Source organism: Ascaphus truei, chromosome 4, assembly GCF_040206685.1.
Source record: "Ascaphus truei isolate aAscTru1 chromosome 4, aAscTru1.hap1, whole genome shotgun sequence".
NCBI lineage: Eukaryota > Metazoa > Chordata > Amphibia > Anura > Ascaphidae > Ascaphus > Ascaphus truei.
In genome coordinates this window covers 291905818-291977906 of record NC_134486.1, presented here as the reverse complement: position 1 = coordinate 291977906, position 72089 = coordinate 291905818, and the positions used below count along the sequence as shown (strand labels likewise).

Sequence of the window (72089 nt, the reverse complement as noted above, 5' to 3'; positions counted from 1 at the left end):
GGAGGAATGAATAATTTTTCCTTTTTGGGGATTGAATCAGTTATTTCTAAATCTAGAGGAGGTGATCATATCAACCTTCTGGACCGTAGGGAGGCGTATTGGATCTTCACTCTCCAAACGCGCTTCCCTATGGGCTTGAACATTGACTGGCAACTAACACATTTTTTGTAAACATTTTTGTGATAGACGTATTATGGTGTAATTAGTTGGTAATACAGATTAAATAAGACAATTGTCATTATATTGGACATTATATTCTTGTCATTATAACCTTTGAACCTATGCCTTATCATGCAAATATTATGCTAATATGTAAGCTTAAATTGTTCTTTGATGTATCTTGTGGATAATACTTCATATTTTATAATGGTTGTATTTCCCTGGTTCCTATGATTTAGGTACACAATCTGTGTTATGCAGTATGTATGTGTAATATGTCTTTAAATTTACTTTTCTTGCACATTTTTTTAATCATGTCTAGAGGTTTTTATTTTTAACTTTTTTTTTGTATATAACTTAGTTGCAACACAGCTAGTTTTTTAATCCACCTTGTTCATGTTTTTCCTTGATATAATAGTACCCTTTATTAAGCATTAGTTTAGTTTAATATAGCTTTATTTCGTTTAAATATGCTTGTCCAGTTAGCAGCAATGTATTTTGTTCTGCTGGAATGGTCAATAAAGCTTTGTTATTGTGTTCCTATGTTTGCCCACATCCAAAATGGCCACACTGCCTTTGGTACTTCCTTTTGCCCTTAGATCGGCACTGAGTCGCTCTGTTATGACGTCATCAGGTTCTGATTTTTGGCGCGAAATGGCCCACAGGTAAGAGGGTATATAATGGATGCTATCACATTGTGTTTTATCCTTGAAAAAGAACGCTGCGACGTTCGAAATGCATTGGATGGGTCTTTTGCCACATTAAAGTGCCCTTTTAATCATTTTTTTGTTCTGGTTTTTTCCTGCTCCGTTTGTGCTGGTGCGCTTTTTGGTCTCCCTTTTCCCTGTATTGCATTGAGTAGCTGCACAGCTTGCCTGCCTGCCCTACCAGGATGTGAGTATTTGCATATTTTTCAGGGGAACCTGCCAATGAGACATATGGTGAGTGGGTTGCACCACACACCACCTGTCTTCAGGAGGATAGTACCCATTATATGACACAATAGGTACTATATCAATTGTTAGTACCCTGGTACAGTGGTCTGGCTTATTATCATTTTGAGATATACCTGCATTTGAGCGCTTCAGCTATTTTCCACATTGCTACAACACTGCTGCTAACTATGGGCCCATCAAATGAAAGCTTCCCGCTGTTCTTGCCTTTGTTTGAACTTCTTTAAAACTTGGTTGTGTAACATCTTAAGTGTCATATATGAAGTGTTTGTGGAGTTAAAATTGGAAGTGAGTATTACAAGAAGAACTGGACTCTGCACGTTGTCAACTCTTCAACTGTGAGAACTTGGCTTTCTAAATTCTCTCACTGTGTTGCACATATCAAGACTAACTTTCTAAACTGCTGTTTAATCTTTACTGCTACACTGCCCTCCATCTCCTGATATGTACATAATCTTTCAACTACTCCTATCCTCATATCATAATGCTCTTCCTATTGCTCTTCCTGTTTGCTGTTCCTTCACTAGTTTGTAAACTTTTCTGTTCTCTCCAACTTCCCCACTCTCCGCCTTCTATCCACATTTCTTCATCTCTCCTTAACTTCACCTATACTTGTGCCCATACACAAGACCACTATTTACACACCTCTTTCTCAACAACTTATATACCCCTCAATAAAAAGCACCCCCACAAATCCTCTTTTCACCTGCTCTCTTTCTTTACTCTTCTTGCTCCTGAGGATATCTCTCCTAATCCTGGACCCAGCCATAAACACACCTGCCCTCACCCATGCCTGCCACCCCCTCCCTCACCTTCATGCTAATGGCGTTAAAACATCTAATTTAAAACCTACCAGCCTTAAAACTCACCTCTGAAAAGAAGCATCCCAAATAGTCTACATCATGGCTACTTTCCCACAGTCACTCCTACCAACCATTGTGGCCAAGCACTGACATATACTGAACTTAATTCCTCACCTGCTGTCTCTGTAAATCTCCCAACATACCACTTAGATTATAAACTCTCTGGACAGGGATTTCCTCTCCGATTGTCTGAATTTACTGTGCTTATTGTATTATTATAATTCTCTGTACTGTATTGTCTTTGTAAAAGGCTGAGTACACTGTCGGTGCTATATAAATAAAGATATACCTACATATAAATACAACAGTTCCTTAGTATCGTAACACTGAAGGCACTGACCCACAGTGTAAGGAATCCACACCTCAGTTTACTGTTTGCCTTGCCTTACAGACTTGTGCAGCCCTGGAACACTGCTCCTGATATTTACTGCAGCTCCACTCATTAAAGCAATGCTGTCATATGCCCCTTCTGCTATTGGTTCACTGACCTTTAAAGACAGCCTTCCCACAATGCTCCATGCCGAGCATAGTCCTTCCTGGATGTCACCAAGTGTTCTGCCACAAGCCCCTGGCTTGTTATCTCGTTACGAACTCTGTTTTGTCCTAGTTCTTGTTCCTGTGCTGAAGCATTGAATCCCCAGTGTAACTTCAGCTTCCTGTTTTCCTGAGGCCAGCTACTACTCTCTCGTAGAGGCCGTTTTCCTGAGGCCTGCTGCTAGTTTCACGCAGAGGCCTGTTCCTGTCTCCTGTGCTGAAGTGGAGGTCCCTCCAGTGTTGTCTTCAGCTCAACGGTTCCTGGGGCCTGCTGCTCATTCTCCATTGCAGAGGCCGTGTCCTGGTTCCTGTGCTGAAGCGGAGGATTCTCCAGCCCACTCAGGACTCTTGCGCTGAAGCACTGATTTACCAGTGCTGCCAGGCGGTGTGCCCACTCCGGCCTGCCTATCCTTTCCTGAGACCAGTACAATGGGCCATGGTCGTCGCACGTGCAGAGGCCACTCCCACGCTCACGCTCCTAAGCTGAAGCGGGGAACTCCTGACTACCTGTTGCCGAACTCCTGCTTGAACAATGTTTACCCTGATGTCTCCGATCCTGACACTGGCTTGTCCACTGATGATGCTGCCTTCTCCAGTCCCGACCCTGCTATGTACGACTACGAACTGCGCAATCCGGATCAGCCTGCGTGGTCTAAGGTCGGTGCTTTTACAACCCCACCTCAGCCACGCAGTCCGACCCAGGTTTGTGGCGAGCACAACCGTGACACACAGTAAGAGCACTATGCATGCTGTTGTATGAGCTGTTGAAAAGCCAGCAATTTGCTGCCTTTCATCCAGCTGACACCCCTTGACCAGAGGTGCCGGCCATGACTGGAAAGGGAAAAGGCTTTTGCGGCATAATCAACGAGCCTATATTCATCACATCCCAAATCATTCTTCCTGACCGCAATCTTTTGGCAAAACTGCTCATTATATTTCTACCATTTTAACCTCCCATATATCTTACATGCACCACATATCATACTGTATCAACATAGCAAAACAATACTGAACCCATGTGAAGTGTCTTGTCACCAATAACACTATTAATATAGCAAAGCTTTGCAATTTCCCGAAAGTTTTAGACAACTGCTTCTATTGTCCATACCTTCTGTTCTGAATTCCTTTTCCGGTGTGACCATTCCAACATCTCTCTATCTACGGTATAAACAATAATGTCAAAATATCAACAAACACCCCTTGTCAGATCTTCTCTTTCACGGCGACAGATAAGTGCATACTGTACCTAAAGGACTCACACTACATACATAAGCTTCCTTTTGCGCAGTTTCTGATATCAGAGTTGATACTCAATAAAACACCAGCTCCTTCCTCGCCCCCTTTCATCATCCATTTGCACATTCCCTATCTCCGCAGCAAGAATCCTTACTTCCGTTTCTAAACTTCCCAAAAATGCCTTTAGAACACCTACTGATTCCCATGTTCCCTCGGTCATCAATGTCCGGCTGCACTCCCTAAACTATTTCACTCACTAGACCATTCGAGAGGCTAGATACATTATACTCACAATTTAGGGCCTCAACTCTCTTTTCAGGCGTCATCTAATGTCTTCTGGCTGGTTCCTACAAAGCTTCTGATGTTCTTGGATAGCTCTGAAGCTTATTTCTGTCTGCGTTTCTCCTCAATGACAGTGGCTTCCCGCTTGTAATTCTTCTTACCTTCACTTATTGAGTGACAGCAATGAGCCACCATATGACTCCAGTACACTTAGCTTGTGTCCTCGTCCATTCTCCACTTATGTTACTCCATAGGCTGCACACAGTGGCTATGACCTACATCCTGCCAGAACCCTCGCTTCTCCTTCGTCCTCCACACCCTGCTATTGCTAGGGCCGGCATATTTCAGATCTACCACCCTACTGTAGTAAACTGGAGCTACTACTTCAGACTTGACCACCATTGTTCTTTTTTCATATTGCTCCTCTCTTCCTGCAGCCCGCTGCCTCTGACGCACAGGTACATGGTTGCTGCTCAATCTGACTGGCAGAATAGATATCTGAGGCCTTTTAGACCTTGAACTTGCGTCCTGCTCTACCTCAGCTCCTGCCTATTATAACTCCCCATCATGCCAGTTCTGCTTTCTTAATCCCTTAGTTTACCGCAGAGCCACCCAGGCTATCCTGCCCTACTGCCTCCCTGGGCATCACCCTATCTGCACTGGCCACTCATGGTGGAAAAAGCAATCAATATTAACTGCACCCCTTACAAATACCTACTTATTCCACAAGTGCTTACCTAAAATGGCTGACCCACTAACATCTGTTTCTTGCCTAACAGCTCCCCTAGGACCGGCCTTTAGCCCTATGTCTAATCCCCTCCAATACATCAAATCTAAACAACTCCTTTGCTACATTTAAACTCTACGCTGCTAGATTCCTCACTGCAGTCATGTGCCCCATTCCTTATTCATCCATGGCCCGATGCTATCAGGTATCTCAGAAAGGAAGGGCAATACCAACTGGCAAATAAAAAAAAGGTTTAATGCCTGGGTACAAATGAAAAAGTTCTCTAGGGAAAAACTAAATATGAAATGACAGTTAACACATACAATACTGCAATATATAGTATTGCAGAGTATGGATTACACATCATACATTCATTTACACTTTGTGTATATTACATTTGTCTATGACAGTGTGGACATTCAGACATGTAAGAATTGTTATTAGTGATTTCCTTGGGACAATTTTTACTATCAGGCTCCTACTTTTCTTTAGGAATAAAGCAACCATGAAAACAATCCTTCTTAATTCAAGTCACTTACCCGGCAAACCTAACTGATTACATTTGTCTGTACGGGACCTGATAGAGACCATTGTATGGTATTGAATTTTTCAAGGTATAGTGTTGATAGAATTGGCACATGGATTATCTGGCCCCAGCATCTGTGCTCACAGTGTGCAGTTCTCCAGTGTTCAGCCACTGCGTCTGCAATACTAATCACTCTCCCATTTCAGAGTGTTCACATTACCCCACTGTTCACAGTTCGTGACTAATAACAGGGGAGTATAGAAGGTTGAATGTAATTAACAGTAACATATGATAGAACCAGAATGGCTTAAGAATAATGAGTATATACATCTTTAAAATGTAAACCTTTCAACCAATATTTAATTAGATGTTATTTTTATACCGACAAAAGCTTTTAATTTCATGCTGACAACCCGTGGAACCACATTGTATGTACATATGGGTTATACACTTCGCATGTGTTCATCTTGTCTAGCTTGAATTCACGTGATAAATGCACTCTGCAAAATGTGATGAATGATTAGGGTAAAGAGAAGCCATATGCTAGCACAGTTTATATTCTACAAATTGAGATTCTACTGCTGTAAGTGAGCTGCCTCTTGTGGATCAGCATATGCTTCCTAACCTGAACCTATTGATTGGTAGAAGGCAATTGGATATTGCTGTTCTGAAAATGCAGTGCAATGGCGTAGGTAGCATTTGTCTGATCATCTGTGCCTGATTTCACCAAAATGGAATCAAAGTCTCAATTTACACCAATGCAACTAATTGCACTATTATTCTGAAAATAAATATATACAGTGTAGCATTTCACAAATGTGTACTAAAAACTGTATTTCCTGAAACCTGCAAAATAAAATTAAATGGAAAATAAATTCCATTTATAAACATTTTTATTGTATTTATTGTAAGGGTGTGTGTGGCCCCTGCACTAGGCCAGAGACACCCTGCTAGCCCCCAGCTAGGCCCCGACTCCCCTTTAAGTTTGTGGCAGCTACAGGGACAGGCAGGGATACTGCCCCATTAGCTGATCAGTGTCACGGACACAGCTGAAGACACTGCGCAGCATCAGCGGCCTGTGGTCTGGGACCAGACCACCACCGTATGTAGAGACTATCAAGGTGGGACCCTCCAGCTGGATACCACCCCACGTGGAGGCGGACCCCATCGCTAACGATGACGGCACTGGATTAGACGGTTCCATCATCAGCTGGTGGTACTGGGTGTTGGAGCATCCGGCTGGTATCACACCATCTACCCACACCAACTATAACACTTAGTGTGGGCAGCGCTGTGACACACATTGGGTGGGTTGGCTCCTGTTGATAGCGAGTTGTTAGGTGCCCAGGGCACCTCAGTACTTTAGGGTAGACCCCACCAGGGTATGGGCAAGGTGGTTGGGATCACTGTGGAGTTACGGCCGTGCAAGGCCTAAGTTATACATGTTGTGGTATAATCATATGTGTGGTCAGTAAAACCTGTTATCTATACAAGTGTGTGCATTTCTTGTATTTGATCCTGTGACGGGGTTATCCATCATTATTGGGATCCCTCATAGGTCACTGTCATCAAATGAACCAGGTACACCTCAGGCTCCCTACAGCGGAGGGTCAGGCCTCCTGTGAGCCTACAGGTAACAGCGCACCACACGTAGTCATCCTAGACATGGGGGAAAGGGGGCTACATATACATAAATATAGTATATCAAATAGGTAGTGGAAGGACAAATCAACAAAGAAAAACCAGTACAGTGAATGTCCAGTGGATGATTCTTGTGTGTACAAACGCTTCAGTTATGCCAGGGCTGCTTTCAGGAGGATGAACCACAATTTACTAAGAAAAAAGAAGAAAAGAAAGCGCGCACCCCATGGCATAAAATAGTATAACATTTCATGAAAGGGGGAAGGGAAACAAGTTCACTCACAAGGATAGATTTAAAAACAGTATATGTGAATATATATCATCGCCATTAGTGTTTCCGATCAGGAGTCCCAGTCCTGGTTGTTTTTCACAGCGTAAATTTTGACAATAAACAGCTGGGCACTCGAACCAAAAGAGTTCCAGGTTGAGGAGACTGAGAGTCCTGCGGCAAATAAGTTCCCCGATAGAGCAGCCTTCAAGATGCTCCAAGCAGGATTCGGCCTCGTTGATATCATGCGTGATGACGTAGTGCTGTCGTCCTTATGTGTTTCGCCACAAGATGGCAACTTATTCAGAGGATAATGGAAGGATCTACAAAACGGTGTTTAAATATCCAAATGTTTCCTGGCAACAAATTGCCAAACAAAAATGGCATACATTAACCCTTAATGTACCGGATCTCATAATAGATGGTGTTACATATATTCCAGTGTTAAAGAGATATAAAATTATTGCTAGGAATTAAAGTGGATATAATGAATGACAAAATCAAAATCCACATATATAAATATATCAAATATTTTAAAAAAACTTTTGAGAATACAAACGTGTATATATTGAAAGTTGTGTATATATTAAACATATAATCCAATATTATATATTAAATAAATGCACAGGATAGATGGATTGACCAAGAAGTGTTCTCTTGTCAATTTAACATTAATGCTTAAAGTTATTGGGATTCTGTGTCTAAACCGGACACAAGGAGGGGGGGGGAGGGGGCAAGGCGGGCTAGCTTGTTTTTGTGCACTTTTGGCAGACTATAGAACGTAGCTATTTGAGGTGTGAACCCCTGAATGAATTGTTATTATTTTTGTGATCGGACATTATAACTCAGACCTTCTTTGAGAATGATGAGGTGATACAGTATTTCCTAAACTCTACAATGGGGTCGGTGTCTAATACTCTATAACAGGTATTGTCTGAAAGTAACCTTTGATTTTCCTTTACATAGACATCACAGGTCAGAATGGTGACATTGTCCCCTTTGTTGGAGGGTTTGATTACGATAGAAGCTCTTTCAGATCTTGGAGTTCACTCCTGTTAAGATTATTAGTGCCCTGTAACTGTGGGATGCATTCTAGATCTTTTTGGTAACCATTTTAACAATACCTCCACATTATCACAAACGTCAAAAGATGGTGTAAATTACGATTAAGACCCAAGGTCAGTGAATGGTGCTTCCCCTGGGTTTTTCTTATTTTCAGTTTACTGAAATGAATTCCTCCAAAAACAGGAGATCTTGTTGACCCACATTATTAAAGGGTGTGTAGCCCTGCTTCTTATGAATACAGTGCGCTACCAATGCTGTTTGACCTGTTGGCTCGCAGGGCCTAAGCCTCCGCCACGGAGAGCCTGGGGCAACACATGTGAATACAGATAACCTCTTACCAAGTGCAGCGCCTCCACCTCCGATGGCTCCCAGCAAAGCGGGAGTAGTTCCTCGCAGGACAATAATGTATTACCACGCACACAGCATATAAAAGAAACAGTGACTTTACTACAGGTAACCATAACCTTGCATGTCATACAACAAGTGTCCCTCTGTATAGGAGACACAATAATAACTAACGCATCTCACAGGACGCTACCCCTCACCGTGTACCCCCACACCGTGTCCAATTCCCCACTCCACAACCCCACCCCCAAAGTAAGGTATGTGTGTGTGACTGCGCAGCCACTATGTTCTGGTTTTATAGTTGGTGCACTTAAGGATGTTACCTACCGAGTGCTCCAGCACTCGGGCCTGCAAATGGACTTCGCAAAGGATCCGACAATGAAGACACTCCAGGGATACCTTCCGGGGCGATCCCACCCGGTCGGCTGCTGCTGTGCTTGCGGAGGTCTGAGCCCAGACCTCTGTATGGTACCGCGGCAGTCTCTGAGTATAATACCTCTGGGCTGACACTAAAGGGGCTGGTTCCTATCCTAGGGCCCTGCATCAGATTCACTCACTGTGACTCAGGGCCTAACTGGGCCGTGGATATGAGGCGTAGTGTAGGGGCTACTTGCCTCTCTACATGCACAGGTCCTTCTCCTTCCTCCTCCCGATCGGCTCTCACCGGCGTGCTCCCCTGCGCAACCTCCTAACATTTCCTCTCGTGAATCCGCCCACCCTATAGGCTCCCTGGCGTCACCTGGTCTCGCAAAGGCTCCTGGGACTCGTAGTCCCATCCGCTACATCCTATAGGATTGGCTCCTGTTTCGCGGGCTCCTGCAACCCCCTACCGCACATGCGCGACCTCTCCTCCATTACCACCTCCACGGGCCCACCACGCATGTGCGAACATCCAACATGGCGGCGCCCTGGTCGCTCGGGTCACTGCGGAGCCTCCGGTGCACCGGAGAGCTCCCTGCACTGCTGCAACCTTCCCTACTCTCCCAGCATACAGAGATATGGATGAATCTGGGGAACCTGGCTACAGGTGTATAGCTCAATTCTAGTCTCTGTTTAAAAAAAAAAATATATGTAGGAGTAGCTTTCATGCGAATAGGTGCATATCTTTTATTAATTTGAAACAATCAAATCGTGCATTGGGGGAGATTGAGAGACTTTTTTCAAGAGCACTCTTATGTGAGGGGTTTAGTACGAAACCTGAGAAATTGATAACTTGAGAGTTGGTAAAATTGGGGTTAGGGGTATCACTACTGTATTTAGTGTCTCCTGTATGCTCTTCTCCCCTGGGGCTGTAAGCCCTTATATCCCTGTCCCTCTTTGTTTTCCTTTTTTCCCCTTTTCTTTTGAAGACTTCCTGGGTTTGTATCCAGGGGGGTCTAAAAAAAAAGGGGGAGGGGGGAGAGTTGAGGTGTTTCGGGGGATACATATTTTTGGAAGTTTTTAATCTACATATTTTTCCTTTGCTGAAGTCTCTGGAATCATGAAATCATTTCTTTTGTTTACGTGTCTTGATATCAGAAATGAACCGATCAATATTAGTTTCTAGTTTTCTTTAGAAGGAATGGAATTCATCATAAGAACTCAATTTAGGTACCTTATTCAATTGCCTGTCTAACTCCAGGATAATGCTGGTCAGTTTTTTACTCTCATGATCAATGAATAATTTCATTAAACTACTTGAGCATGTGAGTAACATAGTTTCCCATGCTTTTATGACTTCTTAGTCATTGATCTGATGGGAAGGGGACTCGTAAACTTCTAGGTACCAGATTGAGTCTGAGATAATTATCCAGGCAGCTGATCTCCCACCAGGGGTTTGAGTGCTCTCTGTAAAGTTGATCTAGGTTTAGAAAAAAATCCCTGATATCTATTGTAGACAGCTTCCTCTGGATTCTGGTTCAAAGAGAATACAGAATGTTGTAAGCTTGAAATACCTTGGTCAAAGCATTAAACTAAATAACCCGGGCTTATAAACAGATAAGTATTTAACTATTTGTAGCACCTTTTCCCCCACCCTAACTGAGATCATGTTGCTACCACTGTACTCTGATGCTGGTGCATACCTGTGAGGTAAAACAGAAGGCCTGAGATCTCTGCGGTGGTATAGGGAGGCATCAGGACAGGCTATTAGGGATGACACAAAAAGTATATGTATTAGGTAGCACTCCACCAAAACAAATATGTTGGTAAATAGCAATTCATAGAAAAAGGAGTGGTGCACAGGAGCAAGGAGGCACCTCACATCCCCCAAAAAGGAAGCAACAATATATACAAAAGGTCCCCAGCACACAAATGAGGAAAAGCAGACACATTTGTCAAAAATAGAATCTAATGATATATTTGTGAATAAAGCAGCTACAATGTCAATCCCAGCACAGGCAAGGAGGTACATCTCATGGAACACTGCAGACAGCCTTAAGAGAGCCACGGACATTCACTGCAGAGCTAAGGATTCATATTCCTTAGTGCTTTATTTACCTTATGTGTTTCTCATGCCTGTTGATACACAGTGAGCTTACTGCACCGACACACTTTATTCGAGCAAATACCCAGTATGTACCTGGCAGATACCTGGAATGCGCCGCTCCACACCTCTGACAAGCCCCGTTGCGTTTGCCTTCCCAGCCTGGGTTCATGCCTGGCTGACGGGCGGCTGATCTGTTAAATGATAATGATTAGGATTTAATAGGCTGCAATGCTTCGCGTGTCTACCAGATGGCATAAATTCATGAATTGTAATGCAGTATATATATATATACTGTGCAGTATTGCAGCCAGCGGGAATAAAATGCTTCAATCCCTGCCTGGAAAATACCTCAATGCACTCGGGCAGAAAACAGTCACAAACCTCAATACACCCGGGTATACCCGAATTCGTGGGACTAGCCGAGCTCGAATAAAGTGTGTCGCCAGTGTAGGTGCTACTGCATAGTGATTTTCAATTTGGCCCAGTATCTGAAGAGGAGATTATACAAGCGCTCCTCAAACTAAAACTAAGCAGCCAATGTGGACCCGACTTACTACAATCTAGGTTCCTACGACTTGGTGCCCCAGCCATTGCCAAACCAATTGCGTCCCTAGTCAACTCTATCCTGTCTGCAGGCCATATCCCTAAGACCTGGAAAACTGCCAGAGTTGTCCCAATCTTCAAAAGTGGGGACAAAAACACTGTCTCAAACTACAGGCCAATCTCACTTCTCCCAATTCTATCCAAAGTCATGGAAAAATGTGTCCACTCCCAATTAAGCGATTTCTATACCAAGACAAATTTCCCTAGCCAATTCCAATCTGGCTTTCGTCCCAAACACTCCACCGTAACTACCCTGCTAAAAGTTTGCAATGCAATCCAGTGTGGAATGGAACGGGGACAACTCACTGGTGCAGTATTCCTAGATTTTGCAAAGGCTTTTGACACAGTTGATCATGCTATCCTGCTAAACAAACTCCAGAGCTCTGGAATAGGGAAGCATGCTTTAAACTGGTTTCAGTCCTACCTATCAGGAAGATCCCAACATGTGTCCATCTCAGGCTCTAACTCTAACCCCCTGGATATCACTTGTGGTGTCCCGCAAGGCTCTGTTCTGGGGCCCATACTCTTCTCAGTGTTCATTAATGATCTTCCCACAGCTTGTAAGGAAGCCTCAATACACATGTATGCAGATGACACAATCCTATATGCACACAGCCATAGCCTCTCTGACCTTCAACACATACTTCAGTCTGACTTTTTGATACTCGAAAACTGGATTTCCCAAAATAAACTGTTTTTAAACACTGACAAGACTGTAACAATGGTATTTGGGACCAAGACTAAATTTGTAAAGCTTCCAGTGACTGAGCTCCTGATTAGAACCAACGCTAACACCACCCTAACACCTGTCATTAGTTTTAAATACCTGGGCTTATGGTTCGACTCCCACTTAACATTCGGGATGCACATTGATACCCTAACAACCAAGACCTATGCCAAACTAGGGGTACTTTACAGAACAAATCCTCCCTAAGTCTCCTGGTCAGAAAGTGTATCGCACAGCAGATGCTAATGCCAATTATTGACTATGGAGACATAGTATATGGCTCGGCACCTCAAACCCACCTTAGCAAACTTGACACCCTCTACAATTCAATTTGTCGTTTTATTCTCCAATGCAACTACAACACACATCATTGCGAAATGCTCAAAGAACTAGATTGGTCAACACTAGAGTCTAGGCGCAAAGTTCACCTTTCCTGTCTTGCCTTTAAATTTTTCATGGGCCAGCTACCTGAACAAGCTCCTCACCCCTACCACTTGCAGCACTTATCACCTGAGATCAGACTCCAAAAGACTGTTCATGGTCCCAAGGCTCAACAAAGTATCCGGACGTTCCTCCTTCTCCTACCGTGCACCCCAAAACTGGAACAACCTTCCAGAGACTCTCACATCCACCACCAGTTTAAGTTCTTTCAAATCTAAGGCTGTCTCACATTTTAACCTGGTCTGTAACTGTTTCATACGCTCATAATATATATTTCCTTTAACTGTGCATGCAATGTCTTGTAGATAATGTATACCCTGTTCATTTATGTAACTGTACTTGTAGCCATGTATTATTTGTTTTACTCTGTGCCCAGGACATACTTGAAAACGAGAGGTAACTCTCAATGTATTACTTCCTGGTAAAATATTTTATAAATAAATAAATAAATAATTCATCATTAATTGCTGTTGTCTCCTGTCAGATTATCCATACTATCTGCATTTTGGATACAGTTTAGTCAGTGTTTTAGGTTATCACCCATAGGTGATAGGGTGACTATACAGACCAGGTTTAGTCAGGTTCACTCACCTTTACTTCAGAGGAGAGCTATATAGGTAGGAGGTGTATTCATTAGGGAAGTACCATAGACTGTTATAGTCTATGGGAACGGGCTTGAGAAAGAGGCTCTGTAGGCTCCGAAACGTTGCCCCCCTATATCACCTCAATTTATTCTTGTGTACAGTACTGTGCTTTTTTGTTTTTTTTTGTTACGTTTCCTTTTGTTTTCCCTCCTTCCCTCCTTCTCCCTTCATTGTTGCTAGCTTGTTCCATGAGATGTACTGTCTTTGCCTGTGCTGGGATTGACTTTGTAGCTGCTTTATTATATATCATTAGATTCTATTTTTGACAAATTTGTCTGCTTTTCCTCATTTGTGTGCTGTAGGCTATTAGGAATGGTTCGTCGGTCAGCGCAGTGCAGGAGGATCCTGGATCAGCCAGGATGTACCTCAGGGGCAACTCTTCTTAAGTTGTTCACACAGCAGACATCATAAAGAGATGATTTAACTGGTTTTATTGGTTCAGTACAGTCATCACAGGCTTCATACCCCAGGCTTGAGGCCTTGAGCACTCCTCCTCCGCACACCTTACTCCCTAATAGATCAAGGCCTCAGCCCACTCCTGTCCATGAGAGACTTACTGCTGTGTCCTCATAGCAGTCAGGGCAGCACAGAATCAACTCCCAGAACCCTTGCTCTAACCTCTAGAGGGAAACCCCCTCCTTCCCAGGGGAGTGGCTTGTAAGCCGGCCTCCTATCAGTCATAAGCCCCCCTTGTAATACCAGGCTACTCCTGAACTTTATTAGGTAACACACATATAACAATACAACCAGGCCCTGCAGGATTTGTTCCCAACACTGCCCACTCTTTACTGGGACTCACAGTGCTAGAGGGGCCAGGGAATTAGTAGCCCAAGGGGACTTGGCTACATATATAATATTCCAAGTTATATGTAGCACTAGGACTTTGTACCTTTTGTTCTATACAGGAGGTCACAATCCTAGTAGCACTCTTTTTAACACAATATATATGATTAGGTGGATTTGTGTTCTGAGCATACAAGGGTTGTGTGTGATTATATATACACTTTATTAAAAACACTATAATATTCTATAAAAACTTAATATATAAACATTCTAATATATCTAAAATCGACAATAAAGATACATACAGTAATGATGGGAACAAATAAAAAATTAGAATAATTACAGGAAGCCAGAATTTTATGGAAATACTAACCTAGATCTAGACCCATATTACTTTTAGGGGTATTATGCATATTAATACATCTGTGGGTATTGTTAACCCCTATAATTATAATTGCCTAATAGCATCTGGTAACTCAGCTTTGTCCTTGAGCTTCTGTTCTTCTAATTCTATACCTCTTCTCTCTGTGAACTATTACAATATTTAGGCTTTCAGTATCCTCCATCACACAAACGTACCTCTCCTCCCCTGACCTTTCTCCCTCTCTTTTTTTCCCATTTCAAAAACTATATCTCCAAATCTTCTTCGGGATATCCAACCATTACCTGAAGCTTAACCTGTCCAAAACAGAAATACTAATATTTCCCTCTTCCACTGTCACCAGAACGCCCAAACTCTCCCACTGGCAATAACACCACAATCTCATCAACACACCAAGACAGCTGCCTAGGAGTCATCTTTTACTCTGCACTCTCCTTCATTCCTCACATTAAATTCCTCACTAAGTCCTATGGTCTCCACCTCTGAAATATCACTAGAATCTGTCCTTTTCTCCTTCATGAGTTCATGACACAAATAAAATCCTAATCCACTCACTCATCGTGTCTCATCTTGACTACTGAAACCTTGTTAACATTCCTCTTGACTGCTTGTTCCAACTCCAATCCATTAAAAATGCTGCTGCCAAGCTCATCGACCTCCTTCACCGCTCCAATTCTGCTACTCCACTATGCTAATCCATACCCTGTCTTCCCATATCTTCTAGAATAAAATGTAAAACCCTAGGTCTGATTTACAAACCTCTCAATGATTACAAACCTGCTCTTCAGTCGTCATGTTATTTGCCCTGATGTAACTGAGCTCTGTGGATTTGCCCTTTAGTTTCCGTCACCAGACCATTCTGCTGTGGTAGTAGTCACACACAATATTTTCTTACTTGAGATTGGTGAATTGTTTTGGCGGATTTGGATTCGCAGTAGACTGGCCGGTTCCTTTGGTCCGTTGGTCCGTTCCTTTGGTTGCGAATTTCAGTGGATCAATCTAAAAAAGGGCGATTTGCATTTTGCAGATTTTTTATTATTATTATTTTTCCCTTATGAGACAGCATTGGATAATGTTTCACTGGTTTTTTTTTGTTTGCCTTCCTCATCTACTAGGTAACTATGTAAGAACTAGAGATGGACAAATCCGCCCAAATCTGTTTCCCGGATTTTTCGCTGATGTAACCACCAAAATACGTTTTGCGGAGTGAAAGAAAATATAGAACCCTTTCATTGTGTGATTGGCTGGCAAATTATTGGAAATAAGGACGAAGCAGAGGCATTGAACAAATTATTTGCCTCTGTTTTTACCAGGGATGAATCAATTTTAAAAATAGTGCCACAGAAGACAGCCGCAACCTCTATATTAAAGATAAATTGGTTAACTGAGGAAGAAGTTCCTAGGCAGCATGATAAAATTAAAGTAAATAAGGCACCCGGCCCCAATGGCACACACCCAAGAGTTTAACAAGAGGTTTTTTTTTTCATTTTTTTAATGGTTTCTCTGTGTATAATATGAGTGGTATTAGCCACTACCTGCTTCACATTACAAAGCCATTAAGCCATCCTCACACTGTGAGACCCAAAAGCTTGCTGGGAGTAAGTTTACTGGCAATGCACATCTATAAGTCTAGCTGTGCTGAAACAAAATATGTAATGTGTTAGGCACAAGCTTATAGGGATCCATGTTAAAATGGATATGAATCAAAAAGTGACCCAGTGTGAGTGTTTATTTGCATGTCATTACCCATTACCCTGGCTGCAGTGGAAGCATTGTATAGTATGCTAAGAGCTAATGAGAATGTGATAGAACATGAGGTAAGATTTCGCTGGATCATGCAACTGTAATACAGTTAATTTTTAAGTAGTCAGGAAGTGTACATGATAACATACGATACACCAGTATACAGTGTAATAGAACATTCAGTACATGTATATTTTCCATACTTCTTGTATAGTTAGTACTGTAACACAGTTATTTTCTCCTTTCCAGATTTTTGGTTAAAGGAGGTAGGCAGGGAATTCTTTCTTGGGGAGGAGGGGTTGTTAGTTGTTGAGAGTGTTGTTGGGAGAGTACTGTTAGGGAAAGGGAGCTGGAGGAGGGGCTTGGTGACTGTTGGGTGGCAGTGGGGGTGGAGAAGTGGCCCACCTTCCCCCAAACAAGCAAAATAAGCATGATGGAGGATGAGGGGTTTACTTGGAGGGGGTTTTGTTGTGTACTGATAGAAAAGGGAGTAAAAATAAAACGTTAAAATGTATGGTGATAGACATGCACAGACAACCAGCCATGACACACATACACAAGTCCCGTGCAGTCCTTGCGGGTGTGTCCAAATACTGAAATGCAGATTGGGACAGTTTAAGTAACAGAAGTGCAGATATGACAGAGGCAACATCAGTGGCATCAGAGGTATCACTGGCAGCATCACCATCACGGCATCTCACTGGCAGCTCCAGCATCAGCACCAATGACGATCCCAGAGATGCTGTTGGTGCACCACCCCCACCCCTTCTCCAGACACATCTACCAGGAGTTGTGGTTTTATATGACGCACCTCTTGCTGGTAACTGTCTTTTGCTAGTTATTTTCTATCCCTTGACCCATACCATAATTGTGCTTGCATGTGCACCGCTAATTTAATATCTACATGAAACAATGTTTATTTATTGAGAAAATGTGTAGTATAGGCAGAACTTCCTAGCGGAGATTTAGGCTGTATGTAGATGTGGGTGCACGGAAACAATGGAGAGACCGCTAATCCCTCTTAGACAAAATATGAAACACAACAAGTTTTCCCAGAGTTCCAAATAAAGACTATGAAACATGGTATATGTGCAAAAATAGAGTAATGCGTATTATCAAAACAAAAATGCTACAACGCAACCTGCTGCGATAAACAGACCAGTTTTTATACCTGAACACAGGCACAGCCTGAGGGTTAGAGGGAGGAGGAAAGGGAATGGGGAGGGGAAATGTGAAATCACTGACAAGGTGAGGAGGCAAAAAAACCCAGAAGGGAAAGAACATTGGAAGGAGGATGAGGGGGGCAACGTTTCGGGGTAAGCAACCATTTCTACTGGCCCTTTCCCATAGCCCCCCAAAAAGGACAATGGTACTTCCCTGCACCCTCATGTCAAAATCCCCCCTCTAAGGAAATAAAAACAGTAGCGACACACAACAAATTTTTAAGGTTTGTGCAAATAATCTCGCATAGAATTTGGTGGATCAGCAGGGTATAAAACATTTTTGAAGTGAACAACTGCCAGGTAGTGTTCACTAAATACAATACTCCAGTATACAGTACAAGAATACATTCAGCCCATGTAGAGTTCCATACACATTGTAGTGTAAGTAACACACTGATTTGTTCCTTTACCCTATAAGTTAATTGTACATGAAGAAGGGGAGACACACAGCATAGGGCCAGGAATCACCTGCAGGAAGGGCCAGACGGTTACAGTCTTCCTGTTTTTCTTTGATTTTAGAGTGACAGTGTGGGTGGGGTTATTGGGGGTAATATTGGGTAATATTGAGGGGTTGTTGAAGGTTGTTTGGTGGGGTGCTGTGAGTGAAAGGAGGATGTTGGTGGATTAGTGAGGGTTGTTGGGGGGTAGTGTGGGGGTTGGTGAGTGAGTGTGTTGGCTATATTAAAAAGGGCAGGGAGGTGGTGGGTGCACATGTGTCTGGTGTTTTTATATATTTTATCAATACAACTAAAAACTTTATTTTTTAAACACTTGCTGTGTGTTTAATACCATGTAAGGTAGGGGGGGTGGGGTGATGTTCTGTAGCTAGGGAGAGATTCAAATAAACCATTTCGGGAATGTTACATTACAAGTTAATAAACGAACTAAAATTTAGTTCAAGTTAATTAATTAACTAGTGGGAACTGGCCAAAGGCCCCCAGACACCTGTGGGACCACCTGAGGACTCCCGGACACCCACTGGGGGACACCTGAGGACCCCTGGACACCCACAGGGACTACCCGAAGGCCCCCAAACACCCATGATGACTACCCGAGTGCCCCCAGACACCCATTGGGGACCACCTGAGGGCACCCAGAAACCCATTGGGGACAACCTGAACACCCCTAGACACCCCTGGGGACCTGAGGACCCCTGGACACCCGTGGCCTCTGGTAACAATCATGTGGGGATAGAGGAGATGGGTATTAGTGTTGTTTGTTTTAAATGTTTATTGTGGGTAGCAGCTGTTTTAATATAAAATGTAATACTAGTGTAGACTAGCAGGTGGTTTCCGGGGTAGAACCTCATTGATTTAAGGTCCGGGGACCCTGCTTCCCGAGATACAGGCCCCGTTATGGGGTGCCTGTATTTTCTATGCATTTAAATGTCCCACGTCACGTGACCGTGGGAATAAAATACATAGGAGATACCGGCACTCCATAACAGGGCCTGTATCTCGGGAGCAGGGGGTCCCCGGACCTGAAGTCAATGCGGTTCTGCTCCGGAGACCCCCTGCTCATCTACACTAGTATTATATTTTATATTAAAAAAAATTGATCGCTGGCGAGATATGCACAGAGAGAGGCGGCTCTCTCTGTGCAACTGATCGCTGGATTTGGCCTTTTAGAGAAGCGATCATCAAGTAGCTGACTACTAGCCGTTTTGGGAATTTTGCTATCAAAGATAATCGATGCTTTCTGAATACCACGATAGCAAAGCTCAAAAAACAAGCAAATTAAATGGCCCAGCGATTTTTTTTATGAAAGCTTATAGCATAGGCCCCATAATGTTTGCATGGTAAAAAGGTCTTGCTTACTAAACTGATTCTGACAAAAATATAGAAATCTTCTATTAAATCTGACTTCTCGGGAAGGAATAAATTCAATACCTATTGAAACTATTTACAAGTGTAACTCTTCTATTTTACCTTAGACTGATCCCCCAACTAAAGTAGGGGCCTGAGTCCTCCTCCCTTACTTCTTACCCAACACACTAAGGTAAATAACGCAAGGATATTTATAATGTAATTATCTCTAGGCACCAAGATAACAATATAATCCTCAAACATGGGGATAATTCACCAAGTATACAATGCAATTAGATATAAACACTTCCCATACATACTGTGTAGGTATGTACCCGTGTCTCTCCTCATGACCACTCCACCCTGCATATAAGGGCCTGTGTACAGGTGCCAGCACATTGTTGGAGCTCTTAGTTAGTGGTTAGTGTTTGAATGTAGCAGGCCTGTGCTTCACAAAGGCTTTGGTACCTCTTTACTTGTCTTGTGATGAGGATTCCCTCATTGGATATTCACGCCTCCCGATATTAGGTAGATGGTTGCTCAGCTTTGACTTCGCTCCTGAAGTCGATCTGCGATGTCACCTACTGTCCGATGAGTTGTACTCCTCACAAACTTACTCCCGACCACTCCTAATTGCCCCAAGGTCGCTCAGGGTCGCACAGCTTTGCCCTGTGCTCTGTCAGAGACTCTTAAAGACTCCTATCCTTAGTACTTTCTCTCCCAAGTCCAATCTCATTGGCTGAGGCCATGTCCATCACAAGTCACATTCTGGGCAGGCCTTGCAGAGGAGTCAGGCAGAGGGCAGTGTGTGTTTCAGCTGCATGCACTTCCAAAGGGGGTTACACAAGCATATGGGAAGTTGAAATCAGTGTCTATAACAATGAGTTTTTAACAATCTAAAACCACCTGGATAAACAGCCCGGAGATTGCAAACAAATTACATTCTAAATATGTGATATTTTCATAGCATGCTCTTTTATAAAGCCTGCTGCTTTTAGCAATATTGGTTTATATAAATGATATTTAATATGAAGCCAGTTAATCTTAAAAAAAACTATTCGTACGTACTTACATAAATAGTATATGCATTATTAGTAACTATTCTGTATATGCTGAATAAATACAACAACAATTTAGTGTTTTATTAACAGAGCACACATTACACAACATTGCACCAAGCTACAGTCACGTATTACATTTTTTAGGCTTTTGAATTAGTGTTAGTTATTGTTTTACTTAACTAAAGAATTTCATGTTTTAAGGGACATAGAGACTATGGGGCCTATTCCCAAAGCAATGATAAAATCAGTGCATTTGTGCCCGATTTTGGGGCCTATGCAGAAAGATCTGGGGGAAAAAATTGCTGCATGTTTTTATTCGCCATTTTTGGCAGTGTTGCTATCATGGTATGCAGAAAGGCCCGAATACCAGTGATAGCAAAATTTGCACAAATGGTGAGTAGCCAGCAGCGATAGGATCGGCCCTCCGAAAAGGCCTTACCCGGTATTAACCGCTAAGGTAATGAAGGGGTTAAGTCCACATGCAACCTCCCCGCAAGGCCTAAACTCCCATAAAGGGCCAATTTTTGAGCTTATCGCCAGCTTCTTGCTGCTTAGTGAATCGCTATAGGCTTTTTTGGCGAGAAGCTGGTGGAAAGTGACTTTTCTGAGCTTTCTGCATAAGCCCCTTGGCATTTATTTGTCACGCTGTAAGACATGAAGCCAAAAATGGGATTCACTAAGAAGTGAAGACCATTTTTTTAAGGCCGATCAAAAAAATGCACCATCATCAGAGCTGTTTTTTGTATCAGTGCTATCGCGCTATAAATCCTATAGTGCGATAACTGATAGAAAAAATTGCATCCTGGAAGAGCTGCATGGAGACGCTGCGTTATGTTATGCCTGTATCCCCTTTGCTTTTAAATCTCCTACATCAACAGGGGATATAAATCATGCACAGAGGATACCCCAAGATACAAGCCCCCTTATGGGGTGCCGGTATCCCATGTGCTTTTAAATCTCCCGCGTCACGTGATCGAAGGATTTAAATCCTGCAGGGAGATACCGGCACCCCATAACAGGGCCTGTATCTTGAGAAGTATGGGGTCCCTGAGCCTGAAATCAATGTGGTTCAGCTCAGGAGACCCCCTGCTCATGTACAATATTATCAAAATCCCAATAACAATCATTTTTTTTTTTTTCAACTTAAAAATTTTTTATTTTTGAATTGTGTGAGTACATACATGTCATGCATTCATGATAAACATTGGAGGGAAACGTGCCTCCTGCAAGTGGAAAACATGCAGCATGTGTAGTATCTGTATACTTTGGACAGACGGGGAGACAAACAGACTAACCGACAAACTACATTTAGCTCCCAGCCGGGAGGGGGAGATGGAGGGGGGGAGGGGGGGGTGGGAGGGGACCTCCGACCGAGGTTCCGCTTCTAAACGTGTGACCGCTGGCTCTCTGCATCTGAGAAAACCGAGAGTCCGGTGGGCAACCGTTGTACCTCACACTCTCTGTCCACCTATGAACTGCGTGTGCTCGTGGACCGTCGAGGTGTCTCAGGGCCTCTTTAAGGGAGAATGCATTTTACGTCTATCAATGCCAAATCGTGGCCCTATCTACCCCCTGTATGTCTGTCTGTGCCAACCATGGTGACCAGACTTTTAAGAAATTTGTGCCAGTGTCATTGACCAGACTCGTCAATTTCTCCATCTGGCAAACTGACCAAATTCGATTCCTGATCTTTGCGATTATTGGGATTTCATTTTGTTTCCAACGTGCTGCGATCTCCCCCCTCACCGCCGTTGCGAAATGTACCGCCAGTTTATTTGCTCCCCTGGAGAGACCTTTTTGCGGCCTGTTCAAAAGGAACCGCCATGGGTCTACGGGGGTGGATGTGCCGAGGATCCTATTCAGCCAATCATTAACTGAATCCCAGACCGGCGTAAGTTTGGGGCAAGACCACAGCATGTGCAGCAAGTCTGCTTGTTGTCCACATTGTCTTGGGCACAATGGGGAGTAGCTGGGCAGAAATTTAGCTAATTTAGTGGGGGTGTGGTACCATCTCATCATAACTTTATATGCATTCTCCCTCAAAGTCGTGCACATTGAGCTTTTTGAAGTCGCCGTCACAATTTTTGTCCACTCCTCTACATCAATTTCCTCCCCTAAGTCCTTTTCCCACTTAATCATGTATCCTGTTTTGTCCGTCACTGTCTTACTAGAACCGATTACTTCCCTGTACATCTGCGATGTGAGTCCCTTGGTGGATGTCCCCAAACGACAGAGCTTTTCAAAATTCGTCATTGGAATGTGGGGCTGCACTGATTGATAAAACGCTCTGAGCTGGAGGTATCTAAAGAACTCGGCGTTGGGAATGTTTTGGTATTCTTTAAGTAGATCGAATGTCTGAACGCCTCGTAATCCCCCCAGATCTATTAGCCTGTTTATTTTGCCTTTTTTCCAGATAGTAAAGTCTGCGCTGGTCCGGCCCGGAGCAAAAAGTGGGTTATCCCAAAGTGGGGTCATACCTGACGCTTTATGGGTCAGACTACATCTCATACGTGTGGCCTCCCAAACCGAGAGTGAGTTGGTCATGGAGGATAGCGGCATTTTGGCACTAATCCGTGCCTTTTTGGGAAGCCAGATTAAATGTTCCAGAGCCACAGGGGAGCAAAGCTCCTTTTCTAGGGCGACCCATCTCTTTGAGTCTGGATTCGTGTGCCATTGCACGATTTGGCATAATTGCGCCGCTTTGTAGTAGGACAACAAACAAGGTACCGCCAGCCCTCCTGCTTCCGTGCGTTTACGCATAATTTGTTTTCCCACCCTCGCTTTCTTGCCTCCCCAGATAAATTTATCTATAGCTGATTGAAGTGAGAGGAAATCCTTCAATCCTATCGGCACTGGGAGGGTTTGGAAGAGGTATAGGATGCGTGGAAGCAGGTTCATCTTAACGCAGTGGATCTTTCCGATCCACGAAATATTGTGGGTGGACCATCTTTTGAGGTCCCCTCTCAAAGTCTGTGCCAATTTGGGATAGTTTGTCTGATATAGCGAATTATAAGACTTGGTGACGTTGATCCCCAGGTATCTAATGTTTTTCGGTTGCCAATTAAAATTGAAATTTATGGCGATCAGCTTCTCCATGTGCGTGGGGAGATTAATATTCATAGCATCAGATTTGGACTGGTTTATTTTGAATCCGGAGATCATGTTGAATCTCCCCAACAGGTCAAAAAGGTTTGGCAGAGAGGTAAGGGGTCTAGATATAGTCAGGAACACGTCATCCGCATAGAGTGCCACCTTATGCGACTGGTTTCCAATGTCTATACCCGTGATGTCTTTGCTGTCGCGTATGTGGGCGGCCAGTGGCTCCATACACAAAGCAAAGAGGAGAGGGGAGAGCGGGCAGCCCTGTCTTGTTCCGCTCTTAATTTGGAAGGGGTCCGAGACGAACCACTGGTGGGTAACCCTTGCCAACGGATTCTCGTAGAGGGCGAAAATTGCCTTTGTTAATTTCTTTCCCATCCCAAACGCTCCAAGCGTGGCCTCAAGGTATGGCCAGTCTATCCTATCAAACGCTTTTTCTGCATCCAGACTGAGCGCCATAACTGGTATTGATCTGGCATTGGCTATTTCTAACAGATCAATGATTCGTCGAGTATTGTCTGAAGACTGTCGACCCGGGACAAACCCGACTTGATCTGGGTGCACCAGTCTGGGTAGGATGAGACCCAATCTATTGGCCAGGAGTTTGGCGTAAATTTTAATGTCCGAATTAATCAGGGATATTGGTCTGTAGCTTTTGCAGTCCAATGGGTCTTTTCCCTGTTTGTGTATTACCGAGATGGACGCTTGGAGCATATGTTGGGGGAAAGGGGTGCCTCCCAGTACTTGATTAAACATGTTGCGAAGGAACGGGGTTAAGAATTTTCCGAATTTCTTATAATAAAGATTCGAGAAACCGTCGGGACCCGGGGCTTTAGAGGGTTTTAGGTGTTTGATAACCTCCAATATTTCCTCCGTTGTAAAGTCACTACCCATTGCCTCTCTGTCCAACCTACTCAGGCCCGGTAGATTCGAGCCCTTCAAGAAATCTTTCAGAGCTTTGTCCGTGCCAGCCGAATGGGCTACTTTGTCCCTGTCATATAGTTTCGCGTAGTATGTTTTGAACTCCGCTACAATTTTTTTGGGGTTGGCCGTGGTGTCGCCTGACTCCAGCCGTAGGGCCTGGATATTATAATTACTGGTTTTAGCGCTAATCATGTTAGCCAGCAGGGTATCTGGTTTGTTTGCTTTTTCAAAGAATCTTCTCTTAGACCAACTTAACGACTTCTCCGCCTGAGAGGCCAGGAGTAGATTTAGTTTAGTCTGAGCGTCGCCAATCAGTTGGCGGGTGGCAGGGTCTGGGGTGATTTTATATTTATCCCACAGTGTCTTTAGCTCCGAGTGTTCTTTCCTGATTTTAGCGTTGCTCTCTTTTTTCTTGCGGGCCGCAATACTAATCAGATTCCCCCTTATTGTTGCTTTGTGTGCCTCCCAGAGGGTTATGTGGGAGCTAACGCTTCCTTTGTTTTCTCTAAAGAATGTTTGGATTTCGTCCCCAATCCTGATCTGTAGATCCGGGATTTTTAAAAGGGATTCATTTAATTTCCAGTTTGCTCCTGGCCTGTCCAGTCCTATCTGTGTGCACCGTAGCTCTATTGTTGCGTGATCAGACCACGAAATATCGTGGATTCCCGCATGGGCGATCTTTGGGACCAGTCTACTAGAGACAAAGAAGTAATCGATTCTACTGAATGAGTCGTGTGGGTGTGAGTAGAAAGTATAGTTTCTAGTGAGGGGATGGAGTTCCCTCCAAATGTCGACCAGCTGAAGATCCCGCAGTCCCTGTTCGAGGGCCCTGGATCCAGGATCCGTCCGGCATCTGTAGGGACCTGAGCGATCTACGGCTGCGTTTGATACTGTGTTGAAGTCTCCCCCTATGATTAATGCACCTTTAGCGTGTTTGCGGATAGTTTCAAAGGATGAAGCGAAGAAGGCCGGGTCTTGTCCATTAGGGGCATATATTACGGCGATCGTGATCGGTTGCTGGTTAATGGACCCTGTGAGTAACAGGAACCTACCCTCCTTGTCCTTCTTCACCTCATCCACCACCAGTCCCACCCTATTATGTACCAGTATTGCTACTCCGCGTTTTTTCACCCTTGCGGACGCTAGGTAAACTTGTCTGTATTGCTTATCAAAGTATTTGGGGAAACTGGTGGTGCTGAAGTGTGTTTCCTGTAATAAACAATGTCCGCACCCTTACGTTTATAGTCAGTGAGCGCTATTTTCCGCTTACGCGGGCAGTTCAGCCCCTTGGCGTTGTGTGAGATAAATGTTAATGACATGATGTGCGTGTGTTCTCACCTCTTGTCCTGTGTGTCTTAGGTTGGGGTGTCCGGTGCTCTCCGGGAGTACTCAGCCTCTCTGCAGTGTACAGCGGTGCGCTCAATGTCAGCGGGTTGCCTCCTTGGCCAGAGGGGGGGAAGGGCAGGGAGAACACATATGGGACACAGGACACATAAAGGGAAAAAAACAACATTGATATGAACAACAATGTGGGTGAGGCAATAATGGTCCCAGACCACCGCCCCCACCTTGCCTTCGGGAAGGTGGAACTCCTCCAGCGCCCCTGGCTCCCTCCTCCCCTCCACAGGGCTCCTCCGCTCCATCCTCTCCCAAGGACTTTCTCGGCTACCTGGGCATCCGCCCCGGCCCGAGTCTGTAGACGCACAGTGACGGCCAGACTTAAGCCCCCGCCGGCAGACAAATTGTACCATTATGTGCGTGGTATCTCTTGCCATGAGCTATCCTCTAGCACTTCTAAAGAACTGACTCTACCGTCAAACCCCCCCCCCCAACTTATTTGCGTTCCTAACTAAATAACCGAGCTTACCTCCAGCTCCCCTCCCACCCTATAACTAACTCGAAACCCCCCCCCATAGTTTTTATTCGGTCCCCCTTGACCTCTTATTCTGCCTCCCGTTGTCCCCTTCTGGGGCCTTGCAATTGTTTTCATCATGCAATCAACATGCAATCTTTCTGTGCCTAACTCCCAGTCTACTCCCCTCCATGCCCCTTCCCCTTCCCCTCTGCGTCTCCTCATCACATCTCATCGCCTCCCAGCTCTCTTTTGTGGCAGTGTCCACATCTCCCGGTGGTGCTCCTCTCCACTATCTGCTTCGGACCTGTATTTCCCCCCTCTCATTCCCCCTCCTTCCTCCCCTTCTGCCCCTCCATCTTCCCCCTCTTGCCCTCCTTCCCCCCCCTCTTCTCCTCCTTTCCCCCCCTCTTCTCCTCCTTTCCCCCCCTCTTCTCCTCCTTTCCCCCCCCCCCATCTTCTCCTCCTTTCCCCCCCCTCTTCTCTTCCTTTCCCCCCACCTCTTCTCCTCCTTTCCCCCCCCTCTTCTCCTCCTTTCCCCCCCCTCTTCTCCTCCTTTCCCCCCCTCTTCTCCTCCTTTCCCCCCCCCCATCTTCTCCTCCTTTCCCCCCCTCTTCTCCTCCTTCCCCCCCCCTCTTCTCCTCCTTTCCCCCCCCTCTTCTCCTCCTTTCCCCCCCCCCTCTTCTCCTCCTTCCACCCCTCTTCTCCTCCTTTCCCCCCCCTCTTCTCCTCCTTTCCCCCCCCTCTTCTCCTCCTTTCCCCCCCTCTTCTCCTCCTTTCCCCCCCCTCTTCTCCTCCTTCTCCCCCCTCAGCACCTCCTTCCCCCCCCTCTCCCCCTCCTTCCCCCCCCTTTCCCCCTTCTTCCCTCCCCTCTCCCCCTTCTTCCCTCCCTTCTCCCAGTCTGGTGTGTCCCCGTGTCACTCTTCGTCTCGGGCATCCTCCTCCTTGGGCCTCTCCAGCGCTCCTCTCGGCCTCCGTATGCTTACGCTGCGGCTCCTCCCCCTTTGGTCAGTGTCGCCGCCATCTTGGAGGGTCCCGTTTGTCTCCCTGCAGGTCTTCTCGCGGGATTTTTCAGCTCCTTCCCTGTGACGTCACCAGGTACCGCCCTCAGCCAAATGATCAGTCGGAGAGGAACCAAGATGGCCGCCAGACGTGGAACACTGCTGCTGGGCTGCGTAGGCGGCTTGGAGGTAAATGTAACTTGGAACAACCGGTTCCCCAGACGGCTCTCAACATTAGAGCCTTAACGCTGTAAACTGTGATAATGTCAGGTGAGCCGGTTTACCCTTTTGTCGTGGGTATATTTTCTTTTAACGATTTAATTTTATTTTTGTTGTATGTTTTCTCCTTTGCCTCCAGCCCTTCTCACTTAGGACTCCGAAGCTGTCGGTTCTTGTTAGATTTCCCAGCTTCCCTCCATGTTGGGTCTGGGGTTGCACACTCAGTAGCTGCCGCTGCAGGGGCCTTATCCTGCAGCCCGAGTTTGGCCAGGAAACTCCCCCCTTCCTCCAGCCGCCGCAGGGTGTGTGGGACGCCATTGCGGATCACCATCAGGCCAAACGGGTATAACCAGCGATAGCGAACCCCCTCATCGCGTAGTACCTTCGTAATGGGTGTAATTTTTTTCCGTTTGAGGAGGGTAGCGGGGGAGATGTCCTGAAAGACTTGCATCTTATGGCCTTCAAATAGTGCCTCGTTCCGGGTCAGTTGACAGAAGGACTCTTTGGTCCTGAAGAAATGAAAGCGTACTATGATGTCGCGGGGGGGGGGGGTCTCCTGGTTGTGGCCTCGAGCGTAGGGCTCTGTAGCACCTGTCTAAATGGGTGTCTCGCTCCGACTTCTCTGGCATGAGCTGCTGGAGCCATCTGGCCACAAAATCCTCCGGATCCGTCCCTTCCTCCCTGACCCCCCGGATCCGCACATTGTTTCGGCGGTCCCGATTATCTGAGTCCTCCTGTCTGTCGGCGAGGTCCCGCACCTCCTCTTTCAGTTGGGCAAGTTTTTTTTCAGCTTTCTGCTGGGCCTTAATGGAGGAGTCAAGTTTCCTTTCAAGGGAGTCTGTTCTGATCCCTATGCTGCCTAAATCCGCCCTCAGAGCGGTCAGTTCAGACTGAAAGCAGCGTTTTATGTCCATACAGAACTCCCGCATGTCCTGTCGTCGCATTATCTGGTCGTCCCTTTCATGATCAGCCCCGTCTTCCCCTTCAGACTCGGAGCCGCTATGTATAGGCCCCTCGTGATTTTTGGCGCGGCCCGCTTCTCCCTTGGCAAAATAGTCGGTTAAGACCGACGAGGTCCGCTTCGATCTCGTTGCCCTTGACATCCCTGCAGCTTCGGCGGGCTATGGGGGTTTTCCGGTGAGTGTCGGCGTAGTTTTTGTGCTTTATTTTCGTGCCGGCTGTGAACGGAGCTTATAACTCACCCGTCCATGCAGCCAGCCGTCGCGCATGCGCCTCAATAACAATCATTTTTTAAAAAAATTACCGTTGCGGCTACGGTAATAAAGCAGCTTTAATTACATTTTTATTATTAGTGTGCAGGAGCAGGAGGTCTCCTGAGATGAACCGCATTGATTTCAGCCTCGGGGACCACCTTCTTCCGGAGTTACAGGCCCTGGTATGGGGTGCCGGTATCTCCTCCAGTATTTAAATCCCACGGTCACGTGACATGGACGATTTAAAAATGGCAGCGATGCTGGCACCCGATGCCCCATACCAGGGCCTGTAACCCGGGAAGCAGGGGGTCCCTGAGGCAGAAATCAAAGCGGTTCAGCTCAGGAGACCCCCTGCTCCCAAACACTATTATTAAAAATTACATTAAAGCATCTTTATTACCTTAGTGGCTAGCTGCTAAGGCAATGAAGGGGTTAGGGCACAATAGCAGGTTTATTGGGGGCATATGGGGAGTGGAGGGGGAACTTGGCCCTTCACTCACACCCTCTGCCATCAATAAACATTACAATATATACGCAATATGAAAATATGTACTACCCACCAATACACAAATCACCCACCCCCTGTGCCACCACACAACCACTATACCCCCCTAACACACAAAAGCATTTACATTTTTTTCTGCACATGATTGTGTGAGGTTCAGGGAGCCATGCCGCCATCTGCGTGCTCCCCACTCACCTTCACGCTGCTATCTCCCACCTCCTACCACGCCGGGCAACCACCGCTGCACTAGCACACACTCCTGCTCCAATCTTAAATAGCGCCGGTCATGGGCGCACGTGACGCACATACGAAGGCGCACACGGACGTGCGCTCTGCATGAACAGAATGCTACTCTACACTCAGAGGCACTCTCTGCACCTGTACTCTCTCCTACCACAGCCGTCACTTTGTAGGAGGTTCATTGGACGCTCTCCCCTACATATGCTCAGTTGCCTACTGGCAAATTGGCTGAGCATAGAGCCCGTTGCTTTGCACTTACCTCTTCTTTGCCTCCACAGTCTTGCCTTGTCTTGCTGTTCCCCATTCTGTTTACCGACCCAGCTTTCCACGATGATCCGCACCTCTCCAGACCTGACCTCGGCATTTGGACAAACGACTGTCCTACTCTCTCCAAACCTGACCTGGGCTACCGTACAACGACAACTCTACCCTCTCCAAACCCGGCTAATAGTACCTGCAAGATTCCACACCACTCCAACACTAACCCCGGCAACTACATCGACCATCCGTATCTCTCCAACCCCGACCCGGCTACCCCGACCAAATCTACAATCCAGACACGCCCTCGTGGTTGTGGGTGGCGTTATATCCTTTCCCACCTCAGCACCATGGTCCCGCCTTGTTTGTGGTGAGCACAGCATGACAGATTGATACCAGAGGCCAGCGGAGGTCTTCGTGTGGTCCCTGCAGGTGACTGGGGTCCCTCGGGTGGTCCCCGTGGGTGTCCGGGGGTCCTCGGGTGGTCCCCGAGGGTCTCCATGTGGTCCCCACGGGTGTCCTGTGGCCCTCGGGTGGTCCTGCGGGTGGTCCCCGTGGGTATCCAGGTGTCCTCGGGTGGTTGCCCGGGGTCCTCGGGTGGTTTCAGTGGGTGTCCAGGGGCCTCCAGGTGGGCCCCATGGGTGTCCGGGGGTCCCCACTGGCCTGCGGTACCAATCCTGTGCTAAAAAAACAAATATGCAATGTGATTGGTTGTAGTAAGCCATGTGACACAATCAAGTTTTGGAAAGGATGTGACATCATCCAAAGGGAGTAACATCACATCCTTTCCAAAACTTGACTCTGTACATGGTTTACTACAACCAATCCGATTGGGGATATACTGTACATCTCACAATCTGATTGGCTTAATTAACATGTGACGGTAGCCATCTTGGTTTTTGTGACGTCATCTTAAAGGGAAAGGAAGCACAGCCAATCTGATTGGCTGGCTTCACTCCCTTTACATGATGTCACTACCAAAAAAAAAAGTCACATAGTTATACCAGCCAATCAGGTGGCGTGGGAACAATTTCTCACTCAAATGTGACGTCACAGGCCATATAAACGCCTGTGCAGTCTCATTTGGCAGCAAGAAGCTGAAGAGTGAACATCTTCTCCCCTTTTCGATTACAATGGGCGTTACAGATGAAGATGGATAAAGATAGAGATGAAGATAGAGATAAAGAAGAAGAAGACCCCCAATTGGATTACAATTAACAGATGAAGATAAAAAAAAGAAGAAAATAAAAAAGAAAAGGACTTTGAATTTTACCTGAGGGCTGTGGCTGTTGTTGATCCTGGATTTGTTCGAGAGCTTCCTGGGACTCCTGGAGTCGGAGGGTGAAGATATCTAAAAGGTAAGAAAAAACATTGAATGAATGTTATTTTTATTTTGCAGGTTTTTTCATTGTATTTTTTTATTTTTTTATTTCCCATTGATTGTCAATGTATTTATGTATGCCCCATAGGGCTACACATACAGTGACAAGCAATGCTTTTTTTGGCAAATGCTTGCTTTTATTTTTTTTAAATGTATTTTGGTTTTTTGCTTTTAATAATTTCGGCTATTTATTTTGTGTTTTGATTTTTAATGATGGTGTTTATTTGGAGTTCTCTTTTATTTATTGATTTTTTTAGTGTTGTAATTTGTAATTCTGGTGTTTATTTGGTATTTCCTTTTTGATTACTGGTAATTTTGTTGTGTTTACTAGTTAATTGTTGTTTATTTTATGATTGTTTTGATTCAATTGGATATTGTTGGTGGTTTTTTTTTTTGTAGATTTACCATTGACTGTGATAGTGGTAAATCATGTCCATATTATATGGCCATGATGTACCACTGTGCCAATTAATTGGTTTGTCATTTGTAATGTATTTATTTTTCTATGTAATGTGTTTTTTTATTTTCTTCCCCATTTATTGCTATAGTGTTAAAGCATGCCCATATTATATGGGCATTCTTTATCACTATGCCAATCAACGGGTAGTGGGGGTAGTGTTCTCGGGGTGGATGATGAGGCCTTGTGGAGGGTGTGTTAACCCCTTAATTACTATAGCGGTTACTAACTGCTAAGGTGATTAAGGGGTTAGGGGCCATTCATTTGTATTTTTTTATTGTATTTTTGCCACCACAAAGGACAAGGATGGTGATGAGGATGATGACAGTCTTCATCATTGCAGGGGAAGTACTGTACAAGCTTTAATTACTTTACGCTGCTGGTTAATGTTTGATTTTTTAATAGGCAATTGAGCTATTATCCATATCTGGATAATAGTAATTTTGCCCATTACTGTACTGTTCGTAATGGGGGGGGGGGTTTATTTATTAGAATGTATTGCACAATTTTTTTTGCGGCACAGATTTGGTACTGCAGGCCAGCGGGGATGCCCGAACCCCACGGGGATCACCTGGAGGCCCCCAGACATCCGCAGGGACCACCCGAGGACCCCCAGGCAACTGTTTGGCCCCAGAGACCCCTGCCGGCCTCTGGTATCAATGCTGTGCTAAAAAACATAAAAACAATGCTTTTAGGCATGTATCAATCTCTTTAGCGCCAGCCTTTAGCTGGTGAAAAAAGATGGCAAGCTTTTACAGTACGATAAAGTTATCACTGCTTTGTGAATAGCATTTACTGGCAAAAAAACGGAGGATTTGCAATTTTTTGGCCTATTGTACGAGTTTTTTTTCCCTGACAGTTTATGGGAATAAAAAGCCATTATAGCTCGATACTGCACTGTTATCATTGCTTTGTGAATAGCAGAGTAGTCAGAATCATGTTATAAAGCCATGTATCACCCTTTAAACCACTTATCACTGCTTTGTGAATAGGCCCCTATAGTTCTTTGATGTAATGTTGCACAGTAAATTTCTATCCTATTTTCTTTGAAAAGTATCTGAACAATTCTCTTTTTGTTTCCCTCACAATGTACTTCTGTAGCTATTGGACAAGGCTTTCACATGAAAGAAAAATGTCCTTATATGTACTCCTATTGGAATTCAGATATTATCATGAGACTGTATTTAAAACAATTTGCATTGTCTTTTATTTACTGTACTGTGGGAAGGCAAAAAAACTGAGGGAGATCACGCCAGTTAAATATGTCAACAACAACATCCTGGGAACAGGGCCTAATAGATTTTCAATAAAAAAAAAAAAAAAAGCTATTGAGAGATACTGTATGGTATATGGATTAAAAAATAGCGTTTTTGGCCACCACATGCACATCGTGAATCCCATCTCGCCTCCCTTCAGGTGGGCATCCGTGATGTGAATCTCGGAGCTACATTAATAGCTCGATTTGTTAAAAAAATGCGAGTTTGAGCATTTTTTTAGCTACTGCTTGATTTGACATTGCGAGCGTGCTACAATCGGAAGAAGCAGTTTTGAGCGAGTTTGGCATGTTATCAGAGCTCTCTAATAGCTAAACATGCAATCTCACTCGAAAAATGCGCACAACTGTCTAAATCACTTATCAAACTTTCCTGTATAGGTCCCTTAATATGAGTAAGAGTTGGATTCCTAAATTTAAATTGACTTAGAATTATTAGATTTAGAAATATTTATATGATTACAACATGTATTACTATTGTGAAGCGCTATGTATATTTATGGCGCTATATAAAGACATACAATACAATACAATTATTCTAAAGAAAGTGTATAAATGGATTAATTGATCTTAAGATGCAATGAAGACAAAGGTTTTTTTTCGGTATGGACCACAAACGATGCCCCAAAGAGGAAATCATGCAGCGTATCAACTTTTACCCATTTTAACACCAGGAATTCAAGTTTGTGAACCGGGTAATTATTTTTTGACTGCCAAAGATCCCAACTTACAAATACAACAGGCGTCAATCCATCAGTGTCCTTGGTACAGCATCGCTCCCAGTCCCGAACAGCTAGTGTCTACATACAGTATATAGGGCTTCTGTGAGTCAGCAAAGGCCAGCACTGGGGGGCATTGGTGAGGCGGGTTTTGATTTCTTGTAACAATTACTCGCATTTTAAAGTCCACCTTGTTTCTGAATGGTTCTGTAGCTTTGAAATAGTCCTGGTCAATGGTACCATTAACAACACCCACAGGATGGAGGTAAGCCTTTCGTCAATTGTGACAAGGGCTGTACTATGGCTGTAAAGTAATTCACAAACCTCCGATAGTACCCCGCAACTCCTTAGGGCATACGTTCGATTTGATAGAACACCCCAGGGGGGCAAATGAAGGATTTCTTCTCCTTGTCTTTTTCATGCATGGGGCTCTAGTAGTAACCACTATGAAGTTCAAGGACTGAAAATCACCTGCTCTCTGTGAGTCAATCAAATGCATCTTCTATGCTGGGCATACTGTACTATAGTGTACTGGTCCGGGCGGTTCATTTATTCAATATATGGTACTCTATTCACAATCGCACTGCTCCACTTTTCTTTCAGGCCAGCACTATTGGAGAAGCATAAGGGTTCTTTGACACCAATATTATACCAGTAATTCCAGCAAGTGACGTCTCACATTTTTAACATCATGTGGAGCCAGCCTCCTAGATCCTTCTCTAAATGAATCGTTATCATGTGGCGTATTTTGATGATCCCTTCCCTTGGCACATCCTACGTCCTTCAGTATTTGTGAGTGGAGAACACTTCAGGCCTTCTGACCATCTTTCCCTTAGATGTTGCTACCATTCCTCAGGGCCAGTGCTGTCCACAAATCCAAACATATCCGGGATCAATCTCCCTCAGGCTAGTCTTCATCTCCTGGGCTTGACCTATTACTTGACCTATTACTCTTGTATTGTACAGGTTAGCATTCACCGTCCTTTTTCTCACAAGTATGTCATGGGTAGTTTGTTTACTTACTTAAACTGTTACCTGCTCTAGCTCCTTAGTGGTTACTGAACCCCCCACCCTCCACTCTAACAGCCCACCTGGGAATCCACATGGGGAGGGCATCTATCATCATAATGGGTCCTTTTAATGCTCAACAGTTACTGTTGGGAGAGACTCTCACAGAATGGGGTCCAGTCCATCTGATCTTTCCTATTGGATTGCCTCACAGGTTACATGTTCACTTCTCAACTCACCGGTATGCCTTTAAGGGGTCAGCATCCTACTATAGTCATCTTCCCCAACTGTCTAACACCATTTACCTAGGCATCAGAAAATATTTGCATTTGTTGCAATTATAGCAACTGTTTCATCCTTACTGCAGACATCTGGCTACAACAATTCAATCAAAGTGAATGCCCCGATACTCCCATGACATTGTGGAGGAACTCCACTAGTACATACCTTAGGTAAGGGCAGATGGCATCACTGAGGTCCGTCATGATAATCTCATGAGATATTATGAATTTTAATCCATCTGGTGCTTCAGGGGTTAATAAAAGGTACAATTTGGGTTTAAAAATACAATATATTGGATTTATGAAAGGTTCAAACTTGTCATGGGTCTGTGCTGTTCTTCAAGCAGACCTGAATTTGGGGTGGGGGCTATCCTGGATAGCCCACTAAAAGTGACATCTGCTGTTTAGAAGGCCGTAAAGGCTAAGCAGAGCTGACTATCAGCCCCAAAGCAAACGCACAGTTCATGAATAACTACTGGTACATTCCATAGAGAGGTGACACACAGGCTATGCTCTCATTGAAGGACTTTATTAAAAAATAGAATATCAAGTGACGTCAACTACTGTACATACGAAGAGTTACACATCTTTAATTGTGTCACAGAGTGGCATGTAGCAAGACCACACACTGCATTGGTAAGATGTAACAAGGGGCAGATATCCATTTGTCCCATAAATTTAGGATTATGACAGTCATACTTAATCTCCTTGCATCCGTAATGACCACCAGAATCTATTGATGTGACTCACATGTGTCTCAGTATTAGAGGTCTAAAGTTATGAGTGTGGTTAAATACTGAGGCACAGTGTAAACATCTCAACAGTTTAACTAACTAACGTTTTTAGTAGTTTTTTTTTTACTGTGTCATAAAACTGTCAATCTCGCAGCTGATTTATGACAGAGGTAGTCTTATGTTGATATTTTGTTTCAATGGGGGAAAAAATCATACTTAAATCTTAGCCAAGATTATGAAAATCAGATTTCAACAGAGGTGTGTTTGGACCAAACACGTGAAGTCCCATTTTTTGCGCCAGTGACCTCTCTGTGGGAAAACCGATGACAATGTAGTGTCTAGGGATTTCTGTCTTTGATTTATCCTTTTATTTTAACAAACTGTCCTGCATTTGCTGTAATTGTAAGTTCAAGTAATCATTTTCCTGTAATCTAAGCACTGTATTTTTATATATATTAAAATATTTAATAAGTGATGTTTTAAGCTCTGAATGAACTAATTGCACACTCTGGAGAGAGTATTTATGTATGTTTTCAGACACATTTTGCTACAACAAATTTTTGTGTATTAAGTGCACAGTTTTCTATCATAAACAGGGACCTGAGACCCTGGCAGATTTATTAATTTAACATTTTTTATTTGCAGAATTTCTCAGGTGGTGGAAGTGGCTAGATATGATTGCAGTTGTATAAGGGGTTAATATTAACTAATTGAACATACCTTGCAAGGTAGAAAGGTGAGTTGGCTAGAGTAGTCATGTATATTGCATATCTAAGTCACGGTGAGGATTGGAACTCGGCCCCGCCTCCATGACAGTGACACTGAGGATTGGACCTCGGTCCTGCCCCCCGTGACGCGTCCCGTGATGCCTCGCGCACGTGCACGAGTGCCACAGTATTCCTGCTGGGACCGGACCTAGGCTCCGCCCCGTGCCACGAACCATAACGCAATGGTGGACGCGCCTGTCTCCGTTACACGATCAAACACTCGAGGGGTTAATCCTAACAACATTAATTCCCTTCATTACTCTAGAGCTGAGATACACTCCGCCCCTGCCCATCAGTACACAGTCTATGTGTGATGGTTCTTTGCCTGCAGCCTTCCCATTGGCTCTCTGTGCTTAATATGCTCAGCCAGCCCTTAGGCAAATGGACTTAGCATAAACTTGTTTTTATGTACGAAGTGCTTGCCTCAAGCATCCTGCTGCCCTGTTTCCTCTGTGCATTCTGCCTTGATCTCTTGTACCTTTTGACCTCAGCTTGTACCCGGACCTCTATCTTCTCTGACCCCTGGACCTCGGCTACGCACTACGACTATTTTGACCTCTCTACTCCTGGACCCCGGCAATGCACAATGACCATCCGACTTCTCCAATCCTAGACCATGGCGAGTATCACGACTATTCTGACCTCTCCTACCCTGACCCAGCTACACGACTATGGGCCTCATGCAGTAAGCGTCGATTATGTGAAATCGGCAATCTTACCGATTAGTCATGTTATTGGCGTTTTTTCCTCTCCGTATGCAGTAAGTGCCGAATACATTCAAAATCAACCCGAAAACAAATCCGCCCACTCTCACGATGATTAGCCGATCACACACAGGTGTATCGGCGTGCGTGGCGGGGTGCTGTTAGGTTGCCCAATCACAAATCTTGCTGAATCAGGCGAAACAAGCATGTTTTGGATTGCGCGCGATATTTAAAGGCAACGTGTACTGCTATTCATTCTCTGTGTTGTTGGGAGTGAGAGAGAGAGAGACGCACAGAGCTGGCTGTTTGAACATTTGCATATTGACTGAGAGACTTGTTGTGTATTGGGTGAGCTTTGTCCATTGTTGTTTTGTTTACATCTTTGTCTTGTTTTATATGTGGAAGTGTTTCGTGTGATTGCCTGTACATTTCTTGTCTGTTTTTTGTGAGTGCTGGAAGTATGCCCGCAAAGCGTGGGAAGAGTGATGCTGGTGGGAGTGGGAGTGCTACTCGTGCGAGTACGCATCGGAGTGAACGTACTGTTCAGGGGAGTGATGTTGCTGAGAGTGAGAGTGGTGTTGCTGGGAGTGGGAGTGCTGTTGCTGGGAGTGCTGGTGCTGGGAGTGGGAGTGCTGTTGCTGGGAGTGGGAGTGCTGGTGCTGGGAGTGCTGGTGCTAGGAGTGTGAGTGCTGGTGCTAGGAGTGTGAGTGCTGGTGCTAGGAGTGTGAGTGCTGGTGCTAGGAGTGGGAGTGCTGGTGCTGGGAGTGCTGCTGGTGGCGCAGTTGCTGATGGGGTGGATGGTGGTGGCGTGCTTGCTGGTGGGCAGCTTTTGGAGGCTCTTCCATTGGAAGAAGGAGAGTCCAGTCAGCACCAGCCAAGCTCTGACCCTAAACCTGCTCGGAAGAAACGTGTGGAGAAGCCACGTAATCCTCGCTTCAATGACCAGGAAAATACAGCTCTTGTCACTGGCATTCTGGAGCACTATGACAGTATATATGGACATTTACTAGGTAAGTGTACATTTACATTTATTATTCAAATACATGTGATCCTAGGTCATCAGAGTTTTGTTCATATGCAAATATGGCTTCACAATATCTTTCTATGTTAATTAGTCTGGAAACACAGCTTTTTAGCATGCCTTACAAGGACAACTAAACACAGGCGGTCAATTTGCCATAACTGCATACAATATGAATGCAACCTTGCTTACATGTATAGGTTTAGTAGTGAATGCTCATGTGCTTCACATATTACACATAAAACAGCATGTTTGCTATCTCTTGGAACAGCTAGCAGTGTAGGAAACTGGTGCTTATATTATTATTCATTTACCTCATATATTTGATATGTTTTTCAAGGGCGGACAAGTTCAGCAAGCAGAAAAGAAATGTGGGACACAATAGTCATTGGTGTCAATGCGTGTGGGAATCATGTGAGGGACAAGCGGAATTGTCACAAGAGATTTGATGATATTAGGTCCAAATTGAAAAAGAAAATACAACACCAACGCGTGCATGCTACTGGCACTGGAGGTGGGCCCACACCACAACGTCTCATATTAAGTCCATTGGAGGAGCTGCTTCGGGCAAAATTACTTCCCGTCGTCGTGGAAGGCTTACTTGGTGACCGTGATATAGGAATTTACCCCTCACAATTTCCACCAGGTGAGAAATATTACTGTACTAGGCGTGTCGTTGCTTACAGTTATTTTGCATAGTTACACTGCTTTTTATACTGTCTTCACAATATAAGCATACCTGCATCTATATATGTATATGTCTGATTCTGTATACATATATATCTCAAAATAGACATATATGTTGTAGTCCTACTAAAAGCAGTAACTAATATAGCACGTGCCATTGCGTGCTCATTTACATGTGAATTCCCAAAATGCATTGCTGCAGTGGAAGCAATTGATGGTGGGCGAAGATGGGGAACAACAGGGTAGTACACATGTGTAACACATGTTAATCAGAAATTATTACTAGCTACAGGTACAGAACAGAAATATGTAGAATATTATTGTGTATTTTATTTATTTTACTCCGACAAACATGACATTACTGCCTATTTTAAGCATTCATCAAATATATTGCATGCAACGGCCTACAAACATCACTTGCACTAACACATCTATAGTTGTTAATGAAAAGGTCCATTTTTGATTTAAGTCATATACAGACAGCATAATGAGGCACACGTATCATATTTTATGTCATTGTTTTCATAACTTAAAAACTGCACACGACTATTTAGCTCATCTACCATTGTGTTAAAGCAGCTGCAATTAATATCTCATCACAGCATACACTTCAACAGAGGGGGTGGGGTTCAGCACACACACTAATTACAGCCTCATTTTAGGGGCAACTTAGTTCACACCATTTTCACCTGTTTCAGGTAATTTAAAGGTGTGGCTGATTAGGCTTTTTGGGGAAGGGAAAACCGTTCTTACAACCTCACTAGCACAACTGAAGTTAATCACACTCATTTGAAAGCTTCACTTTAGCTACTAAATGCCCCAACAACTCATTACTTATCAAACCGTACGTCACACATTAGTTCACTCATATCTATAGTTGAACTACTATCAACGACACATTATCACACACTGCATGTGTTGTCTTGTTTAGTCACAGCCACATTCAGGTGTGCCACATCTTATATTAATGTACCACACATATCCTCTACCAAAAACAACACTTTTTGCAATATGACCACCTTCATGATAACCATTGTGAATGGTCATCTCATGATAGTTATGTACATTATGATACTGATATCACTACACAACATATGATTTTTATGTAAAAATTTAATGTATTTTTCCTCACGCATTACTGCAGAACCATAGTATGTTGTATGTTAGGGAACTCAAAACTTCTAAGTACACAGGCATGTACATTGTTATTACAACTATTTATGTTCACTTTCACACACACATTTTGGGTTAAGGAAATGATGCTGTTAGATACTCATAAATACAGAACATACAATAACTGTTTGTTCAATATTTACACATGTAAATGTAAAACTTATGTTATTGTTATATATAGTTGCCCCTGAAGGACATGTGTCACCTGAGACTGAACAAGTGTCTTCACCTGGGTCAGCCAGCTCAACACACCTAGAAGGTGAGTGTATCAGTTGGTGGCCATATAATATGTGCTCTTCTATATGTTATGTTGTCATGTTCATTATTTGTTTTGCACATCTTCTTTAAATAGGATTACTTAGTGTCAGTGAAAATGAAGTGTAAGGCAACTTGTATTGTGTTAGTGATGTTAACTATCATGTAGGAGTTGTGAGTTTACAGCAAGTTTTCATTCACTCATATTTCATACTGAGTCCAAACATTATTCTTAAGTCAAGGTAGTTTTTAATGTGAGGTTATAAAACGTATGGAAACATGTTAGTTGTTACTTATGACACAGTACAATTACATAGTAACACAGCAGAGATTAACATGACATTTAATAATTTGTACATTTATTTGTAGAACATGATGAAGAGGATTTTGATGATGATGATGATGATGATGATGATGATGATGCCGCCGCCGCCGCCGCCATAGACACACAAATACAAGCAAGTGACCATGAAGAGGTTCCAATTGAAACTGTTTTACCGCCAAAACGTCCAGCAAATACCACATATGATGCAATTGTAGCTTCTGAGGGAAAAATTGTGGAAGCAGAAAATCGTCGCCATTCTGACCTGATGACAGTGCTGGAAAGGATGATTGCACTGCAGGAAGAAACAGTTTCACAATTGGCACATCTCCACAGAGTCTTCATTGAAGTGCCTAAACAGTTGCAAAAAATCAACACCTCATTCGAAGCATTAGTTGTTCAGCAAACACAAGCTAATTACTGGAGAATGACTAATGTACCACGATTCAACACCTCACAGGCAGGATCTGTTCATGCAGGTCAGTTTTCACCACATTCATCTGATATTCATTCACCAGGCCCAAATGTTACCGGTCAAGTAGCAGACATTGCTGTGCAGTTTCCTGATGACATCCTACCGCTGCCATCTGTACAAATTCAGCAGCAGACACCTACAAAGGAGGCGACAAAAACAAAACAAGACACACATGAAACAGACCAACCATCACTTGTGCAGTGTCTACCAACTTGCTCACATGTGTCAGTGGGCACAAGCCCTGTCCGTGAACAGTCACTACCCAAAAGCCCTGTAGGTGAATCACTGCCCAAAAGCCCTGTAGGTGAATCACTGCCCAAAAGCCCTGTAGGTGAATCACTGCCCAAAAGCCCTGTAGGTGAATCACTGGCCAAAAGCCCTGTAGGTGAATCACTGGCCACAAGCCCCGTAGGTGAACAGTAACTGCCCAAAAGCCCTGTAGGTGAGTCACTGCCCACAAGCCCTGCCTGTGAAGTGCCAGAGGCCACTCAAAGTGGCTCTGCTGTGCCTAAAGTTGGTGGCAAAAGAAAAAGGAAAATTCAAGAGACAACAAGCAGGCCTGTTACTCGCTCGCAAAAGGAACAAAAAAAATAAATGTTATAATTCAGAAAATATGTCTTTGGCCTTGTTTTGTTGACTTCACATTATCTAATTACTATTGTATGTATGCTGAAGACTGTGTTGTTTCCAAACTTTCAAGTATGTTCTTGTACACGTGAAGTTTTGGAAATGTTAACACTCAATTAATGAATAGTGTTATAAATATTTATGTATTAATCGTCTGTTCAGTAATGGTCCACCTGGAACCAGTTGCAAAGTTTAGAGAAGCTGCCATTGACTTTGCAGCAAAACATTGCATTTGGGTGTGTTAATTGATGTAAGAATTGCATATGCATATTAGTCACATGCATTTATAAAAACACCTAAGTAACTGCAAACATCTTTCTTGTACGTGTACAGCAGGATTATGTGTAAATTATTACTTACCTTTGCCTTGCTTGGGCATTCTAATTTTGTCCTTTAATCATTTGTGTGTTCTTGTTTCAATAACATCTCAGAATGTATAAAAATATATATACACACACACATACACACTGAGTGTGTGTGTGTGTGTGTGTGTGTGTGTGTGTGTGTGTGTGTGTGTGTGTGTGTGTGTGTGTGTGTGTGTGTGTGTGTGTGTGTATATATATATATATATATATATATATATATATATATATATATATATAGTACTATATAAACTGGTATACATGTATTTTACAAACTAATACACTTCATGCTTCCTTGTGAAAGCACACTATTTTAATAATACAGGCATAATGTTTGAGAAATATCCTAAGTATGAGACTCTAACAGTATTGTGCTTAAACAAATGTTTATTACTTCATTCAATCATGTTTCTCACCATTTAAATAGGTTTCATACAAGGTATACTTACTGCCATCAATGTTGTGTGTACTCCTGCAATATTAAAAAAAATAAAATATAATATATAAATATATATATATTTTTATAAGAGAGATATATTTAGATATATATATATACACACGTATTTAAACTCATGCAGACAGGGAGTTAACCAGACTTTCACATACACACAGAAATGTAAGCGGGGAAAAAACATTTCTTTTTGCAGGTGTGTGTTTGTACTGATATGCCTGGCTAAGAACTATTTTCACACAGTGGTCTTTGTTAGTTTTCAAAAAAACACTATGTGAACGAATTCAAAGTCTAGGGATGTTTTTCAGAAACGAGATAAAAGAAGGAGAAATGTTTCTCCCACAGTCCCATATCACTAACCACAACTGTTAACCCAATTAGATTTACAAAGCCAATTGGCGTTTGAAATAAGGAGTCAAAGTAGTTAGTTTTGATGACCTTGACAAGGAAAAACAGGAGTTTGTTAGCCATTCAGCACATTCATTTTGATGAGCAAATAACACAGACCTGCACACAGCTTTTGTGCTACTCAGACATGGCTGATGAATTCGTTACCAATATTAATCCCCTTTTAGGGTATAAGTACATGATCTGTGAAGCCATCTTGAACAGTCGCGGACAGAAAGCAAGCACACGCCAAATCGATGATTTCATTCGAGCAAAATATCCTTATTACCAAGACCGTAAGCATGCACGGAATTTTAATTCCTCAATAAGATTCACTTTATCAAGTAATGACTTTTTTGAACGTGACCAGGATAAGCTACAACACACCTATGGTTTCTGGAAGATTGCCCAGGAAAACAATTTCTCCTGAAAGACGGCACTTATATTGTCGTGAAAGGCATATTTATTCCTAATGGCAATAGCAATGTATCCGCTACTACTGATCCGTTTGAATCGATACGTGCTGCAATATCTGCAGCCTCCATTCCTGAAACCCACATTGTACAAGAACAAAAGTACTATGATTATGTACCAAGCCTTTCAGCTGAAAATGCATTGGAATGGGAACCCGAAGAAATGAACCTACCTCCCGACCAATTATTTGAAGAAAGCAGTGGCGATTCCTATGAGCGCTTCCTGGAGGAGATATGTGTCATACTGGATTCAGCGGTTGGGTCAAGCGTGGATGAAAATGCCTTGCATTTCTGGAGCGACCAGTTGCAGCCAGGCGAAGAGTTAATTCTAGAAGAATGGTAAATATAACAATCGTTATGCGTTGACTCTGCGTTTAAATTTTTTTTTTTTTTGTAACCACCATTTTCACTTTCAATGCGTGGATACAGCGTAACATTGCAGACTGCATAACATGTAGCGATCACAAACAAATTGTTTCCTAATACAATATAGTAGAACCTGAAAGAGTAGTACACATTGCTGACGGTATACATATACGTACTTTCCTATCCCTTTAAACATATTAGCAACATTTTTCCATAACTCTAACACATACCTGTTTTGTTATCATGCAACATCTACAACATTGAAAACCGGGTCCACCACGTATGACGTGGGACCCTTGTCATGGGCCAAGGCGTCCTTAAAAAGGATTACGGATGTAAGTCCCGCCCCCAAGCGACGTGCGCGCCTCAAAGCCTATTGGCTGTCATGTTTTGTTATAGTAACGGTAACTGCAGTGTGTGATGCGTGCGGCTCAGTGTTTGTAGGCGTACCCTGGGCGTTAGCCGAATGTTAATTGAGTGGGAGGAGTGTTAGCGTGCGTTTCACGCTGGCTTAACATGACGTCACACGTATTGCATTTGCGCATTGTGTTATCGGCCGTCCTTTCTGTCCAAACACGTCTGGTTTAAAAGAATACAGATGTACTCGTTTAGAATGATTTTAGTTTCATCTTCATTGTATTTGAAATAAAGATGTGATGTTTACTGGTATTTTCTACATGTATTGAACGCACAACGTTCGCTTTGTTTTGCGCATGCGCTAACAGTTAGTGGAGCCAAGCGTGAAGTGCGTGCGCACACTAAGATGTGCGCGCATATTTTTCAGTATACAGGCAACGTTCACTTCATATACATAGTTATGGCTGCTACAAATGATAATAAAAATTACATACTGATGTACACTTGTAGTTGTAACATATAAATGAGTGACGTGTGTATGTACACAATCATATAGAGCTGTGTAACGCGTTGTCACAGATACATATATAGTAAGGTGCCATATTTGACCATCATGTGTTTGCTGTATTTCAGAGATGTCGGGGAAGATACAATCGGATCAATGTATGATTTCAGAAGAGTCTACCTTTATATGAGATGATTGTGAGGAGGAGCCACCGACTACTATACTACATATGGAACTAATTTTATATTGCTTGCAGCGCTTATTAACAAACAATTAAAAAAGTGATACCCTTATGCCTATATTGCATAAGCACTTAATTAACATAATGATGTTGCAAAATAGTGCCTCTTGAATTTTTCTTGAGTGTTCTTTAATGACTACTAACATTTTATGACATGGTGTGTTTTTTATATAACAACCATTCCCACTCTGCTAACACATTTGTGTATTCTATTGTGTAATGGAACGTATGACTGTCGAAACTATGTAACAATAATAATAATAATAATATGAGCATGTTCATGTATAGGGCTGCTAGTTGTACGCAGCGATTTACAGACAAATGTTTCAGCCTGAGGTCCCTGGCCCGTGGAACGTACAAATGTTTTTTTGCCGCATGAGGCACAGGGAGATAAAGTGACTTGGCCAAGGTCACAAGGAGCCCACACCGGGAATTGAACCAGACTCCCCTGCTTCAAACTATCAGTGCCAGTGTGTGTCTTTACTCACTGAGCCACTCCTTCTCCCAATGTAAAGGACACTTACAACCAAGTAGCCATTTATATTTAAAATCTCTTGTTACATGGGTATGTAGATAAAATGGTTTGGGACTGTAGCAAATAATGTTACTGGCCAGATGTTATGGTCCCCTCCAATGCATGATGTTCTGAATATGACATCACCATCATGTTATGAAGTACGTTTCTGTGTATATTTCATTAACCTAACTAACTATAGTTTACGGTGTTTATTAATCGTTTAAAAATACATAGTATAGTCAATATGATGATATAAGCTACCATAATAAAGCTGGTGTTATCATTTGTCGGTGTTATACATAGATCCTACACCAATTGAAAGAGACACAAACAGTTGTCTTAAAAAGTGTGTCTATGCTAGTGATGAATGTGCTCCCGTAAGTAAACAAATAAGTACAGTTATCCCCTTTTCTCCAAACACCTCTATATTACATTAATGGAAATTATAAGGAAACATACATAAAATGTGATGAAATGTGAGTAATCATTTTGTAATACAATGCACATGAAACCTCAAGAGTAGCTAAATGCATATACATGATACAGAAAGTACATATATGTAACATTTGTGTTTAAACCAATATGTTGGGTTTTTAGTTCAAATAATTATAGGAAGATTGAGGTAGCCACATCTTATGAGAGATGTCAGCAAATATACATACCATGATCAGTCATACTGCAAATATACCTATAATGCAAAGGAACAATATATAAATTGCAAACATTGACATGCCATCTTCAGTACCGTAAACAACACATCAAAGTGTGTATTTGGTGTTAAATGTGCAACACCATGTATATTTAATGACATTCAAAATGTAAATGAGCCTGGTGTACACATCATATGGATGTACATGTTACACTGCACCAATAACATTGTATGTAAGCATACTAGAAGCATGAATGAGTATGGGCATAATATGTGTATTGTGTTAGCATAAGGAACAACACAATGCTAAAATATTAGTGCTTTGTTACCCCAGTTGTATTCACATACACACAACTAAAGTACAATTGAAGAGGGATTATATAACCTGTGCAACAATAACATACCGGTGCCACATCCCTTTGTGCACACAGCAGAGAAAAGAAAGGTGTGCAACCCATATTCATCTGTGTCCTAACAGAAGGTTATATAAAAAAAAATTATTGTTAAGATAACATAATGTAAGTATAAAAGTAGAACTTGGAACATATCTGTTTTTACTTACAAGAAAAAAATGAATTGATGAGATTCTGGCGTGTCTGGCCACCACTGGCTGTTTGTTCATTTTCAGCAGCTACATGGGTGGGATGCTCGTCTACCAAAGGCTCAGCTAGGTCTGATTGTACATTGTGCCTGAGTGCAACATTGTGCAAAATGCAACAGGCAAGGATAATATCAGAGACTTTTTGAGGCTTGTATAGAAGAGCCCCACCAGTTCTGTCCAGACACCTAAATCTGGTCTTGAGTAGGCCAAATGTCCTCTCTATAACAGATCTTGTAGATATATGGGCTGCATTGTACCTCTCCTCTGCTTCAGTTTGAGGGTTTAGCACCGGAGTCAAGAGCCACGGCCTAATTCCGTATCCTGAGTCACCTATAATGAATGGAGCACACATAAGCTTACATTAGTGATCAAATTCTACAATGCCAACATTCCTAAATAAAAATGTGTTTTGTGTTATAACATGTAAATGTGTACTCACCCAGCAGCCAACCATATTCAAAATGTCCCTCTTCGAACGCATGGAAGACTGAAGAGTTCCTCAGGATAGAGAAATCGTGACTGGAACCAGGGAATTTGGGTACCACATGCATTATCCTCATCGTGGCATCACATACCACCTGTACATTGAGTGAATGGTAGTGCTTCCGATTGCGGTACACATGCTCACTCTGACTAGGTGCAATCAAAGCAACATGTGTGCAATCGATTGCACCCAGCACACATGGTATCCCTGCTATATTATAAAAGCCAGTCCTGACTTCCAGCCACTCTGTCGCCTCTGTAGGAAAATGAATATATTTCCTAGCGCGTCTATTGAGTGCATAGAGAAACTGGGTCAAGGCCCGCGAGAATGTAGATTGCGAGACCCCGCCCACTATGCCCACAGTTGTCTGGTATGACGCGGAAGCAAGATAATGTAATGAGCACAGCATTTTAACAAGCCCAGGGACTGCACGACCTCTGGCTGTGAAAAAATCTAAATCTCCCCTTAACTCCTGATAAAGAGCTAAGATTGCTGCTGAACTCAAACGATAGCGACTTACAATCTCCTCCTCACTCATCCCATCTAACAGGGTTCTCTCCCTGTACAGACGCGGACGAGGCACAACTTGTCTCCTCTGTCTTCTCCTCTGATCTCCTGTCCCTCTCCCTGTCCCTCGGCCTGTCCCTCTCCCTGTCCCTGTCGTATCCGCGTCACTGTTCCTGTCACTGTCCCTCGGTGTGTCCCTCCCTTGCCCTATATGATTGTCTTCATCATCAAGCATGTCATAGAAAAGAATGTTCCTCCGTCTCCTAAACAATCTCAACATTTTGAAATGAGTAGCTGTGAATGAGCAGGTAATGGGCGTCCTTTAAATAGGTATAATGATGTCAGGTGACATAGTAAAATGCAAGGTTTTACATGAACATAATAAAGTACTTGTGTGGCAAGCTGTGTGCAGTTGTTGTGTGTATTCTGCAGGGAATGATGATATTTGCCAATGATGTGACGTGATGCTTTGTAGAAACATTGCTTGCAAATAAATAGTTGCATGTGCAATGCATGTAAAACTTGTGAACGCAAGAGTCAGTCATGTAATGAGACAAAAAGGCTGAGATTGATGTGGGAAAAGTTTTGTGTAACATGTGTAATTAGCCATGTTATTGTGACATGTTGCCAACAATGAATAGTCGTGTGCATATGCATGCATTTCTGTAAGGAGGATAGTTGGTATAGAATGAGTTAACAAGGTGTCCCAATGCTGAATTACTGTACATGTGTGTATAAGTTAGGTTGAAGTGCTTGTAATGCTACGGTTACAATGTAAACATGCAATGTGATTGAGCGTCCAATAAGTGACGTCATGAAAATAGGGAGGACCAAACGTAGATGTAAACATGAGAATTTAGATGTACATGAACGTTTAAAGATGCGTGACACATTACAAGCATTGTGTAATGTAAAGGAAGATGAATATACGGTGTATGTGTGACATGTGTGACATGTGTAACATCATGTAAACAATTGTCGATCAATGCAGTAAAATGTGTGCTATGATGTGAGGTTCTCCTTTAAGAGTTGAGTATAGTATTTTCCCTTGCCACATCATCACATGATGAGTAATGTGACCCGCAAATGCTGCAAACATGTAAAAGTATAATGTTATGCAAATAATACACGTCAGCCGTGACACAATGCAGGGAATGCCCCCCACACTGTAATGCAAATGACGTTTGTATTGTGAGCAATGAAACGTAAACAGTACTATACTGTTATACGTCCCCGCTCCATTGACTCCATTGATGTACAGAAGATTTTTTTTTTCTAAGTGCCGTTCCGGCAGCCTTAGCGATCGTTCTCCCGTCCAAACTGCCAACTTTAGTTGGCGGGAGAAATCGGCCATAACATCTCAATTTCGTAGTGCCGATCAGCCCCGATAAGCTGTTTTTTGTTGTTGAATCCAGCCGATTTAAAAAAGTGGCGATCAGTGGCGAAAACAGGCTTATCGGCAGCCGACTGGCCATAACAAAATAATCGGCTCCGAAACCTGGCGAAATCAAGCACTTATCGGCGCTTACTGAATCTCAAACCCAATTTTGGCTATAAAATGGTGATAATTCCCTTATCAACGCTTACTGCATGAGGCCCTATGACTCTGCAATCCGGACGCGGTTGTATCGGTGTATTCTAACATCCCTACCTTAGCCCTGTGGTCCCATCCTGTTTGTGGTGAGCACTCGTCACAATATGCTCCGCCCCACAAACTTGGACCCCGTGAGGTTGTTCGAGTTCTGCACATGCACTCTGACATGTTTAACCAAATAGAGAAATTAAGAAAATCAGGGCTCCACGGATTTGCTCAATGAACTAATTTATTGCCAATAGACTTGACGTTTCGGCCACACAAGCCTTTCTCAAAAGCAGAAATGGCATAAACATGCTTTTGAGAAAGGCTTGTGTGGCCGAAACATCAAGTCTATTGGTAATAAATTAGTTCATTGAGCAAATCCGTGGAGCCCTGCTTTTCTTCATTTCGTTAACCCTGGATTGACACAGAGAATCCTGAACCAGGAGCACCGGTAGTTGTATCCCCTTTTGATTTTTTATTAGTGTGCAGCATTTATTATCTTTATAACTAAATAGAGAAACAGCTTGACAAGAATAGTCGGCGAATGGGGCAACTTCTACTTACAGTACAAGCTTTGACTGACCAGGCTAAAAGTGCCCCTGTGGACTATATCCCCTCAGTGGTGTCTGCTCCTACAACTGTTCCCATGAACATAGCTTCTGAACCCCGACTCCCTACACCCAATCGCAATGGCAACAAACCTCTTGGTTGTCCCGGGTTTCTTAATAAGTGTTCTATTCAGTTTGAATTGATGCCATCATGTTTTTGATCCAAGCGATCTAAGGTGGCCTATATAGTATCCCTGCTGGTTGAGGACGCCTTGGTGTGGGCTAGACCCATCTGGGATCAAAGGCTGTACCTCACGTGCGACACAGGCCGCTTCACCAAGGAGTTCCGCAGAGTTTGACCCGCCTGGACGTAAGGTAGCCACTGTCTCATCTCTCTTCCATATTTCCCAAGGCACTTGTCCCGTGGCCCGTTACACAGTCGATGTTTGGACCAGAGCCACTGAAACCAGCTGGAATGGTTAGGCATTGGTGGCAGAATTCTTGCAAGGTCTCTCCGAGAACCTTAAGGACGAACTTGCTGTGCAGGAACGCCCCACGGAACTGGAGTAGCTCATTGGCCTATGCATCCGATTAGACTTAAGATTACAGGAAAGAGGGGCTGAGAGAAATTGACGCAAGTAAGGTATGCAGTCCCTCCACAGCCACTACACAGAGACCCTGGACTCTCCTCTTCCGCATCTGGAAGAACCCATGCAGCTCGGGAAACACCAAGTCCCGAGCGAGAGCCGGGAGGATTGCTCTGGGAACATATCGGCACTTATCGACAGGTTCTGAAACTCGTGCAATTCTAGTAGCCTCGATTAGCTTTAATATCCATTAATATCAGCACCGGAGGTGCCTGGCATGAATCTCATGCAATAAAAATGCATTTACAGGCCTCTTCATTACCTTACTGCTATGGAATGAAGGGGTTAACCCATCCCGCTACCTACTCACCAAGGGCCAAATACCCCCTTCACCCACCCCCGCTACCCACATTGAACATTAAAAACACAACACTAATACCCACCTCCTCTACCCCCACATAATTGAAACAAAAGGCTGTGGGTATCTGGGGGTCCTCAAGTGGTCCTCACAGGTATATGGGGTCCTTGGGTGATCCCAGCGGGTGTCTTGGACCCATGGGTGGTCCCTGTAAGTATCTGGGGGCCCTTGAGTGGTCCCTGTGGGTGTCTGGGGGCCCTTGGGTGGTCCCCACCGGTGTCTGAGAGTCCTCAGATGACCCTGCGGGTCTCCGCTGACTTGCAGTACCAATCCTGTGGTGCAACAAAAAAAAAGTGAAATACATTAAAATAAATGCACCCCCCAACAGATACAGTACAGTAATGGGCAAAATAACTATTATACAGATATGGATAATAGCTCCTTTGCCCATTATAAAATCAAACATTAGCCAGCAAGCATAAAGTAAATAAAACTTTCTACTTACCCATAGACTTTAAGGGATGACGTCACATCCTTTTGAAGTAATGTGACCTATCACATGGTATAGCAACCAATGGGATTGTCTTCAATCCCATTGGCTGTAATACCATGTGATATAGCCATGTGGTTAAGGATTTGATGTACCTTCCCTTGAAGATGACATCACATACTAAAAAAATAAAAATAAAAATAAAAGGAGGTTTGCACATGATAGTGTCCAATCGGATTGGAGCTGTACCATCTGACACTAAATGTGACATCACAGGCCATATATAAGGCCTGTACAGTACGTCTCATTTTACCTCAAGAAGCCAACAAGACAACATCCTGTTGTGGATTTACCATGGGTTTTGGATTGAAAGAAGATGATAGAAGAAAAGATAAAAATAATTACAGATGAAGATAGAAAGCATTGTCATAATGATATGACAAATTAAAGACACTTCTGAAACGTTTTGCAAAACCAGTGAATATGTTGCACAATATATCACATTATTCAAAATGCTCTATTTTTCTTGTTCAAAGGGGCAAAATAGAAGCCATGAGACTTTTATCATTATGTTTTCATGTTTGAGCAAACTTCGAATGCAAAAGTAAGAAAAACAAAGAAAAAAGTGCAATTCCAATAGACTTTTTAGGGTTAAGTAAATTTGTTAACTCTTTGATCAAAGCAAACTTTTTGCTAACTAAAGAGGGTGGAATATGTCAAGTTCTCGTAGGCCTGGAAAACAAGCCCATCTCTAGCTGTAATAAACCATCTACAGCGTAAAAAAAAATGGGTAATTAAGAGAGATTTTAGAATGATTAACACCTTGGTTTCTATAGTAGACATGACGTTATGCATGATGTATTCCTTCATGACAACTTTGTTTATGAAAGAGTTAATAATTCAAGCCTTTCATTTGAGAAACTTGGAAAAATGTTAATTTTAATATGTCAAATATATTCAAATGATTTCAAATAGTACATTTTCCAAGTATCTTAAGTGTGTTGACAGGTTATCTCGCCTTTCCTATCAAAAGGCATATTTCAGCTACCTGAGAGAGGCGAGATTTCTGGCAGGGCATTTTTACAGGCTATCTGAAAAGTAGTAGCCGAATGAATAGCTTCGTGTGCATAGAACATTTGCAAATCACATGGAATTACTGAGCCAAAACTTTAACATTAAAAAAAAGCCTTTATCACGTTTTGGATATGCAATAAGGGCTTAATTAACATGGCAAGAGGCAAATTACGAAAACGACTGAAACCCAAGCAAAGCCTGCGAGTTCTAATATACCCAGGACTGGATAGATTAGGAAAAGTAATGAGAGGCTACATTCTACCTGACAGTTCATTTCTCAGAACTAACTGACAAAGACAAGACTGCACTTAAAGATACAGAGGCTTTGTTAACACATTATGACACGAGACAACTCCTGCACCATAAAGGGGCAGAGGAACAGGCCCCTCTGAAACTTGTGAGAGCATCTTCTCAAACCACAACTACCGTCATCTTGTGACATCTATCTGCATCAAAGGTTAGAGGCGGTGCGCGAGGAATGTTACAAAGATTATGTCAAAGTCACAGATGCAGGAAACCCTGGGTAGGACTCGGCATCACTGGAAAGGCCCAGGTCAACCCTTATTTTTTATTCCAATTGTAATAATTGATTTATTTTACCTATACTTTGAGCCCTAATGCTACAAATCACTGACTATAGGAAGATCACCCTCAGGACTGTGGGACTGGGAAAGGTTAGTTATTCCTTATTCATGTTGTGTAAAAGGGAATTTATATGTGTGTTTAGATGTACCTAATTATTTATCATTATTTTATTCCTGTTTTATTATTTTCCTGCCATAATCTTCTGCCTCTGTTAACATAATTAGAACTAGAAAGTTTGCTTACCATTTTGTTGGTTAAGGGGATCTACAGTTTATTTGTAAGATCCAACAGTGTGACAGATATATACATTTAGAGTTTCCTCCTGGAGGTTGTCATATGACTCACATCTCCGACAATCCCCAGGTGGAGGCACCAAAGTTCAAAATTGTATAAATTATTCTGAGTGAAATACAAGATAAGGACTGTAGAATGCTTTACCCCAAGGACAGTGAAATCAGGACCTCTCAGCTAGTAAAAGATGACCAACTTGTTGTAGCCAAGTATACGAGTTTCAAATTCTAGACTGAAGGGGTCATTACATATCACTTGACTGTTGGTTCTCTCAAGATTTTACTATTTTCCCCCATCATAGTGAACATCAGAACAAAAACAATAAACACACACTGTGTGTATATATATATATATATATATATATATATATATATATATATATATATATATATATATACACATGAAGGTCAGTCAGCACACTGCAGTAGAAAAGGTTATAATAGCAGATGCTAGTCCCATAGAAAATAAGTATGATACGAACCAATCCAAAGACCAGTACAGAGACAGCACACCGCACGGGGTTAATCCAAAAATCTATATTCACAACATGAAATACACGTAAGCCAACGTGGCCCACTGCAGATGCGCGGCGCGCGACCTTCCCCCGCACTGGCAGTAGATCCTGGGACCAGTGTCTAAAGGGTGTCTTTCTCCTAATAGTTTAAGTGCCTACTCTCATGTCATGATGAGTCATTTGGATAATCAGGTAATAGGGGAGGGGGCACGGAGCACAGCTATGTTGCATATTCTGTCTGATTGCATGTTGGTGATTGGTTCCCTTTGTTTGCATTGCACTATGGGTGAGGGTATATATGTGTGGTCACTTGCACTTGTGGGTTGCACGGCCCTGAGGAAGGTCTCTCTGTGGGACCGAAACGTTGGCTTACGTGTATTTCATGTTGTGAATATAGATTTTTGGATTAACCCCGTGCGGTGTGCTGTCTCTGTACTGGTCTTTGGATTGGTTCGTATCATATATATATATATATATATATATATATATATATATATATTATTTTTTTTATTATGATCATTTGCAAAGCGCCAACATAATCCGCAGTGTGGTACATTGGGGGTACAGAGATTTGATAATTATGTCAACAGTGACATACAAATATCATATACAAGCATGCACAGATTTATAAAGATAATGAGGACACTGCACGTATATCTATCTAATTAAGATTGACTTAGAAAACAATTAAATGTAATTGAATCTGCCCCCTTTTAATTTGTATCTCTGCTTTTGCTTTCATAAAACACTCTTCAGTGTTCCCCTTTCACTATTTACATGAAATATCTCTATCAACCTTGAGTATCAGTTCATAAAGGCTGTGTACTGTATGTAAATGTAGCCGAGATGTGTTTTGGTCGCCACATTCTATTGCAAAACTAACTAGCCCCTTTTACGCCATAAGGGACTGCAACAAAAAAAAGTAATTTATTTTGTGCAGCACAAAGCAGTAAATTTAATTAGGTAACTTAATGCACTTTGATTTTATTAGATGTCCTTTTAAGTTAAGATGAAATAGCAAGCAAGCTTATTTTAGGAGAAACAATTACAGTACATTAGAGGATTGCACAAGCAAGCAGTCTAGTTCAGACATTCTGTCTGTTAATAACAATGAAAATTGTTGAATTTGCCTTTGGTTCACAAAATTATCAATACAATAAAAACAAGGGTATGACAAGTAGAAACATGAAACATAGCTTTTTAAAATCCATAGTCTAGACTTTGAAGACAAAACGATCGGCTAACTAATATTTGGTAACTAAAATTAACTCAAATGCATGCTGTGCCCTTCTGTCTGACAGCCCCCCACCCCTGTTACCAGTGAACAGTCTTCGAGTAAAAGGTGGCAAGGACAATTGTGCACCTGCAGGATAAGACGGATGGGTTTGCAGCTCAGGATGAGCTCAGCTATAACTGATGCTAATTAGTAGTGATCCAATGTATCCTTCTACATGGGAGCAGGTGGGAGGTTTTGCTCATGTCAGGGCCATTACACTAATAACAAGTTTAAGCTTTGCATCACAGACTCACACATGCAGGTCCTAGGCTTACAGCTGAACTCATTCAATTCCACAAAGGTCTCAAATACATTTGTGATCAATGTGTTTGAGCCATTACAGCACTGACATTGTATATTTGTTTAATGAAATGTGTGGTGAAGTGATAGGGGGAGAAAAATAATATCTAAAACATTTCGGGGGCACAAATATGCACCAGATGTACCTTCAAAATTCCCATCTAGATGATTAGGATTTATTCTTTGATACATCTAGTGCCATTTGTGGTGGTAATTACATGTCACACCAAAATAATAAGTGTATAAATAGGTACCATATTCATAGAGAGATTTGTTCAATATTTGCTTTATACAGATATCTTCCTGTGGCCTCAGAGACTCACTGGCATTTGAGTGCTTCTTGGATGAAAGAGAAATATTTTGAATGTAACATACTGTAGACATCTTTAATTCAGTTTCCTGTTCATCAAAATTGAATGAGTATGTCCTGATGATAACATGTAAAATCTATTTCTCATGCTTTCATTCTAATGGTATATTGATTATACAAACCTATGTTTTCCATCTAGGCTTGTGTATTGTCTCCCCTGCTTACAACCCTTTCCCGACTAATGCCATGTACAGCTTTACCTTGTCTTTTCAGCATGATATTTATTCAAATACTGTCATCATTCTACTTCCTGTAAATTCTCAAATAGATTTTCAGTTTATACGATGCACTATAGGCCAGCAGAATAAATCTAGCAGAATATATCCAAGATATCTTTTTTTTTTTTTAAACTTTATTCCTTATGCCCTCGAGAAAAAAATGTTTAACACATATTATGATAGATCTAATATTTTTGGGATGTAAGTGTAGCACATGTGCCCCCCCCCCCCCTCTGGGATATTTAGTCATGGCTATTGCTAGGTGTAGTGCTGGTTACCTGTTTGGCACAGGAGAGATGAGGTACCCGCAATGGTGTGGGGAAAGACATGCAGACTTTTTGGGATTCCTCCTGTTCTTCTTCTTGGTGACAGCGCCTCCAGACATAGTGGGCTTCAGCAAGGCTGAAGGCGATCCCTGCTATGACAGTCCTTACTCACAATACTCCCTCCACGCAGACTGCCGTGGAGCCAGAAGTATAAATGAGAGTGATCTTTATTATAGCAGCCACTGCAATGTTGTTACAGTGAATGCTTTAGTTGATAAGGTTCTGGATGGTACTGGCCTGCTGGTAATAGTGAGGCCTCTCTGGATTGAATTAGTGCCTCAGCCCATGAGATACTGAGCAGCCAGCCGGGAGGAGAGCTCAGAGCTCCTACCCCATGAAGGGGTCGTTTGGAACCCCAATCACAAACTGAAGGACACACCCCTAGGGGGATGAACTTCATATATCATTTAGACACTTCCTTCCTGTAGCTCAAAGAGGGAGGACCAGCATATGCACCACCACTCCTTTCACTCAGAAAGTCAGCATGAGGAGAGAGAAAAACCATAGGACAGCCTGTCACTTACTAGAACTTACATGACAGGGTAGGTAGAGAGATATCTGGACCAGCCATCGCTATGTAAGTAAGGGAACTAACAGTTTCAATTAATACCAAGAGATTTCTTTTTTTTTTAAATCTAATGGTGTTTACTGATGCTACAGTTCCACATAGCAGACTACAACATTTTGTAATGTTTCTTTAGAAATATTAAATTACTCTTAGATTGAACATTTTACTTATTTTTTTTGTGTAGAATCAATGATTTATTAATTTTAAAAGAGTTCTGTTGAATTGTAACCGTATGAGATACATTTTGTAATACAATTGTACTTGTTTGACTAATTATTGCATGAGAATTACTTTACACAAAACAAAGATCTAATAGCTGTATTGAACATGGAAAAATGGAGGTTCAATATAGGTTGTGATACCTTTTACTGGATCCACATACTGGAAGAGTTCTTTGTAGAGAAAAAAGCTTTTGAAATCTCATCAAATTCTTCTGCAAGTGAGCTGTGGTAACACAGAAGGAAATCTTCAAGAGGAGTGCAGAGACGATTAATATAAATTAACAGGAGCCAAGAATACTACATGTTAGAAAGGGGTAAATAGTAGAGGCCCGAAGAATTGTCAGGCAGTTATGTATGTATATCTTTAGAGACAATATAATACAGTACAGGAAATTATTATACAATAAGTGCAACAAACAAACTCAGACATTAGGAAAGGAAATTCCTGCCCCAGAGATCTTACAATCTCAGTGGTAGATCCTCGGAGGTGCGCTAATGAGTGCAAATAACGTTATGTTACCTACTTACATAACAGACGTTATTTTTCCTTAATTTACCGGGGATTCTCAAAGCTAATCATATGCATAAATAAATTATGTTAGTGTAGCCTTCTTTCCTACGCTCTTGAGAGACTACGGGTACCTGTGGCGTCAGGAGATCTGAGCCTCCGCTTACTGGGAGTCTGGGGTAACACTTATCTTAGCGGCAGCGCCTCCACTTACCCAGGATCCCCATCATGTAAGATTCCCCTGGGCAAGAACCATAACAACACATATACTTTGAACTGTTTTACTGTAACGCAATAATAACCTTTGATAATTAACCGTGGCAATAACTCATATGATAACCCTTATCACTTTATATGCCAATAACACCTTCCTAACTTATACTGTACTTATAACGCTAGTGGCTCGGCCACTCTCATAAGGAGTAATGTCTCTGTCCCGTCACCGCGTGCCCCACACCGTGTCCATGTACTGTAATGTATATAGGCTCAGTCCTTTGGCCACTCCACTTAGTGTCCCCAATGAGTGTTCCCTAAGGCGGGATCAGCGCCTGTTGACCGGTGTATGTGCACTTTATTTAAATACCTTCCGGTCACTGCGGTGACTGGTGACAACTTCAAAAAGGATCCGCCGATCCAGCGCAGTTGGTCTGATGTCACGATGCTCAGCAACCTGGTCCCAGATGACTGCAGCAACCGCAACTCTGCACACTTTGTCCCTAGCTGTTTATTCAGTAAGAGGATGATGTCACTACCTTTATAGGGCTTCCCTGCAGTCCACAACCTACGGTGACTCAGGGAATCTATTTGGGCCCTCAGGGAAGATCTAACTACGCAGGTGGGTCACGGACCCCCTGAACTCACACTACCTCCTTCCCCGCTCCTCCGGTGCCCTCTGGCTTCGCTTTCCTGCCTCTCGAGAATCCCATTGGCTCCCTGGCGTCAGGTGACTCTGCTAAGGCTCCTAAGAGTTGTAGTTACTAACTGAGCCTCTTTCTTATTGGTCAGCCGTTCGCGCACTTGCATTGCGCATGCGCGACCTCTCTGTTCTGACAGTGCCCTCTGACGATTGCGCAATAAACATGGCGGTACCCTCTACTGTCGGGCCGCCGCAGAGCCTTACACCACTCCCTCCAGAGATGCACTGCAGCAGCATAAGGCAACCTAACACATCCCTACATTCTCCCCCACGCAGAATCCAACGACCCCGCTTGGGAACGTAACCATAACATATTTACACATTGCGCACCTTATTCTGTATACTCTACATGAGATTATACATTTCAATGAACATGCCAATTACAGATCTCACTTTATGGCAAGCCCATTGCTGAGCCTCATAATGGGGTGCCCCAAATTGATCGTAAGCCATCCTCATTGGAGGTTGATCAGCTCTTTGGCTTCTGCGAAGCTGTTCTTCAGCTACTTCCTCAGGAGGGTAACAAGTCTCAGTTGGCACTTCAGGTTCTGCCCTTGAGGGGCTCAATATGTCTACACAGTCTTTTTGGGGCACAAAGCACGGGCTCTGCGGATCTAGGGGCTGGCTCACTGGAGTCAGCGTATCTGTCGTTGGACCAAGAGGCTCTTTACCCGTAGCTCCTTCGGGAGATGCCCCCGCGGTCGGAAGGCCCCTTTGAGAGGTTCCTTCCATAGGATTCTCAGAGGTGGCATTTATTACAGTCTCTGGGCCATCCTCTGGGCTATCAGCTTCTCCGTCGAGTGGAACAGTGGGTATTTCCAAGTCGTTATCCCCTACTTATGGTATAGGAAGAAGATGGTTTAGATGCCATACCTTTACCCGGTTTTCGGAGTCCTTGATGCGGTATACCGGGAGGCCAGGCATCGGTGATTCCACTTCATACACCCCATCCCTCCATCTGTCTGCCAGTTTGTGCTTTCCAGGATTACCCAAATTACGGAGGAGGACTGCATCCCCAGGGCGGATTTCTTTGTGTCGCACTTTGTGATCATAACGCCTCTTGTTACTCGCATTCAGTTGCGCTGCTGCCTTCTCGGCCAATTTATAGGCCTGCTGCAGACTGTCTTGTAGTATTTGCACATATAGAAAATGCGTCCTGTTGGATACCCCATCGGTAGATACCTGCAGTCGCATATCCACTGGCAGCCTAGCTTCTCGTCCAAACATTAAAAAGTACAGAGTATACCCTGTAGACTCATGTCGAGTACAGTTATAAGCGTGCACCAACGTCTCTACATGCTTACTCCACTCAGTCTTCTGAGCGCCTTTCAGTGTGCCTAACATGTCGAGCAGCGTTTGGTTGAATCGTTCGGGCATGGCATCCCCTTCTGGGTGGTACGGAGTAGTCCTTGACTTTGTGATATTCAACAACCTCAGCAGTTCCCGAATGAGGGCACTCTCTAAGTTTCTGCCCTGATCAGAGTGCAATCGATTCGGCAGTCTATAGTGAATAAAGTATCTCTCCCACAGTACCTTGGCCACTTTCACTGCCCGTTGATCTTTGGTAGGAAAGGCTTGAGCGTACATTGTATAGTGATCTGTGATTACCAACACATTTCCGATACCCCGCGTGTCGGGCTCGATACACAAGAAATCCATGCACACCAGATCCATGGGGCTGGAGCTTTTCAGATGGGCCATGGGGGCCGCCCGGGTGGGGAGTGTCTTCCTCTGTACACAGCGAGTGCACTGTCGGCAATGCATTTCCACCGATTCTCTCATTTTTGGACAATAGAAGCGGTCACGAAGTAACCCGAACGTTTTGTCAACGCCAAGATGGCCATGATCATCATGTAGCGCCTGCAGGACCATGTTTCTTAGGATTTGAGGCAAGAACAACTGTCGCTGGTCGGTATGATTATGGTACGGTATGACCCGATACAGTAGGCAGTTGTCCAGTTCGAATTTGCGAACTCCTTCATTAATAGTTTTACCAATTCTCTGGGGGCTTGCTTAAGTATGGACGGATACTCTTGTTGCAAGACTTGACGAGCTAGCTCCACCACTGGGTCTTGAATCTGATATTGCACCAAGTCCTTCCATGAAATGATCTTATCCTCCGTGATATCCATTCCTTCCGGACGTCGGTACGCACTAGGGACTGCCCGGGATTGGCACCCTAGCGAATCAGCTAGTCTTAATTCCAAAAATGCCACTTGATCGTTGACCACTGCAGCTAGAGAACATAGTGCACGTATGCCAGGCCCCGGAATCTCTTCCCACACTTCCTCATCGGTAATAGGAGTGAGCCCCGGTCTTCGCGACAGAGCATCGGCCCCGACGTTGGTGAGCCCGGGTTTGTACTTAAGGTTGAACCGATAATTAGCCAGCGCCGCTAACCACCGGTGACCCGTTGCCTCCAATTTGGCGGACGTATTGATGTAGGTCATTGGGTTGTTGTCAGTCCTGACTTAGAACTGTACCCCATACAAATAATCGTGTAGCTTGTCCACCACAGCCCACTTGAGGGCTAGAAACTCCAACTTGTGGACTGGATAATTCTGTTCGCTTGGGGTCAAGCTTCGACTAGCATATGCCACCGGTCGGAGTCCAGTATCATGTTTCTGATGTAACACTGCCCCCAAGCCGTTGAAGCTTGCATCCACGTGCAGAACGTATTCTCGATCTGGATCGGCATAGGCCAACACTGGCGCTTGGGTTAGATTGGTTTTCAGCCCCAAGAATGCTTTTTCACAGGCAGGGGTCCATTTCTCCCCAAAGGGGGTTTGTGCAGTGGTAGCTTTCCTGGCTGGGTCTTCAGGATAAATCTTTTATAGGTTATTCAGAATTTTAGCTTTGATCGAGTAACCTTCCACAAACCGACGGTAGTAACCGCAAAACCCCAGGAAGGACCGTAGTTCCTGGACATTGTTGAGTCTGGGCCAATTCACTACCGCCTCTATCTTCGTTGGATCAGTTGATATCCCTTCCCCTGATACAATATGGCCCACATATGTCACGGACGTGCGGCAGAACTTGCATTTGTCCATAGACAGCTTAAGCCCCTCCTGTCGGAGTCGATCCAGCACCTTTAACAATCGCGCCTCGTGTTCCTCCAGGGTTTTCCCGAACACTATAATGTCGTCCAGGTACACCAAGCATTCTTGCGGGTTCATGTCCCCCAGCATCTTTTCCATCAACTCTGAAAAGTGGCGGGGGCTCCACATATCCCCTGCGGCATGCGCGTGAACTGGTAGAACCCTAGCGGGCAGATGAAAGCTGTTCTCTCTTGATCTTCCAAGTCCATGGGTACCTGATAGTACCCAGACCTCAAATCCAACACGCTGAACCACTTGCTCCCAGACAAGGCGTTCAGGAGATCTTCAATTCGTTGAAGGGTGTACTGGTCGGGTACAGTACGATTGTTGAACGTCCGATAGTCCACACATAGACGTACGGTCCCATTCCTTTTGCGTACTACCACGATAGGCGAGGCATAGGGACTTTGTGATCCCTGAACAATCCCGGCTTCCTCCATTTCAGCTAATAGCCTTCTCACCTCTTCCACATCTCGGGGTGCTATGCGGCGAGACCGTTCGTGGAACGGCGTCGTGTCATTCAGACGAATGGTATGGCGGGCGCTGCGACTGCACCCCACGTCCATATCACTTATGGAAAACACCTCCAGCCGAGTCTCCAGCAATCTCCCCTTCCATTCTTCGGACAACGACGAGTCTCCGAAGTCAAACGCCAATTTTGGAGCTACTGTATGAATGGTGGCCACCGGGCAACTACCTTCTGCCTTCCTTTCAGGGGTCACCGGGTAGATTCGACCCAGCTGCTGCCGATGATCAATGCGCATGGGGTAAAGAGAGAGGTTTCTCACGTATACTTGAGTTCTGGACGGAATTCTTGCCGCCCACTTCTTCACTGAGGCCAACACCTCGTAGCCGAGTTGCTGGTCGTCAAGTGCCGTGCTTTCCAACGAGAATAGTTGATGCTCCGGACGTCTGGCGGGATAATGACACATCACAACCATCATTCTTCCTTCTCCGGGAGGAATCTCGGTCACCCCGCACTCTTGATTGTACAACATCCCATGTTCTTCTTCGGTCGCGATCCTACCACAAGCCTCTTGTAACACCGGGCAAGCAGCGAGAGCCAGCAATGGTAGTTCACCTGCTTCCTGCAAATACATGCGGATCACCGCTTGGACCATGTCTGTATTGGTCCCCATGATTATAGGAGCGCTGGGATGGTCCTGGGGCTCTGGGCACACTAAAGCCTCCACTTCCATGGGATGATGCATGCCTGTCTTCAACTGAGGAATATCCAGGTGTACTTTCACCACTCCATCAATGGGGTAGTCATCATTGCTCAGCCCTCTCAACCTCAAGGAGTCGGCAGATAGTAGTGGCAGCCAATGCAGATGTTGATCGTAGAAGGGTCGATACACTATGGTCACCTGGGATCCAGTATCCATCAGTGCCGAGGCATAGATACCTTCAATCACCACCTTGACGATGGCCGCCGGTACAATTCGGCTATTCCTCGGGGTTGAGGAGTACACACCATGAACTTGGCCAGTCGGGATGCCGTTCTTCGTTGGGAGGGGCAGTACACTCGAATATGCCCCATCTTTCCACAGGCGTAACACTGGAGGTGGCTGCGGGAGGGGCTATCTCAGAATGTCGGTGACGTTCGCCCTGACGCAGGGCGCTCCCGGGCAACGGTAGGTACTTCGAAGTCCTCCTTCTCCTGGTTCACATCCGCTGGTGCCTCAATCTTAGCTTCTGACTTCTTAGCCTCTTTGTCAACTACCCCCGTCTTCTTTCCCGGGGTCAAGTCACATCCCAACAGCACAGTCTCATGTGCCTGCACTCGATCCATCAGGTCATCAAACGTCAGAGCTTGTCCTGGCACTAGGCAGCCACTGACGCGCATGGACACCAGACGCAGGGGAAGGAGTCCTCTCAGTAATTGGGTGGTGCGCAGTCCATCAGCATCCACCTTCTGCACCACCTTCCTTCTTACCAGGGTCCACAGATCCAAATGTAGACGCCTAAGGAAGTCAGACACCATTTCTCCCTCCTTTTGAGCCAGGGCATGAAACTTGGCCATCAGCGCAAACGCATCCACTGGGATCCCATAAGATTTGGTAAGGGCGTAAATGATGCCAGCCGTATCGGCATCCGGATAATCGTCCCTGTAACAGTGCACCATGTGTGAAGCTGGGGGTCGCAGGCATTCGATTATACGCTGCCTTCGCACAGCATCCGTGCAGGACCACTCAGGAAGTACCTGTTCCATATGATCCAACCACTCTTCAAAACCGACTTCTCCCAGGGGAGTTGGTTTGTCGCCGGAGAACGCCTTCAGTTTCCGGTATTTATGGAATTGTGTGGAGTGGTGTATGGCTTCTGCTAGAACAGGGAGAGACACGTTATCAGGCAGACTATTCCCAGCGGAGGAGTAGGCGTCCAGTCTAGACATGCTGGCTTTACTTAGCGCTGGCCTAATGGCGGAGGGGGTGAACGATGCGCCTAGACCCATTGCAGCGGGCCATCGGGGATTCAACTGCTCTCAGGGGTACGGAAAGGGTTGGCTGTGACTGTGCTTGACGGGCCAGGGTAACCCCTCTGTGGTGTGGACGCAGCCAGGGATTTGGCGGGATCCACCTGTACTAGTGGGCAATGAATGCCGGGAGCGTCGGGCAGGATTAATACTGAGGGAATGGCTTCAGGGCATATATCCCGGTCTGTAACGAATAATATTTTACACCAGTTATACTCCCGGTCATAGCGATGGTCTTGCACTCGGGCAGTGTCCAGGAGCGGAAGCTTCCGTACTTGATCAGTCACCGTGCCCAGGGAGATGGCGGTGGGGATGTGTCCAATGGCAAGGGCACGTGTCAGGGGGATTTCATGCCGTTGGGCCCACTTACGCACCTCGGGCTGTGAGGGCACAAACATGGCGGAACAAACATAGAGCACAGTTGGGAGAAAAATATTACAGGACACCCCAGGTCTGAAATCTAAGCAGCACCTCCAAATGTAGCCCTCTTTCCTACGCTCTTGAGAGACTACGGGTACTGCACACACCTGTGGCTCCAGGAGATCTGAGCCTCCGCTTACTGGGAGCCTGGGGTAACACTTATCTTAGCGGCAGCGCCTCCACTTACCCAGGATCCCCATCATGTAAGATTCCCCTGGGCAAGAACCATAACAACACACATATGCTTTGAACTGTTTTACTGTAACTCAATAATATCCTTTGATAATTAACCGTGGCAATAACACATATTATAACCCTTATCACTTTATATGGCAATAGCACCTTCCTAACTTATATTGTACTTATAATGCTAGTGGCTCGGCCACTCTCATAAGGAGTAATGTCTCTATCCCGTCACCGCGTGCCCCACACCGTGTCCATGTACTGTAATGTATATAGGCTCAGTCCTTTGGCCACTCCACTTAGTGTCCCCAAAGAGTGTTCCCTTAGGCGGGATCAGCGCCTGTTGACCAGTGTTGGTGCACTTTATTTAAATACTTTCCGGTCACTGCAGTGACCGGTGACAACTTCAAAAAGGATCCGCCGATCCAACGCAGTTGGTCTGATGTCACGGTGCTAAGCAACCTGGTCCCAGATGACTGCAGCAACCGCAACTCTGCACACTTTGTCCCTAGCTGTTTATTCAGTAAGGGGATGATGTCACTACCTTTATAGGGCTTCCCTGCAGTCCACAACCTACGGTGACTCAGGGAACCTATTTGGGCCCTCAGGGAAGATCTAACCTATGCAGGTGGGTCATGGACCCCTGCACTCACACTACCTCCTTCCCCGCTCCTCCGGTGCCCTCTGGCAAGCGTGGTCTCTCCCCCACACTTCGCTTTCCTGCCTCCCGAGGTTGACCAGCTCTTTGGCTTCTGCGAAGCTGTTCTTCAGCTACTTCCTCAGGAGAGTAACAAGTCTCAGTTGGCACTTCAGGTTCTGCCCTTGAGGGACTCAATATGTCTACACAGTCTTTTTGGGGCACAAAGCACGGGCTCTGCGGATCTAGAGGCTGGCTCACTGGAGTCAGCGTATCTGTCATTGGACCAAGGGGCTCTTTACCCGTAACTCCTTCGGGAGATTCTCCCGCGGTCGGAAGGCCCCTTTGAGAGGTTCCTTCCATAGGATTCTCAGAGGTGGCATTTATTACAGTCTCTGGGCCATCCTCTGGGCTATCAGCTTCTCCGTCGAGTGGAACAGTGGGTATTTCCAAGTCGTTATCCCCTACTTGTAGTATAGGAAGAAGATGGTTTAGATGCCATACCTTTACCCGGCCTTCGGAGTCCTTGATGTGATATACCGGAGGCCTACTGTCGGGCCGCCGCGGAGCCTTATACCACTCCCTCCGGAGACGCACTGCAGCAGCATAAGGCAACCTAACATATCCCTACATTAGCAAAACCACCAACGTTGCATTACATGCGTTTCCAATACACTGGTCACCTTCTGTCATTTACGTGGGCCATCTGAAATGCTCTGGTCCCATGACTTTCTGTGTATAGAGCTAGATTCCAGGGGCATTGGAACGTTCTGGTGGTAACCGATCGTTATACAAGATATGCTCAAGATTTCTCCACCAAAGATAAAAAGGCCATAACCGTGGCTAAAGTATTGGAGGAGAGATACTTTGTTCACTACGGATTGCTGTAATGGTGAAGAGTTTAACCAGGCTCACTAATAGAGGTTAAACCCGTTTGGTTACTTCTGATCCATGTGTTGGGGTTCAAGAGTGTCAGCTCTTGGACCCAACTGTTGTAAAAGCATTACCTGTAATTATGCGACAATAAAGAATTTTGATGTTTTTACCTTTCCAGGGATTGCTGAGTTTCAAGGGGGGTTTGCGGAGAAAATGTTGTCAGAATGTGTCTATCTAGTCAAGGGCCAGAGTTGCTGGTTCCCCTAAAAATGTACCCAGGAATCAGTGTCTCGGTAATATCTCCCCTTGAAAACGCTTGCACGACTCACCACTAGGGTTCACTGCTTCAGCACAGCCCAGAAAGGTAAAGTGTGGAAAGTGATGTAAAGTATCCGGTAACTATAAGGGTTAGGGGAGATGCCCAGTTACTGTACAGGTAACCGAGAATCTGCTTAGGGGTTCTGGGGGTACTCCAACCATTTATAAGGTTGTGAGGGGCTTGTAAAGTCCAGGCCTAAGTCTATTTTTTTAGTGTGTAGGGAATAAGGCTAGTAAGAAATAAGGTGCAGTTTTTAAATTCTAATCCCGCTACCAGCAAAACTAAGAATATTTTTAAAGTGTATATTTTAATAAATTGTGTGTTTTAAAACATATATGCTTGTGAACAAAAATGAGCTGGGACTTTCAGAACCAATGCTCTGGCAGGCCACTGGGGCAACCAATTGGTGAAGTAGGTCTGGCAGGACATCTGAAGATGAAACCCCCAGAGGATGCCTGAGGTGTCAAGACCATTTGGAAGGGAAGGACTCAAGTATCCATGCCCTGGGATCAATGGACGCTCTTTGCATTTCCATTTGCCCCACCAGATTTAGTGGAGCGGACAATGGGTTAGCTGGGGGGAAGATGCTGCTGGTGGGCACATTTTCCATTTACTGATTCATATTTCCAGCCCATCTTCTTTTTTCAAGCTATCTCAACACGCCCCCTGCCTCTGACATCATCAGCCAGATGAGCCCTGCCAAGAGCGGCAGCGGAGAAATTTCTCACACTCTGGATTGGGTTATAGTTTTTAATGAAACAGAAGTATTAAAGCCCCTACTCCCAGCAGATAGTTAGTTCTCTAGTCCTCTAAGATTCTAAGTTTCAAGTCTCCAGCAAGAAAGGGCTGCTTCACCGAAAGCTGCCTGGAATATTTTCTGTCCTGTTTTTGCAACTGTTATCAGGGTTAGGATTCGTTGCACCTAGGAGAGTCTAGGTTGTACCCCAATTCCCAGGTAAGTGTGTCTTTTTGCTGTAGTTTGTGTATCATTGTGTGTATGCCTTTTCTTGTGTATAAATGTACCATTTATTTCATGAACTTGTTTTGCTCAATGCATGATCCTGGTAAAAAAAAAAGTTGTAAATTGCCTTGTCTCCTGTGACAGGCTTTAATTACTTGCTCAATGCATGATCCTGGTAAAAAGGTGTAAATTGCCTGGTCTCCCGTGACAATTGCCTAACAGGATGCACTCTGACCAGGGTTGCGACTTTGAGAGCAGACTCATAAAAGAGCTATTGAAGTTGCTACAGATAGAAAAATCCCATGCGACCCCTTACCACCCTGAAGGTGATGCCTTACCCGAACGGTTCAATAGGTCTCTGCTTGAATTCTGTGTACATTTCGAGACAAAGAAAAGGCAAGTTGGAGTAAGCATGTAGAACACCTGGTGCATGCCTACAACTGCACCCAGCATGAGTCCACTTGTTTCTCCTCCTACTTTATGATGCCACTCTAGCTATGTTTTGTAGGGATGGCCATACCTCAGCGATTTGCCCGTTAGTTGCTTGTCAACGGAGTGACGGAGCAGGACAAACTGCAGGGGAGGATTCCCCAGGCTTGGAAGTACTACCATGTGGATGCCGGACATAAGGCGAGAAGGGACATTTGGAGGCCCTGCCACGTGGGATCACTGATGTGGCTCCTGTTCCCTAAGATGGATCCCCTGGTTATGCTAATCTAACCAGGAAGTTACCCAAATACACCACCGATATTCAAAGGAGGGTAGCGCTGCCCTACACTCACATTTGAGGGTTACCTTTGCAGAGCATACAGAAACACTTGCCTAGACAAGTGAGAGAACCCCTTTTGAACAAGCACTCATAGTAGGATTGATACAAGTAATTAAACAAGTAACCTTTATTAGTGTCTGTGGGTAAAATAAGTGAAGTACATAAACACTCAACACAATTAAAACACGTATTAAACTTAATGTCTCTGAGTCTGAATCATAGACTAATGAAGGTGGTGTTGGAAGGAATATAGTGTAACTGGCACCATGTGCAATAAAATCAAAACAAAAGAAAGAATTTTTGATATTACAGTGTAGAATGAATAGGGTGCCTCAGTGTGGTATGTATATTGTAGTTGAAAGGGTCTGGTGTGTGTCACGTAGGTAAAGTGTCAATCACACCGCTTTCAAACCACATCTGATTAATATGTGGTTCTCTGACAGTATGCAAGGTGTAATATATCTAGTACTTTTCTTGCCAGACCAACATGATCAGTGCTGAGTGTGGCCTGGTTGGAATCGGTTGTCAGAGAGACCACCAAAGGGTTAATATATATCCTTCAATACAACGCTGGATGAAGTAAAATGTCAAAAAGGAAGGCTACTATGTAGCTAGGGGTAGTGAGGCTAGATTGTGGAGACTATTGGTATATAATGATGCTTATATTGTTTCCCCCTTGTCAGTAATTATTCCAAGGTTATTATAGCCTCAAATGAGCTCAACAAAATTTACTTAATAAATAAATAGTGAGATAAATAACTGCTCGTGTCCCCTGTGAAGGTAGCAAGTGTGTTGATCTTTATTCTATAGGCAGCTGAAGTCAACTCCCTGTAATTGGCTTTATCAATTTAGAGATACCAGCTAGCCTATCCACCAACACACTTGCTACCTTCACAGGGGACACGAGCAGTTATTTATCTCACTATTTATTTATTAAGTAAATTTTGTTGAGCTCATTTGAGGCTATAATAACCTTGGAATAATTACTGACAAGGGGGAAACAATATAAGCATCATTATATACCAATAGTCTCCACAATCTAGCCTCACTACCCCTAGCTACATAGTAGCCTTCCTTTTTGACATTTTACTTCATCCAGCGTTGTATTGAAGGATATATATTAACCCTTTGGTGGTCTCTCTGACAACCGATTCCAACCAGGCCACACTCAGCACTGATCATGTTGGTCTGGCCAGAAAAGTACTAGATATATTACACCTTGCATACTGTCAGAGAACCACATATTAATCAGATGTGGTTTGAAAGCGGTGTGATTGACACTTTACCTACGTGACACACACCAGACCCTTTCAACTACAATATACATACCACACTGAGGCACCCTATTCATTCTACACTGTAATATCAAAAATTCTTTCTTTTGTTTTGATTTTATTGCACATGGTGCCAGTTACACTATATTCCTTCAAACACCACCTTCATTAGTCTATGATTCAGACATTAAGTTTAATACGTGTTTTAATTGTGTTGAGTGTTTATGTACTTCACTTATTTTACCCACAGACACTAATAAAGGTTACTTTTTTAATTACTTGTATCAATCCTACTATGAGTGCTTGTTCAAAAGGGGTTCTCTCACTTGTCTAGGCAAGTGTTTCTGTATGCTCAATGATCCTCTCACCCCTGGCACCAAATCACAGACAGTAGCTAGAGCTTACTATCCTTCCCCCCCTATTCCCTATTACTACTTACCTTTGCAGACACCAAGCTTGCTTGGGTGCCCAAGGGGCAGGGTACAACCGGAACCCTTAGGGTTTTGGGGTATTATCACTGCCTGTGCATTCCATTGTTGTTATTGTTGCATGTGTATCTGGAGGGACCCTGTTCGTAAAGAGTACTGTTTATCACTATTGTGTGTTGTGGTTATTTACTGTGTACATATATATGTTCCCGTGAGGAGCCATCCCGTCTATGCCGGGATCCCCACGGGTGGAGGCGCTGCACCGAGCACCAACAAGCTCCCTATGAGCAGAGGCTCAGGCCTTATGTGAGACGAAGGTTAGCACCATAACCCCCTGTGTCTGCAAATAACCCTTAGGGGGTTTGGGGGGAAGGGTGTTACAATAAAATATATTAGGTAAAGATTGTAAAAAAGTTTTGATACATTTACAGTAGTTACAATGGAAAGGATCAAAACGTTTTGTCTGATTTTTCTAATGGGACATCTAACCAACATTTAACCCAATAAATATTATGTTGGCATTATTCACTTAGCATTTTACAAAGAATAAAGTCTGTCATCTTGTATACAATTTCAGATTCTCTTATATCATTTGATATAGAGAAGCTAAGAATTCTGTCTGCTTCTCAAGCAGGAAACTTTCCAGAGGGGAGAAACTGTTCTCTCCATCATAATCTTATGCCTGGACCATTACAGCTGCTAAACCATTTCTAATAATATGCCCCTTTCTACATAATTACATAATTACATCTGAAATATAAACATCTAAATTCACTAAAGCGTGCATGCTCTAACGATCTTGTGCACTTTAGTGAATGTATCTGAAAGCTGGCAGGATGAGGGATTCTGGCTAGGGATTTAAAATATCAGCATTAAAACAAATAGACCTCACGCATGCTTCCGAATTTGTTTTACTATAGAAATATTCAGTCATCAAAAAAATGTTTAATTGTGCAATGATTGTACCAAAACTGGTATTTAGATACACTGCTTGAATAATGCATGTTATGAATCAATATGTATTCAAGCAGATTCCATGCTACTTTGCTTAGTGCATCACAATAAAGATTAAAGTTATTCTCATTAGAAACAGCATATTGTTCATTGGTTCACTTGCCTACATGAAGCACTGATAATAAAGTCATTCTTGACAGCATTAATCTCTGTTATTGTAACGAATGTAGCACTGTATCCTCTTCCTGTGAAAGTATTCAGTGTTTATTTTGTAAAGAATGCGATGTAGATCCTTTTATGAGAACATGGAAAGAAGCTGGGCATAGTATTGAAGGCCATAACTACCATTTTAGATTCATTGTTTGTATTAAAGATATGGCATTTTGTTATTCAATGACAATTGGACCATATACACCATAAAAAATAAACATTATACAGTAGTTCTTCATCCCCGACATTAACATTTCTAAAATTAAAAACATTGGAAATTATGATTATACTTTAGAATGGTCAAGTTCAGTTGTAGGTCATAATTTCCCTCTTTTGATTCTGATGAGGCTTTTTCTTTTATATTATTACACATCCCTAAATGAAGCCTATCCTCTACTGTCATGCTGCAAACATTTGCCTGTTGGAGATCATGAGTGAGTACAGTCTATACCTGGGACCGGGAGCGGTTGCCTTCCCTAACTGGAGTCAATGGGCAACCTAAAAAAAACTAGGACCAAAACACAAAGCAATTTTTTAAAAATCACCAAAAACACAAGCAACAAAAATACACAATTAAACAAACCAAGCAACAAAAAAAACAATAAAAAAATCAAGCAACAAAAATACACAATAAAAAAGCACCAAAAATACATAGCAATAAAATAAAAACAAGCATTTACTAAAATAAAAAACCTGTATTGCTTGTCAATGTATTTATCTAAAGTCCTAAAGGGGCATAGATAAACACATTGGCAGTCAATGGGCAACTTAAAAAAAATACAATCAATGTTTTTCTTCCTTTTGCCGTCTTCACCATCTAATTTCAAGTCCAGCAGCAACATCTTCATCCTCGGCGCAGTGCATTTTTTGGAAAATGCTTGTTTTTATTTTATTGTTTTCTATTTTTGGTGCTTGTTTTTTTTATTGTGTATTTTTAGTGCTTGGTTTGTTTAATTGTGTATTTTTGTTGCTTGGTTTGTTTAATTGTATATTTGTGGTGAGTGGTTTGTTTAATTGTGTATTTTTGGTGCTATGGTTTGTTTAATTGTTTATTTTTGATGCTTGGTTTGTTTAATTGTCTATTTTTGGGGATTGTTTTTTTTAATTGCTTTGTATTTTTGGTGATTTATTTTTTTAATTGCTTTGTGTTTTTGGTCCTTTTTTTTTTAGGTTGCCATTTG

General features: G+C 43.5%; 1 protein-coding gene across 1 annotated transcript; it reads left to right on the top strand.

Moving 5' to 3' along the window:
• Positions 1-29862: 29862 nt before the first annotated feature.
• LOC142492385 (uncharacterized) lies at positions 29863-50060 on the top strand. The gene is made up of 4 exons (XM_075595030.1): positions 29863-30040; positions 40177-40254; positions 40620-41455; positions 49929-50060. The coding sequence occupies exons 1-4, from the start codon at positions 29863-29865 to the stop codon at positions 50058-50060; spliced, it is 1224 nt and encodes a 407-aa protein (XP_075451145.1).
• The last annotated feature ends 22029 nt before the right edge of the window (positions 50061-72089 follow it).

Bases quoted from the DNA above. Each gene is read 5' to 3' on its own strand.
- LOC142492385 (XM_075595030.1), top strand. From the start codon at position 29,863: ATGATCCGCACCTCTCCAGACCTGACCTCGGCATTTGGACAAACGACT. The intron at 30,041-40,176 runs GTATCTCTCCAA...TGTTATATATAG, and splicing joins GGCAACTACATCGACCATCC to TTGCCCCTGAAGGACATGTG. The intron at 41,456-49,928 runs GTAGGTGAACAG...TTTTGATCCAAG, and splicing joins AATCACTGGCCACAAGCCCC to CGATCTAAGGTGGCCTATAT.